General features: G+C 46.5%; 1 protein-coding gene and 1 pseudogene across 1 annotated transcript; both read right to left on the bottom strand.

The window, feature by feature from the left end:
- Positions 1 to 14,130: 14,130 nt before the first annotated feature.
- On the bottom strand, positions 14,131 to 15,399 carry LOC123116822 (11S globulin seed storage protein 2-like; annotated as a pseudogene).
- A 26,647-nt stretch (positions 15,400 to 42,046) lies between these two features.
- Positions 42,047 to 43,690, bottom strand: LOC123113029 (11S globulin seed storage protein 2). Its single transcript, XM_044534132.1, has 3 exons — positions 43,489 to 43,690; positions 42,427 to 43,361; positions 42,047 to 42,342 (listed from the first exon to the last, which is right to left on the bottom strand). The coding sequence occupies exons 2-3, from the start codon at positions 43,332 to 43,334 to the stop codon at positions 42,234 to 42,236; spliced, it is 1,017 nt and encodes a 338-aa protein (XP_044390067.1). The 5' UTR covers positions 43,335 to 43,361; positions 43,489 to 43,690; the 3' UTR covers positions 42,047 to 42,233.
- Positions 43,691 to 72,089: the final 28,399 nt, after the last annotated feature.

A 72,089-nucleotide genomic window follows, 5' to 3' on the forward strand; every position in this document is an offset into this window, starting at 1 on the left:
AACAATGTGAAACTTTTGTAATATGTAACGATGGAACTATGTGTTGGCTATGTATGTATATATGATGAAACTTGTGTGTTGGATATGATTGTTATATGGATGCTTGTTGTATATATGTGTGTTCAATATCTCATATGTGAAATAGTGACCTGAGATTAAGAAAAAACAAAAAATAAATAAAAAAATTGTTACTAATGGCGCACTACCATGTGGTGCGCTATTAGTATAGCAGATAATAGTGGCGCATTGTGGGCAATACTAATGGCGCACTACGTGGTGCGCCATTAGAACATCAGATTCTAATGGCGCACATGTGATGCGTCATTAGAAAAAAATTCTAATGGCGTGATGCTAGTGGCGCACCAGAAGTGCGCCATTAGAAGGCAAAACTGGTGCGCCACTAGCATGCATTTTCCTAGTAGTGCCAAGCGCAGGTAGGCCACCGCCTTGGGAAAGGTGGGCGACGGAAGCAAGGTGAGGCTCGACGCGGCGTTGCTCAACTCGTCGTTGAGGCCGACAGTGAGAGTGCTGAGAAGAAGTTGATCAGAGATTTTCTCACTCAGATCGCGCAACTCATCGGAGAGCTTCTTTAGGCGCATGCATAAGTCATCAATGGATGAATCATTCTGGTGACACCCAAATGTTAAAGAAAAACTAGCCACTGAAGCTTGTTGTCGGTGAAGAGATCATTGAGCTTCGTCCACACGGAGTACACATCATCACCGTCCTAGACAACCATCTGGAACAGGTCCTTGGAGATGGTGAGGTAAAACCAGAGTATGAGTGTAGCATCAATGGCCGACCACTCCGTATCACCCTTCGCGAGCTCGGTGTCAACAGAGCCGTCGATGTGATCATGGAGATAGTATTCACGGAAAACCAGCGAGAAGTACGTCTTCCAAGCGTAGTACGTGGAGTTAGTGTTATCAAGACGGACCGGGACGCGATCAAAGATGTTGACATCATGAATACCCTGGGCTTGGATCGGGGCTAGTGAAGGGGTTGGAGACACTGGAGATTGAAGAGGAAGGAGAGGCCATGGGATAGCGATGTGAGAGAGAGAGGGTTGCCGTCTGGGAGAAGAATGGAGGGATGCGGCTGTGGGGAAGGAAGCAGCGAGGAGGGGAAGGAGAGGAGCGGTGGCAGAGCTGCAGCGGCTACCACTGGAGGAGGTAGAGGTGCGGCGGCAGCGGCAGGGAGGGCGGCAGCGCGTAGTTTGTGGAAGCTAGGTCGCAAGGTCTAACCCTATCTGATACCACGTGGAATTGGAATATGCAGTACGTGCATCGATTGATTAGGTTGTACAGGGCTGGCTAGGATCTCAACCGAATCACAGGATCGGGAGATATGCTAGGAAAGAACAAAAGGAAATCCTAACATGCCTAAGTACATACGATAATACATATATTCAACAGAAAGGAATAACGAATCCATAAGAAAGTGAGATGGAAAAGGTAAGGGTGAATCTAAGGAAACAGCCATAATCAATTCTTCGCGAGAGGAACAAACTTAGAACGAGAGACAGATGAAGGGAGAAGAAATGTCTACTGTAGCGTGCGTCCCTAAGTTTTTTTTTAGCATAAAAGCTAGGCTTTATTCATTAGTTGGTATTGCTACCAGTATTACAGAAGTGTCATGTGGTAGTCCCAACCAAATATGTCGGTCATGAACCAACTTTACAGCATGCCTATCTAATTTATGAGGCTCGAAATTTGAGACTCTAGATTCAAACTTAAAACAGTAAGAACTGTAAAAGAAGATTGCCACGAATTTATCTCTTTCACCACGTCCCTAAGTAAATCGATGGTTGACCTCACGTTCACGTGGCACGCGTCCGTGGGGTAGCTGATTGGGCCATGGTTTTAGTACTTGTTTCAGTTAACCGTCGGTCCATTTGAGAAAACGATGGGCTGAACAAAAATACGATGGACTAGTATACCTAGTACGTACTAGAGCAAGTAATCAGCGAGTACTCCTTCGGAGCCCTGCAAAAGTCATTTTTTATGGCGTGTCACTTGGCGCGCTTTCAGCCGCCGCCACGTGTCAGGGTTTGGGTGCTCCCTCCGAATTTTATTATTTTATTTTTCTATATGCGTTTTTATCTTTTAGATGATTACTTTTTTTTTGGATTTTCAGTTTTCCCTAGGTTTTTCTTAGGTTTTGGATAAAACAATTCAAAAAAATCGCAAGAGAAACGTATTTTTTTCCTTTTCCGAGAGGCACATATTTACTCCTCTTCAAGGCATGGATTTGCTTCCGTGAGAGGCACAGTCATGCCTCTTAAAAAGGAAAAAAGATTGTTTTTTTTCTTTCTGCGAGAGGCACATATTTACTTTTTGTGGAGGGACGGATTTGCTTCCGCGAGACGCATGCTCGTGCCTCTCGGGAAAAATGAAAAAGAGAATGCATTTTCCTTTTTTTTCTGCGAGAATCACATATTTGCTTCTCGTGGCGGCATAGATTTGCTTCTGGTGGCGGCACAGATTTGCTTGCACGAGAGGCCTTGTGTCTCTTTGGAAAGGGAAAAAATTGCTCCTAGTTTAGTTTTTACATGAAAAAAAGCTTGTCGCAATCTATCAACAAGGGATCTTATTTTGAAGATCTGATCCGAGGAATCCAACGTTAAAAGGGTACGATATTTGGACGTATGGTTTAAGAAATAAAACATTTTAAATAAAGAAATCTAAAAAGAGGAAAAACTTTCAGGTTGCAACAAGTGGCAACCTGGTTTGTGAGTGACCTTTGCAAAACGTACTTTTTAATTAGTGATTTCTTGTACGTACACACGGCGGGTGGTCGGGGACCATCATTAGGCTAGGCCCTCGGCAGTCGCACTGCTTGCCCCGGCTCAGGGCCGGCCGGGACCGTTGCTGCTAGAGGCTCCCTCCGGTGATGCATGTTGCAGTAGATGTTGTTCCTATATCTCTCCAAGGTCGTCCAGGATCATTGTGGATGAGGGCATCTCCCACCTTTGTATCAGCCACTATGGATGTACTTGAGTCCACCAAGTAAGTTGTCCAACTTGGTGGCCCACTGCAAGGAAGTTGCTCGAGGGTGCTAGAGTGAAGGCCGGTGTTGGAAGTTCCTATTCCGTTCTGTTGGGCAGCGGCCGTGCTAGCCATTGTTGGTGGGTATGCTGCAAAGCCGGGACCGTTGCTGCTTGAGGGTGCTACAAGCCTAATGACTGTTGCCACTATTGCAACCGTGGATCTCGTCGGAGTTGGAGGTGCAATGTGGATAGAGAAGGGTTGCTACCGCAAAGTTAGATGGTGGATTATTGGAAGGAGATTGTGCTCAACCACACACACTCGTCTTTCTCTCTTTCCTTCTCTCCCCTTCACAACGAGCAAGAGCTCCCTCACTGCGACCATCCGGTCCACCGCCGCTGCAAGATCGATAGTATTGTGAGCTTCGCAACTCAATGATGTTGTCAACATAATAGTGGGCATCACAACATCCCTAGTGTTGCAGATGCTCAGCTGTGCTACTTTGCAACACCACCGATGTTGCAGAGTGCTCGCCGGTGTGAAATGGGTGGTGGCGAGGTTGCACCCTCACCTCTATTACAGAGGTCATTGGGGGTCACAACATCATCTACGTTGCGGTGGCAACCTGGTTCGTGCTACAAACATTCTGGCTGGCGGTGGCTCGTGGATCGAAGTTTTTCCGTTCCCGCAATCTAACGGCTCAGAAGGCGCCTGATTTTCTCCCTGCATCAGCCGACTCACACGCAGCATGCGCCTTAAAATAAATGACATGACTATAGAGTAGCACCGCATACCTGCGCTCGCATGTAGCGGCTGCTAAACCTGTTGTTGCGATTTAAAATCCTGCAATCATGTGGGCTGCCGGCCCGTGCATATATCATGGTTCTGCTGATGTAGATAAATTCACCACAGTCACTAGGCTCGTTCGGAAAATTGACTTTGGTCACTGGACTTAAAAATAGCCAGATTATGGTTACGAAGCACATATTAGTGAACAAAGATGGTCACCGCGTACAGTTGGGCTACTTATTCCATCGATGTGGCATACGCTTTGACCGATGGACCGACAACGTCATAAAAGCAAGGGTGTTTTCCACAAATGTGACATCAGCTAACCCTTGCTATTTTGCACAAACCTCCCCAACATTTTCCAATCTGTCATTTCAAAATTGAAGTTGTGGTCGCTGCTATGCAGCAGCCGATGGAGGTCGCCACCACCGCAGCAAGGGACTAGGGCATTGTGCGTGATCTAGTGCCCGCTGCGACAGCGGCAAAGGCAAGCTACAGCTAGTGCTAGATGAGGCATAGGCGGACAAGAGTGAGTTGGTGCAGCTCCGATGAAGAAGCTTGGTGGGGCAGTCAAAGCACGCCGGCAGGGGCGCGGTGGACAACCATAAGATGGGTCGCAACTGGCTGGGAAGCTAGTGTGGTGCCATGAACGCGCGACAAGAAGCGGCTGGGCATCGGGTATTGTGTAGCTTCCAGTCTAGAAAGGAAGAGTGACCACCCGACCATAGGGCGACCTGCATCGTCCGCCCCTATATAAGCACCCCGGCCGCCCTAGCTCCTCTCCAAAAAATCCTAGCCAAGCCTCCTCCCATCGCCTCCACAATCTCTCCCTTCCCTCTATTTTTCTGTCCCCACGCGCGCCATTGGGAGCTCTGTACCCACCATGCTTCGTCAGTTTTGCCCAGCGGTGACTACGAGCCCCACCTCCATATGTCCACAGGAACCGCAACATCACCCAGAGCTTCACCGTGCAACGGAATGAGCCAAGATGCCCTGATGCCGACGAGCATGTCATCGATCTCTGCCTCGGCAACTCACCGTCAGCGCCCCAAAACATTTCTATCGTTGTGCCCGGCTCTCTCCGACGCCTCCCTCGACTCTGCGGCATTGGTGTGCATCTCCTGCCATGTTCCCGATGAGCACCACTTCTCCGATGTGCTCCTACGCGATGTCACGCTCCAGCGAGTTCTTTGGCCTCGCGCTCGAGTGCCTCCTCAGTCCTCATCGCCCTAACCAATCCTGCCTTGTCGGACCTCTCCTACGCGTCCCTGCGGGGAGCATCATCCTTCTTGACCTTCCACCTCCTTCTCTCCTGTATGGCATAACCCCCTGCCGCCCAGATTGCGTCGTCGGCTCCCATGGCTACGCAACTAAGGATTTGGGAGGCGATGGCCTAGGGATTTGTGAGTTGATTTATGGGGAGGTGATGGTCTAGGGATTACCCAAGCTACTCCCAACCTCGCATCCAAGGCTTCAACCAAACTACCCTGCTGCAGCTCTCGCACTGTGCCTCACTCATCTCCCTCCACCCTAGCCCCGATGCCTTGTGGGGCCCATTGCTGAGAAACTCATCGTGCTCCCTCGCTCACGTCGCTTGACCTCAGTAGAAATGACATCAAGGGGACCGTGCAGCCGGGCCTTGCCCCACTGCAGGGGCGCGCTCTAGGTGCTCGATCTGCAGGGCAATTGCCTTTTTCCGGCGTCCTTCATGGCAGTGGCCGCAAGCCGCCGCAGCGGGACGAGGTGGTGGCAGAAGCGGTTGTATGTGGTGGTGATGTGCACGGGCCACGACGACGATAGGAGGTGGTGCGGGCAGAGGGGTTGGAGGTCGGGGCTGATGTGGCGAGGTCGGAGAGCCACGAGAGCGATGAGCTCCCCCATGCTCCCGTTGGAGGAGAAGCACAAAGTGAAACCCCACGACAGCATAGCCTTGGGGTGTTATATGCAGCAGCCGATGGAGGCCGCCACCACCGCAGCAAGGGACTAGGGCATTGTGCGTGATCTAGTGCTCGCTGCGACAGCGGCAGAGGCAAGCTACAGCTAGTGCTAGATGAGGCATAGGCAGACAAGAGTGAGTTGGTGCAGCTCCGATGAAGAAGCTTGGTGGGGCAGTCAAAGCACGCCGGCAGGGGCGCGATGGACAACCATAGGATGGGTCGCAAGTGGCTGGGAAGCGAGTGGTGCCATGAATGCGCGACAAGAAGCGGCTGGGCATCGGGTATTGTGTAGCTTCCAGTCTAGAGAGGAAGAGTGACCACCCGACCATAGGGCGACCTGCATCGTCCGCCCCTATATAAGCACCTCGGTCGCCCTAGCTCCTCTCCAAAAAATCCTAGCCAAGCCTCCTCCCATCGCCTCCACAATCTCTCCCTTCCCTCTATTTTTCTCACCCCACGCGCGCCATTGGGAGCTCTGTACCCACCATGCTTCGTCAGTTTTGCCCAGCGGTGACTACGAGCCCCACCTCCATATGTCCATAGGAACCGCAACATCACCCAGAGCTTCACCGTGCAACGGAATGAGCCAAGATGCCCTGATGCCGACGAGCATGTCATCGATCTCTGCCTCGGCAACTCGCCGTCAGTGCCCCAAAACATTTCTATCATTGTGCCCGGCTCTCTCCGACGCCTCCCTCGACTCTGCGACATTGGTGTGCATCTCCTACCATGTTCCCAATGAGCCCCACTTCTCCGATGTGCTCCTACACAATGTCACGAGTTCTTTGGCCTCGCGCTCGAGTGCCTCCTTAGTCCTCATCGCCCAAACCAATCATTCCTTGTCGGACCTCTCCTACGCGTCCCCGCGGGGAGCATCATCCTTCTTGACCTTCCACCTCCTTCTCTCCTGTATGGCATAACCCCCTGCCGCCCAGATTGCATCGTCGGCTCCCATGGCTACGCAACTAAGGATTTGGGAGGTGATGGCCTAGGGATTTGTTAGTGGATTTATGGGGAGGTGATGGGCTAGGGATTACCCAAGCTACTCCCAACCTCGCATCCAAGGCTTCAACCAAACTACCCTGCTGCAGCTCTCGCACTGTGCCTCCCTCATCTCCCTCGACCCTAGCCCCGATGCCTTGTGGGGCCCATTGCTGAGCAACTCATCGTGCTCCCTCGCTCGCGTCGCTTGACCTCAGTAGCAATGACATCAAGGGGACCGTGCAGCCGGGCCTTGCCGCACTGCAGGGGCGCGCTCTAGGTGCTCGATCTGCAGGGCAACTGCCTTTTTCCGGCGTCCTTCATGGCAGTGGCCGCCAGCCGCCGCAACGGGATGAGGTGGTGGCATAGGCGGTTGTATGTGGTGGTGATGTGCGCGGGCCACGACGACGAGAGGAGGTGGTGCGGGCAGAGGGGTTGGAGGTCGGGGCTGATGTGGCGGGGTCGGGGAGCCACGAGAGGGATGAGCTCCCCCATGCTCCCGTTGGAGGAGAAGCACAAAGTGAAACCCCACGACGGCACAGCCTTGGGGTGTTATATGCAGCAGCCGATGGAGGTCGCCACCACCGCAGCAAGGGACTAGGGCATTGTGCGTGATCTAGTGCCCGCTGCGACAGCGGCAGAGGCAAGCTGCAGCTAGTGCTAGATGAGGCATAGGCAGACAAGAGTGAGTTGGTGCAGCTCCGATGAAGAAGCTTGGCGGGGCAGTCAAAGCACGCCGGCAGGGGCGCGGTGGACAACCATAGGATGGGTCGCAAGTGGCTGGGAAGCGAGTGTGGTGCCATGAACGCGCGACAAGAAGCGGCTGGGCATCGGGCATTGTGTAGCTTCCAGTCTAGAGAGGAAGAGTGACCACCCGACCATAGGGCGACCTGCATCGTCCGCCCCTATATAAGCACCCCGGCCGCCCTAGCTCTTCTCCAAAAAATCCTAGCCAAGCCTCCTCCCATCGCCTCCACAATCTCTCCCTTCCCTCTATTTTTCTCTCCCCACGCGCGCCATTGGGAGCTATGTACCCACCATGCTTCGTCAGTTTTGCCCAGCGGTGACTACGAGCCCCACCTCCATATGTCCACAGGAACCGCAACATCACCCAGAGCTTCACCGTGCAACGGAATGAGCCAAGATGCCTTGATGCCGACGAGCATGTCATCGATCTCTGCCTCGGCAACTCGCCGTCAGTGCCCCAAAACATTTCTATCGTTGTGCCCGGCTCTCTCCGACGCCTCCCTCGACTCTGCGGCATTGGTGTGCATCTCCTGCCATGTTCTCGATGAGCCCAACTTCTCCGATGTGCTCCTACGCGATGTCACGCTCCAGCGAGTTCTTTGCCCTCGCGCTCGAGTGCCTCCTCAGTCCTCATCGCCCAAACCAATCATGCCTTGTCGGACCTCTCATACGCGTCCCCGCGGGGAGCATCATCCTTCTTGACCTTCCACCTCCTTCTCTCCTGTATGGCATAACCCCCTGCCGCCCAGATTGCGTCGTCGGCTCCCATGGCTACGGAACTAAGGATTTGGGAGGCGATGGCCTAGGGATTTGTGAGTGGATTTATGGGGAGGTGTTGGGCTAGGGATTACCCAAGCTACTCCCAACCTCGCATCCAAGGCTTCAACCAAACTACCCTGCTGCAGCTCTCGCACTGTGCCTCACTCATCTCCCTCGACCCTAGCCCCGATGCCTTGTGGGGCCCATTGCTGAGCAACTCATCGTGCTCCCTCGCTCGCATCGCTTGACCTCAGTAGCAATGACATCAAGGGGACAGTGCAGCCAGGCCTTGCCGCACTGCAGGGGCTCTAGGTGCTCGATCTGTAGGGCAACTGCCTTTTCCGGCGTCCTTCATGGCAGTGGCCACAAGCCGCCGCAGCGGGACGAGGTGGTGGCAGAAGCGGTTGTATGTGGTGGTGATGTGCGCGGGCCACGACGACGAGAGGAGATGGTGCGGGCAGAGGGGTTGGAGGTCGGGGCTGATGTGGCGGGGTCGGAGAGCCACGAGAGCGATGAGCTCCCCCATGCTCCGGTTGGAGGAGAAGCACAAAGTGAAACCCCACGACGGCACAGCCTTGGGGTGTTATATGTAGAAGTGCCACTGATGTCCGGTTGTAGTTTCGCCAACCCCCCCACCCCTCCCCCACCATCTCTGTTCGTTGTCGTAAGTTTCCTGTACGTAATCCTGGTATTCCTGAATTTTAACAGACGTGTGTAATGATCGCGGGTGAATTTTCTCACGCTTTTGAAACCCACATCATGTCCTTCTTGTCTCTTTCACACCCTCAGAGCATCTCCAACAGCCGCCCAATGCGCGGCGCGCTAAAAAGGCGTTTGTAGCGCGCCGATCACCTGTTTTAGCGCGGCGACGAGTGCTTGCTCCAGCGGCCGCTGCAAATTTTAGCGCACGCGAGTAACTCCAGCAGGTGCGTTAAAAAGCAGTGCGCGCGAACAGCCGGCGCTTGCCATATATTGCACTTTGGACACGAGATGATATTTCGAACATTAAAACAAAGACATGGCATAATTTAAATCGCCCAAACAAGTTCTTTTTCGCGGATACGTTGCCCTTCTTCGCCCGCGCCGCATTTGGGAGCTTTGAGAGGAGGGCCCGTGGCTTCACAGAGGGCGTCGGCCCGACGCCACCCACCGCCGAGGTCATCCGTGGCGGCATGAAAAGGCCGTGCGCGATACCGGTGCTTGGAGGAGCACCGGCGGAGGCGAAACCGAAGCTCCCCGCACTTTACGGCGGCGGCGACGGAGGGGTCGCGGGTGTAGGAAGGGGTGAGGGGGCGCCGGTGCGGGCGTCCTTCGGGTCAATTCACCGGGGGCGGCATGGGCGGGGCGAAGGTGGCGCGGCGAAGAGAGTGCGGCGCGAGCGCTCGAGTGTGCGGTGCGCGAAAGTGGGCGCACCGAATAAACAGTGCGCGATGGTGATTCAGACCGCGCGCTGAACTAGATTTGCCGCGCAGAAATTTGCGGTGCGGCGCTTATTTAGCGCGGCTGTTGGTGATTGCTACTCGCATGCATGGATGTAGCTTGTGAGCACTTCCCTTTAAATAAAATAGTACTATGAAAATTCTAAATAAAATATTGCTATAAAAATTAGAAGGTAGATTTTTCACGGTTTCAAGACCTTTGTCATGCGTGCCTACCTACTAGTTAATTGTGCCGAGTTGCTTCAAACAACTTGTTGTATTTTCTTGCACCAGTTGTTTGCTATGTTTGTGAGTTTAATTGTGCTGTCTTATATTTTTCATATCACTTGCGGCATATTTTTACACTAGTTGCTATAATAGTTTACCGTATTTTTCGGTTTTTATTTGTATCGAATGTTTCATAGGGCTTGTCGCAATGTTTTATTGTGCCAAATTATCATGCTTGTCGATTTGTTGTGCCTGCAATAAAGTTTGAGAAAACTAATAGCCAAACAATAGCATGCATTTTTTATATGTAACTCAATTTTTATGTGGTCAGCATTCTTTTTCTTCAATCTTGGTCAATATTCATTTTACAGGTTTACACAGGGGTGTGTTCACGTTGAAAGGCAATTATAGTTCCGGAGTTTTTCGCCTATCGATAGGTCACTTGAAAGCTGTATAACCCCGCTGTTCCATATTATAGGCCACTAAGAGCAACTCTAGTAGACCCCGCATCCCGCCCCGGCCCGCAAAATTTTTTGCGGGGCGCGGCAAATCTTCTCCCCCAACCTCTATCTGCACGGGCTGGGAGACCGATCCGAGCTGAACCCCTATCCGGCGCGATATTTGGCGGGAGGGACATTTCTGCACGCCCTTTCCCGCTCCCCGCACCCTCCGCCACCATTGCCCCCCCCTCCGCAAGCTCCGGTTCCTCCTCCGCGGCTGTTCCTCGTCGCCATGGACGCCCCCTGCTGTCCCCCGTCACCGTCGAGGTCGCGCATGCTCCTTCCCCTCGGGCGGATCTCGTCGCCGGCCATGTTGCCCCCGCTGCCGTCGCCCAAGCACACGCCGCGCCGGCCCGCAAGCGGCAGGGCAACGTGGTCGTGCACGGCGGGAATTCGTCTGGCCCCGCCACGATGGCCCGCGCTCCGAGCGTCAACGCCGTTGGAGATCAAGAAAGAGTTAGCCGAGAAGAAGGCAAAAGAGTAGCAAGAAAAGTGACAAATGCTCAAGGAAGAGGGGCTCCGCAAAGCTACCATTGAGGAGAGAAAAGCACGCGCCTCCGAGAACAAATCGATGTCATTGTTGCTCGCCGAAGAGAACAAGATCATGTCAATGAACCGCAATGACATGGACGACCTCACGAAAACATGGCATGATATGGCAAGGAGAGAGATCTTGAAGAGAAGAATGGTAGCTTCGGCCGGTCCGTGTTCAAGTTCCGGTGATGTTTTCTCTGCTCCATATGGTGGCAATATGGATGATTTCGGTGCGGGAGTTGGAACAAGCCAGGAAGGTGGATTCGGTGGCGCCGATGAACTTCAATTCGGTGGAGGTGGATTACATGGCGCGGAGTGAAGATCGACCCCGAGATGATGTCGGACATGGGCGCAAACCTTTTGCATGCCCTCTTTTGCGTTATGAACTTCGCTTCTATTTGCGCGCAAACTGTTTATGTGGTTTGAATTTGAACTTGTTTGCCAAACCTATGTCAAATGCGAAATTTGCAGTTTTTATGTTTACGGGTCTTCGCGGTGCTGCCCGAGCAGAACCCGCATAAGCCGACCCGTAAAAAAACATATTCCATAAATATACTTTTTTACGGATCCGTTTGGGGGGTCTGCATCTGTGCCAGCCCGCGCCGACCCGCAAAAGTGGTTTTGCGCAAATTACAAACAAGTTTTGCAGGCCGGCAGAATGCGGGGTCTGCTAGAGTTGCTCTAGCGACCTTCGACACTCTCTCATTCCTCGACTACATCGACCAGGAAACCTGACAACTCTTGCCCCATGTCCAACGCCCTCAGCCCTCTGAGGCCCTCCCAACGCCACCAACCATGGCTGCATAAGTTTTTTTACTTCTTTATTTAACTCAGATCTCAGTTAATGCAGCGAGCAGTTTGATTGTATTAGACATTTTTTTTTTGAAAATTATTAGACATGTTCTGTAGTGTGTAAGAGGTATGTACTAGATATACTGTGTACAGGTGCAGTAACCGGCAAGTCTCATATGTTCCTCTGCACCCCAGGACCAACCCCTCGTGCTCTCAACTACGACAAGACTATGTTTTCGGTCAGCTTTTCTCCAATCATAAACATAATATTTGTTTAATAATAGGTGCAGCTGCTTGGGGATGGACACCTCCAGCCTCACAAAACTCCATGGAAAGCTAATGCAGGTGACACGGGGCTTACTCAATCTGGTGGTGTTCCGGTTAGTTCTATTATGCTTTATCTCATGGTAATTATTTTCTATGGTTACAATTAGGAATAAATGATGATGTGATTTCTGGAGTTTGCTGTTTTTATCAAAGTGTTGTCCACTGAAATAGTTGTCCTATTTTATGTATGGCCTGATTTAGTGGAAAACGGCTAACTATAATGCATTCAATGGGTGTGGCAGCTAGGCGGATCCTTTATCCATGAACAGTTGGACAAATCTTTCTTCATTGTGGGGTGAATCATTGTTCTTCAATAGTTACTTTGATCCACATGTATATCGAAAATTTTGAGGGGTCAAGTGCTTGACTTGAAACATTATTGTCTCTCTCGTGAGCTTCCTGAGTCCTGACTCCAGTTCGTACCAGCAAAGATGGAAGGCCCCCAAATGATGAAACCAACCCGGTGTGGCCAGGCAAGTCAAACTGAAAAGTTATCGCATACTCCCTGCTCTCATATGAAGTGGATTTAAGATCACATAAGCTTTTTTATATATGTTAAGGCTTCAAGTTAATTAAAACCGATGGATTCAGTACACCCATTGGATGCTAATTGTGCAAGTAAACTCTTAATGGAGCTATTTTGTTTTCTCTCACTACATGCTCATGTTAGTGCTTGCAAATCCAATTTAGATTGTTTTCATCCTGATGGTCTGTAGGTTACCATGAAGATCAGCTTCATCCTATTTAATTAGTAGTACTATTGATGTTGATGGCTTACTAAGGAGGATTAGCACATGACCTTCATAATGGTATTTTCTTTACTACAATTTTGTTTGAGAATCGTGTATTTAGGTAATTTGGCACCCTGTACACCTTATAACTTTTTAGTTGTTAGGACACCTTCTAAGCTCTTCCGTCTCAAAGTGCAGAATTACATGGTTTTGGCTTGTTCAATGTTTTTCAGAGAGCTTTTCCAATGCCTGTATGCCATATGTACACAGCTTAAGAGAAGTGAAATGATCAGAATATGTTTCGTGGTGTTAGAGTATGTGAAGAAATAAAGTATTTGTGGTAGTGGATCAGTTGTGACTTCTTATAAGTGTAGAATATCACCTCTACTGAGGCATTGCAATTTCAGATTTCGTCGAATGTTTATACATCCATCTTTTTCAGATAAATCTCAACTGAACGTTTCCCTTTTTCCAGCCAAGTGCAAGTCTTGCTACTATATGTTCTTTCTGGGGTTTCACAACGGTGTTTTATAGCATAGTGGTTTTACTTACTAGTACCACTTGATGCTATACCTGCACCCCGCATCCTAAATTCCTTAATTCATGGGTTTCTACAACTGCAAATTTGCCTTTTATAATTGTTGCTTTATGTTGGCTCTAAGAACTAAAGCCTTTAAATGCATGTTTATGCAGCTTTGGACAAATTTGATTACCTTGAGCTTGTTTTTAATAATCCTCACATGATTGGAGGGATCGTGCTAATATTTTTTAGTAATCCTACCAAAGTTTTTGTCAAATGGACCGGCGCAGCAGCGCGTATCATGATCTAGTAATCACTGACACCGGTTAATGCAGCACGCTGTCCACCAACGTGTAGCCGCAAACTACTTGTAGCTAGCAATCACGTGTAGCGAACAGGACACCGCGCTGTAGCGCGCCGCGTGCATGAGCCGCCGCATAGGAACACAGCTACGCGTAGTGTGTACCGTGTACGATATAGATTTTCCCTGAAAACAACTTGTTCACGTAACTAAGCACGTACAACATGAAGGTGACATGCGAACCAACATGTGATTGAGATGGTTAGGTGGACAGTGGTATCCCAAATCCACCAGGGTTCAAATCCTGGTGCTCGCATTATTCCTGGATTTATTTCAGGATTTCCGGCGATGCGCTTTCAGTGGGAGGAGACGTTTCCGTCGACGACGAGGCACCTACGGTGACTTCGTAAATCTCAAGATGATATGCCGGCACAGTCTCTCGAAGGTGCTCATAGGGGTAGGGTGTGCGTGTGTGCGTTCATAGAGATGAGTGTATGCGTGTGTATATAAGCGCTTGTGTCTGTACTGATGCTAAAAAAACAAGGAGGTGACATGCATGCATCAATAATGCAGAGTCCGTGGTATTTAAAACTTTTATTCGGATGAAAAAAAAAGACAGCTACAGCGTACAATCACAGACCGAGTGATACACGTCGCCGCAGCATACAAGCGTGCACGGCGATCTTCTTGTCGGAGAAAGCGTATTTCACACACACGACAGAAAGTAAACGCACACGGGAACCAAGACTCGGTCACCGACCGCTCAGAGCAGCATCACCACCTGTGGAGTCAGGCCGCCGAAAATCGAGCCCTCCCCGGTCAGCTGCTCCACCGCCGGCCTGCCATGTACGCAGCAGGGACATTGGAAACCATCATCAGTACGAGATTTGCATTTCGCATTTGTCAAGGTCACGGTGACGTACCTGGCGCTCTTGATCAGCGAGACCCACTCCACTCCATCGGCGCCGGCGGCGACGAGCGCCACGGCGAACCGCGGCACGACGAACAAGCTCCCCGTAGCGACATCCTCGTCCAGAAGCAGTTTCTCGCCGCCCGCGGCCGACGAGACCTGGACGCGCGCGCTCCCGCGGGCCACATACACCGCCTGCGCCGCGCCCTCGCGGAGCACCCACGGCGCCATCGCGGCGCCGGGCTCGAGCCGCCCGAGCACCGCGCTGAATCCGAAAGCCGCCCAGCGCGTCCAGATCCGACGCGGTGAGCATCTTCAGGGTCCCTGTAGCGACGTGGCCGGCGTTCACGACGAGCCCTTTCCTGTCGTTCTCGCGCGGGCATACGCCGGGCAGCTTCGTGCTCAGCCTGGTGAGGAGGTCGTCCGGCTGGCTCCGGAACGCGGTGGCCGCCTGCTCCTCCGTGACCCCAGGCCACGCCCTGGTGAGGAGGCCCGCGTCGAAGCCGCTCAGGACGCTGTTGCCGCCGGCGAGGAAGAAGTATGAGATGTCCCCGGGGCTGACGGCGCGCGCCGTATCGCCTATGAACAAGATGGACAAGTCATCAGCGTTGCCTTCGTTGTCGTTGTCGTTGTACCACCACGAGACGTCCCCAGTGCGCACGGCGATGACGTCGCCGGCCTTCAGGCCGACGACCCTCTCCTTGGCCTCGACCGGAAGGACCCCAGCAACCCCGGAGCTGCTGAGGACGTAGCCGAACTTGTTGGAGTCAGCGTAGTGCGGCAGCGCGAAGCCGAGGGGCCTCAGCACGAGAAGGCCACACCCGAGCCCCTCCGTTGCGAGCTCCGGCTGGTCAGCACCGGACCAAGCTATGTACGCCCCCGCGTCGGTCTGGACCAGGGGCTTACCGACCTTCCCAGACATGCCTCTCTTCCCCGCGTACGTATTTACACTTCATGCACAAGTAAGATCGGGACAAAACAGACAAGACTAATGTCCAAAACCTTTAGTCCCGGTTGGCTTACAAACTAGGACCAAAGGAGATCCATGTGGCCGCCCTTAGTCCCGGTTGGTAACACCAACCGGGACCAAAAGGCGGCCAGGCGGTGGGGTTTTTTATTTTCCTTTTTTGAAAGAGGGGGTTTAGGAGTTTTGGAGAGTTAATTTAGAGGTTTCATATTTTGTTAGCTATAATGAAGTACTACATATAAAAGTGACCCGAAAATGCCTTACGATGAACGAGCACTCCGCGGACCGAAAATGCCTTACGATGAACGAGCACTCTGCGGTCCATATCCTGCCCGCCCGTTATCCTAAGAGCATCTCCAGCCGCGCCCCCAATAAGGCTCTCCAGGCGACTTTTCGGCCGCCGACGCCGAAATATCGACCCAGTCGCGTCCCCAGGGGCCCATTTTTCGCCGGCTCAGGCCGAAAATGGCGCTGGCGGACCTAATCCGAACCCGGCGCGCTCGGGGGCGCCGGGCGAATCGTTTTTGGCGCGAAAGAGACACGGGCCACCCGCGTCAGCGACACTGCCTCGTCTTCTCCCAAAGCCTCGGTTTCCCGCGGGGAATCAATGGCAAGGCTGCCGCCGGTCAGCTTTACCATTGATTCGTCACGGGCGGCGCGTCACGGGACGGCGCGCCGACGCCTCCCCTCCCTCGGACGCGTACACACGGGCACGGCGCCGCTATATATGGCCTCGCTCGCCTCTGATGAGTGCTACCTCTCCCGAGTGCCGCCGCCGAGCCCTCTCCCAGCCCTCCCTCTCCCGTGAGCCGCCGCCCAGCCTCTCCATCTCCCTCCCTTTTCCCGATGGCCGAGCATTTCCCCGGAGACGAGGTGGCGGCCAACGGCTTCGACCACCGCACGCTCCGCGAACAGAAGTCGTGGCTCCTGTTCCAGGCGAATATCCCGGCGCCGCCGGACATGCGTGCCGGGCCGACGGGTTGGAGGCTCAGCAACGGGGGAGTGCCCATTCCCCCGTTGCCCGACACCGTGGCTAATCCCTCATACTTCGTCGTCGAGATCGTGCTCGCCTCCCTCACCGACGCCCAGCTCTCCCTCCCCCAGTATGCCGCGGACAACCACGCGGCTTGGGCGACGTACTTCGACCGCCGTCAGCAGGAGCGCCTGGCTTCCACCAACGGCGCGGCGGTGGTCGGCGGCATGAAGAACAGCGAGGGGTGCCGCCTGTGGTGGGGCGCCCCCGGCCGCACACTTGAGGGCGTGCTGACGCACCTCGAGGGTGGCAATAACCCGCCATTTGACGTACCCCCCGGCGGCGAGGGCGACCGCCCCGGCGCACCGCCGGCGCGACGGGCAATGGGCGCCAAGGAGGTTCGGCTCCTCCTCCTCTTCTTCCTCCTCGCGCTCTTCCTCCCACTCCTCTGGCACTCCGACGCTGCTCGGCGTCAAGGCCGAGCCAGCGGCGGAGACGCCGCTCGGCCGGCGCACTCGCAGCGCCGACATCGTCATCAACGAGGGCGACCGGTGCGCCCCCTCGTCGGCTCCTCCTCCGCGCTTCGTCAAGCCAAAGACAGAGTCGGGGCTCGCGCCTGTGAAGACGGAGCCGGGGCTCGCACCGGTGAAGACGGACCCGGGTCTCCCCGCCGTGAAAGCGGAGCCCGGCGAGGTCGAGCTCGACGTCGACGCGGCCCTTGAATGAGCACGCCAGGACTCCCTGAAGATGGCGAGGGAGCGCCAGTGCGCCGCCCTACGGCGCTTCGAGCAGCGCTGCCGAGGCCGCGACGAACGAGGAGTCATCGTCAACGACGACAGCGACGGCGACGACACGCCGCCGCCGCCATCAGTCGGCGACGCCGGGGAGGGGTCCAGCAAGGGCGCCCGCGTCAAGAAAGAGAAGGCCGACGATGGCGGCGACGACGGCGACTACTCGGTGTTCAGCTAGTTTTCTTAATTAGTTTGCTACGTATGTAATGAAAATCCGCGAACATGTCTAATATACTAGATCATGACGGCGCGCGTTGCTGCGCCCGTCCATTTTTGCTATAAAATGGTAGGAATTTTTACAAGTATACAAATACAAGAAACATGGAAGTCATATAGGATTTGTATAAATATGTCGAGACATGAAATGCATGTGTAGATTCCGTTGGACAAACATGTGACAACCTGCTTTGACTTCCTTCTAGCTGCATGTACACATATTTTAAAAAGGTTTCATATTTAAATATGATTGTAATAATCGTTTACATATACTCCCTCTGTTCGGAATTATTTGTCTCGGAAATGGATGTATCTAGAACTAAAATACGTCTAGATATATCCATTTTTGCGACAAGTAATTCCGAACGGAGGGAGTAGTATTTTGTTATCATAGCACACATGAACTCTTGAAGAATAGGGGCATAGTAGGACTACAAAACTAACTACCTATTGGTTTACATGATATTTATTAATTATTAACACAAAATCAAAGGATATTTCTTAATGTTCACAACTTATATAATCAGAATAACTCACATTATAAATAATTTCCACCAAATATATTCTAAGATCTTTACTGGATGTATATACAGAGTAATTCTCATCATAAAAAATAGAGAATATGGCGTGGCATTTGGTAACACAACCGGGGAGTGCAGGTCAGCTTCATTAGCCAAAGCTACGTGCAAATTCTCAATCTTTCAGCTTACCCCGCGCACCTTGTCTATAGTGTATATCAGAGCTTCAACCCAATACTTTGATTTTTCTCCAACCTGGATAAATAATTAGGAAAGAAAAATTACCTTCTTATGTTTGTTTTTAGTTGTCATAAAAAGTCCGGAGTTTTCCTTGAGCTCGTATGACATCCTAATCAATTATCCTAATTCCTGCGGTTAACAGTTTAACACCGGGTTTTTCATGTTCCCAACCGTGGAGATGCACAGACTGTAACCATCCCCGATTTATCTCACCAGAGGCAGGTTCTTGGCAAATACAATATCTGAAGGAAACAATAAGAATATGGCCACTGAATTCAACACCCTCCAATAATAATACAATAACATCTCGGTTGGAAGGTTGATGTATGGCAAATAGAGTTGGAGCAACTAAAACCTTAACATCAGATGGTCCAAAACATCATAATTTAAAAGTCATCCTATGTCTCTTCGATGGAACTCGGAACTAATGTGAGATCTCATCTGACGGGAAAATGACTGTAATGAGAAAAAGCAAGAAACTGAACATCCAAGTTTCAGATTGATCCAGAAGTCAATCAGGAAATGTGCTGACCTAAGTGGGTAAGATGCAACAAGAACCATGGTCCCTAGCACAACAAGGAGAGGAACACCACATGCAAAAACCAGTGCGACGGTGGTGAACAATAATGGCGGAGTGACCCACAATATTTTGATTTGATTCACAGTGTGATGTGGACGAATCAGCGCCTTGTATATTTCTTTTTCGCATTTTCACTTGCTAAATAACCTGCTAGATAGGATGCCATTATTTTAAACAGTCATCATATCATACGATCTAAAAGTATTGAGATTAGGCATAAATTAAGTTAAACGAGGTATATGAGCAAACTCATAATAAATTGTCTGTTGGCCATTGGATACCGACAAATTCAGATGGAAAAGGGTAAGAAACCCAACAACATGTGCTTGAATTCATCTTGTACAAAACCTACATTTTTTTAGTGGGCACAAAGAACAGTATCAGTAAACAAAACAAATTCCAAAGACAGAGGAATAATTAGGGTAAGATGAGATGCAGGGAGGGAGAATTGGACCGAATTGGGGACGTGAGAATCACCCATCGTTGCTTGATAATGGTTTTTGGAAGTAGGGAGAATGGGGAACGAGCAGCGGCACGTTTGGGATTATATAGGCATGTATAAGTTGAATGAAAATTAATCACCGATTGTAACTGACTTACAATAACCAGCAGTCCGCGAATTGACCGGTAGTAATGGCTGATTAAACTCTCAACGAATCATCATCGGATTGGCAATAGAACTTCAAAGGACGCATGCATTGCCGCCAGACAATCCTGCCGCGCTGTGCAACCGAAAGGATCGAGCGGACCCCCTGCCCCATTGCCCGGCGAGGCGCTTTCCGAACCAGCGGGGTCGCCATGGATCCGTTGCTCTAGCCCGGCATCGGTCGTCACCCAGGCCGGTCACATCTGGAGAGAGCCGCCAGGCAAAGGGATCGGAGCGGCACACGATTCTCCTGATCTAGATAATGCATCTTTTCTGGAGAAAATGGGCTGCTGGTACAGGCCGGGAAGAGGGCAAAGGCCCATTAGGCCGAAGTTTACCACAGAGATGGAAAAATGCGACCAGAGCAGCGGCCCATAACTCTTCGCGCTCACTTACAACGAACTGAGGCTGATTAGGGGCGATGGGGAGAAAATCTGACGGCCATAAATGCATTGAACTAAGGATCCAACGGCTGAAAACGCTAATGACTTGAGAGGGCAGGAAAATGGCTCAGTTATAATGTATCTAAATGTCCAAGTTTACCGAAATTTGTCGTGTTTAGCCAAACTTTGCCTAAATTTGCTATATATTTTTTTTTTCAAAACACGCCTGGGGACGGCCCTGGGGGCGGCAACTGGGGACCAATTCAGCCCCAAACCCATTTTTTGCGCCGGATCACCCTCAAACGATGATTTTAGGCGCTCCTGGGGACAACAGCTGGAGATGCTCTAGCTGATCAGATACCTTCCGGTATTGGCGCGTTCTGTCCCCCAAAGAGCCCCGTCAAAGTTTGTATCCCGGCACCTATAGCTAGCTTTATTGACAAAGAATCTAGCTGCTGGAACACACGTGATGAGCATGGCACCATTTCAGTTTACCAGCTGCCATCCGGAACAGTGCGATGTGACGTGACCTTGTGCCCATTTGACGCTCCTCCTCACGATAGCACATTAGAATAATAATCCACCATTAACACCAATTTGTTAGTCAGTGTAATGTACAAAGAGTATGATATTAACAGTCTATAAAGTCCGCTAAACACCTATTAATCTTGTACAGACTGCTTTAGAGTAATTTCTTATTGTGACACTTGTCCAGATATTTTTATAACTCAATATTATCAAATATTTTTCTGGTCACGAATTATCTTAAACTCTATACTGTCACCTTATAATTTCATTGGTTAGACTTATAGGTGTTCTTAGGTTTTATCCGTGAAATAATACTACTATATTGTCCGTTAGCACCATCTGCTTGTCAGGGCCATTTCCTAAACTATGATTTAAACTGTTCCATCGTGAATATGTATAAGTTTTCATTGTGAATATGTATAAGTTTTCAAAGTTTCTTTTTGAAACTTGACAAATATGATTTGTGAATCATTTGAAAGAAAAGAATCAAACGCACCGTCCACCATACTGTTTTTAGATTTTATCAATCTGGTTTTTTATCTGGCACATTAAGCTAAACAAGTAGATTTTATTAGTGACCCTGACTAATTATTTTTTAGATCCAGTAGATGCAAGAGATGCGCACCGTGCATGATGGAACATTGGCAGGGTCTCCTTTTATCACGTTAGGCAAAAAGTTTCTGTGTTGTGGCCCACACCACCCATCAAACTGGTAGTACATCGCCAGGTCAAGTCACCAACTCCTCCTTCCCTGCAGCGCATGTGCACGCACAGATCCACGCGAGGATACACTTGTGCCAAGCTTGTACGCCTATGCCACCTACACCCTGCTCCTAGAAAACTAGTACGGGGACATGAAAGTGATGTTTGAGCATCTCGGGGAATCGTTCTATGGCTAGGATATAGTCCGCACGAGCCGGGGTCCACCAGAAAGTCGCTCCTTGGCAAGGTCTCCTTTTGTCACGTTAGGCAAAAACTTTCCCATTTTGGCCAACACCACCCATCAAGCTGGCAGCACATCGCCAGGTCAAGTCACCAACTCCTCCTTTCGTGCGGCACATGTGCATGCACAGATCCACGCGAGGATACACTTGTGCCAAGCTTATACGCCTATGCCACCTACACCTTGCTCCTAGGAAACTAGTACGGGGGACATGGAAGTGATGTTTAAGCATCTCGAGGAATCGTTCTATGGCTAGGATACAGTCCGCACGAGCCGGTGTCCACCAGAAAGTCGCTCCTTGGCAGGGTCTTCTTTTGTCATGTTAGGCAAAAAGTTTCTGCGTTGTGGCCCACACCACCCATCAAGCTGGCAGTACATCGCCAGGTCAAGTCACCAACTCCTCCTTCCCTGCGGCGCATGTGCACGCACAGATCCACGCGAGGATACACTTGTGCCAAGCTTGTACGTCGATGCCACCTACACCCTGCTCCTAGGAAACTAGTACGGGGGGCATGGAAGTGATGTTTGAGCATCACAAGGAATCGTTCTATGGCTAGGATACAGTCTGCACGAGCCGGCGTCCACCAGAAAGTCGCTCCTTCGCAGGGTCTCCTTTTGTCATGTTAGGCAAGAAGTTTCTGCGTTGTGGCCCACACCACCCATCAAGCTGGCAGTACATCGCCATGTCAAGTAACCAACTCCTCCTTCCCTGCGGCGCATGTGCATGCACAGATCCACGCGAGGATACACTTGTGCCAAGCTTGTACGCCTATGCCACCTACACCCTGCTCCTTGGAAACTAGTACAGGGGACATGGAAGTGATGTTTGAGCATCTCGAGGAATCATTCTATGGCTAGGATACAGTCCGCACGAGTCGGTGTCCACCAGAAAATCGCTCCTTGGCAGGGTCTCCTTTTGTCACGCTAGGCAAAAAGTTTCTGCGTTGTGGCCCACACCACCCATCAAGCTGGCAGTACATCGCCAGGTCAAGTCACCAACTCCTCCTTCCCTGCGGCGCATGTGCACGCACAGATCCAGCGAGGATACACTTGTGCCAAGCTTGTACGCCTATGCCCACCTACACCCTGCTCCTAGGAAACTAGTACGGGTAACATGGAAGTGATGTTTGAGCATCTCGAGGAATCGTTCTATGGCTAGGATACAGTCCGCACGAGCCGACGTCCACCAGAAAGTCGCTCCTTGGCATGGTCTCCTTTTGTCACATTTGGCAAAAAGTTTCTGCGTTGTGGCCCACACCACCCATCAAGCTGGCAGTACATCGCTAGGTCAAGTCACCAACTCCTCCTTCCCTGTGGGGCATGTGCACGCACAGATCCACGCGAGGATACACTTGTGCCAAGCTTGTATGCCTATGCCACCTACACCCTGCTCCTAGGAAACTAGTACGGGGGACATTGAAGTGACGTTTGAGCATCTCGAGGAATCGTTCTATGGCTAGGATACAGTCCACACGAGCCGGCGTCCACCAGAAAGTCGCTCCCTGAAGTAACCTCTCTTTCATCGTGCTTGGTCGACACAAACTACTACATTTTGAGAGAACTCGACGCTAGTAAGCAAATGAAGAAACCATTAATTACACAAGATCGTCATGAACATATAGAGAGAGAAGTGACCTCTCTTTCTCCGCAATTGGTCGAAAACAAGTTTTCGTATATTTATCCGACGCTACTCACAAGTAGAAAAACACCTAATAGTCCTGGTTCGTGAGATGAACCGGGACTAAAGGCCGTTACTAATACCTCCACCCATTAGTCCCGGTTCAAACAAGAACCGGGATTAATGTGCCTCCACGTGGCTCTGTGCGCCGAGCCCAGTCAGGGGGCCTTTGGTCCCGGTTGGTGGCACCAACCGGGACCAAAAGTCCATGTTTTTTTTTGGAAAGTGGCTGCTTTAGAGGTTTTGGGGGTTATTTTTAGGTTGTTATATTAGCTAGCTAATAGAGAGAAGTGTCCTCTCTTATATCTTCGTCCTTGGTTTACCAACGCTGCTGCTATATATGTTCATTTTACCCGTTGATATAATAACTCATGCATGCTCGCATACATCAGCATATATAATAACAAGTACTCGTCCTACTAATCATGCATCATCATACAACTTCTACTCGTTATTAATAATAATTCATACGATCATCATCCTCATAGTCATCGAACCTGACCCTACATAATTGTTCTTAACACATGATCATCAGTATCAGGTAGGACCTAAACACCCTTAAGGTAAAATAGCATAAAACAATATAGACCCTGACTCTCCATTATGAAGAATGGTGATCATCCTGTCTCCAATTTTTGCCCTTCGCTGAATGTTGCTTCCAAGAAGCTCCTTATGACTGTCCATACATTTTTTCCATTCTTTGATTGTCATGTCTCCACTTCTTTTAGAAACCCGGTATGGACAGTTCAGATTCGTAGGAAGACCTGGTTGTATGTTCAAAACATGAAGGCTACCGTGTGTTTACATCAGATGAGGCACACAATGATTCGGGATTATCTGTTGAAAAACATAGTAATAACTTCGTAGTTAGCAATGATGTACTAGTTTTAGAAGTGTGCAAAAAGATGCACGGATGTCGTAATAGTAAAAAATCTTACCAGGGTATCTCCATGGTAGTTACCATAGTTCAACACGTGCACTAGTGTCACGTATTGACCATAATGTTGAGGAGTTCGATTGTAGACATTGTAATTCTCAAGATCAGTATAAAATGCGACCAGATGATTTTTCTCCTGATATGTTAGTTCGGAGCCTTCGGTGTAGTAGGTTCTGTCTACCATCTTTCGCACATTCTTTGAAGAATGAAAATAAGCTGTCAATGGAGAATAAGTTGTCAACTATTTTGAAATAAACAATATAAATTACTTAATAACTATGTTAAGCTCACATGGGGGAAGAATTGGAGGTGTATCCACAAGGACGAAAATCGTAGGTCTCTCTTGCTCGATTGTAGGATCACCAAGATCCATGGTAACAAGCATACCCTCATCAAAACCATACATCTTGCAAAGTGCTTCCCAATTTTTGCAACCAAAATGGGTTACACTCTGAGCATTGTACAGCTTTACTTGAAAATCCACACCATGATGGGTACTTAGGATAATTTTTTTGGTTTCGAAACTTTCATGGTCTTCAAAACCCATCCTATCCAAGACATAGGGTCTTGCAAAGCATGGGATAAGCTAGTCGAATTGGAAAAGATGAAAAATATTGTCATGATTAAAATAGTTGAAGTCATGAGTAATTACGAAAAAATGTTGTAGATACCTAATCATCGGTTGCGTACCGTATGAACATTGAAGGTCTCCTCGAGCTTAATGCTGAAGCGACGATCTTCGTCCAGCTCAATGAACCTGTCGCAGATACCTCAGTCGTCGTGGCACCAGTCGCACTCCCCCGGGCGGTTTTCGTCGTCCGAGTACGACATTTCCGGCCTATGTTCATAATTAAATATTAAACTAGATTATTAATCACGGGTTGACTATCGGTCATGTACGTAGCTCCTCCTTTCACTCCCGAGTGCATTATTACATCAAATTGTCTAGCACACGAGAATGAAGGAGAACTTATCCAATATGAGCATTCAGTAAGCAAAACCAAATCATAAAATAAGCAAAACCAAATCATAAAATAAAGTAGTATTCAAATTAGCATGCATTCAATAATTATAAGCAAAAGTACATCATCTCTTGGTGTCCGTACATCGTCGAATATTATCACTAATATAGCATCACTAATACAACTCGAACCGTAGCGCCCGACGGGTATCGACGCGGGCGGTGGACACCCAAAGATAAGGAACCATCATAGGATCATAGCTCCAGTGAGATCCCTGGAGAACCTGCCAGGTATTGTCGAACCTGCCCTCCAATGCAACCATGTAGCGATGGACGTGCTCGTCCTCCTCGCTGACACGGTGACGTACCACCTCCGCGGTGTCCGAAAGCCTCGGCACCGTCACTGGACCACGCGACCGCCACCAAACAAGGATCGGGTCAACAATGGGCTGCCTCCTCACCAACCTACGTCCCCCGGAAGGTAGCACCTCCCAATACCAGCCCGGCGGAGCCCAATCCCGAACATGGCTCTGATCTAGCAAGCCTCCACCGCCGAGTCAACGACAACGAGGATGCGGGATAGGCATCGCCGACGTCGATGCGGGAACTACTTCTATATATATTTAAATAAAGTAGTTTTATTAATTAAATCAACTAGCTAGTTCAACTACTAAACACTTACTATAAATAAATAAAGTAGTACTTACTAAAAACAAACTACTTCTATATATAGTAAAATAAAGTAGTTTATTAAATCAACTAGCTAGTTCAACTATATATGAAGCACTTACTATAAATAAAATAAAGTAGAATTACTAAAAATAAACTAGTATTTTTCTAACTAATTATATTAAACAGTTTCTCTTCTTATTTTTTTCATTTTTCTAAATACGTACTATGAACAAAAAATCATTAAAATTCTATAAACAAAATTACAACAGAAAAAAATCATAAAGATTCTATGAACAGAAAATCTATGAACTACACATCTAAATTACTACACATCCAACAAAAATATCTTTGAACTACAAAAAAATCTAAAAAAATCTAACAAAAATCATAAAAAATCTAACAAAATCTAACAAAAAATCTATTAACAAAAAAAAATCTAACACAATATGAACAAATTAATTACACAATCTAAATTAATTTTCTATCTAATTTATCTAACTCATTAATTAGCACTAATTAATATCTAGCTAATTCATCTAACATTTGACATTAATATCTAATTTTTCTATCTAATTTATCTAACAGAGGAAAATACATGGGGCCGGCGCCGACGACGGGCCGGGGGCGTACGGGGCGGCGACGTACGGGGCGGGGTGCCGAGGGGGACAGCGACGGCACGTGGCGGGGGCGGCGACGGGCGACGGTGCAGGACGGGGCGGCGACGGGGACGCGGGCGATGATGGGGATGGCGACGGTGTCGGGGCGGGGCGGCGACGGCGTCGGGACGGGGCGGGGCGGCGACGGCGTCGGGGCAGGGCGGCGACGGCGTCGGGGCGGGGCGGCGACGGCGCGCGGCGTCGGGAGATCGAGGAGGAAGGAGAGATCGAAGTGGGGATGCGATTCTGAAATTTTCGTCATATAGCAAAGACATTGGTCCCGGTTCGTGGCTCCAAGCGGGACCAAAGGCCTCTTTTCAGCAGCCCAAAGGGCGGGAAGAAGAGGGCTTTGGTCCCGGTTGGTGCCACCAACCGGGACTAAAGGGTGGGCATTGGTCCCGGTTGGAGCCACGAACCGGGACCAATGGTCGTGTGCTGGCACGGTGCGGCACAAAAGTTTAGTCCCACCTCGCTAGCTGAGAGGGGCGCGCAGTGGTTTATAAGCCCCACTGCCGCACCCCTCTAGAGCTCCTCTCCACTGCAGGCTTACGGGCCTACTTACTACCGCGTTGCCTGTTGGGCCTACTGGGCCACCTGCGGGCCTGAATCCTGGCCCATGGTGGGTTTCTAGTCGTATTCAGGCCGTGGGTGCCCAGTAGGAGGCACTTTTTTTCCATTACTTATTGTTGCTATTTTTATTTTTTTCCCAGATTTTTTGTTTTGTTTTCTGCATTATTTATTTTCTTTTCTTTTTTTGCTTTATTTTTTAATTCTTTTTTGCTTTTAGTTTTAGAACATTTTTAAACTTTCTGTTAGTGCCATTAGTTCTCAAATTTGAAAACACTTTTTTTGATTTTTTGTTTTGTTTCGTGCTTTATTTATTTTATTTTGTTTCTACTTACAACAAAATACTTATTGTTGCTATTTTGTTCCCCAGATTTTTTGTTTTGTTTTCTGCATTATTTATTTTCTTTTGTTTTTTGCTTTACTTTTTAATTCTTTTTGCTTTTAGTTTTAGAAAAATTATAAACTTTCTGTTAGTGCCATTAGTTTTCAAATTTGAATACACTTTTTTTGTTTTCTTTTTGCTTTATTTATTTTATTTTATTTCCAGTTTTTTTCTTTTGTTTTCTGCATTATTTATTTTCTTTTGTATTCTGCATTAAAGCATTTCAAATGAACTCTGAAAAAGTTGAAAGTTGAAAGTTGGCATGGTATCACGAGGGCCAAACCATAATGGGCTGCCTTTGGTCCCGGTTTGTCCCACCAACCGGGGCCAATGATGGTCGGCCAGGACCAAGGCCCATTGGTCCCGGTTCGTCCCACCAACCGGGACCAAAAGGTCCAGACGAACCGGAACCAATGGCCCACGCGGCCCGGCCGCCCCCCGGGGCTCACGAACCGGGTCCAATGCCCCCATTGGTCCTAGTTCTGGATTGAACCGGGACTAATGGGCTGACTCGGCCGGCCTGGACCATTGCCCCCTTTTTAGTCCCACCTCGCCAAGCGAGAGGCACTCGCAGCTGTTTATAAGCCCTGAATGCAGAGACGATGAAGAAGAGGTTCAATGCTCACTTGCACGTTGGTTCGCTTCAAGCCTTGAGGAATAGGGTAGACTGCATGGAGCTATGTGCAGTGCAGTTTACACTATTCTGAAAGGCTTGAAGCGAATTAACTAGCATTGCGCCTCTTTTTTATTAATGACTTATTACCACACAGAAATAAATAGAAAAAAATAAATATAGCAGAAAAGAAAAAAAACTATGTAAAAAACTACTCGGAAATAATTAGAAGAAAAAATAGTTGTGATTAACTTTACTAAAATCATTTTTATTTTTAATAACTTATTACAACTCAGAAATAAATAGAAAAAAATAAATATAGCAGAAAAAAAACTATATAAAAAACTACTCAGAAATGAGCATATATGCGCTTATAGAGAAAATTAGACCTAAATTCATAATAAATTTCTACTAACTTCAGTGAAATTCAATATGAATTTAGGTCAAATTTCCTGTATAAGGGCATCTATTTTCACTTTGAGAGCAGTTCAACAAGGCTGAGAGGGTGGGGCTTATAAACCGGTGTGAGCCCCCTTCGGTTGGCGAGGTGGGACTAAACTCTGGCCGCAACGAGGACCACACCTTTAGTCCCGATTTGTGCCACCAACCGGGACTAATGGGTTGCCTTTGGTCCAGGTTCGTCCCACCAACCGGGACCAATGGTGGTGGGCCAGGAGCGAGGCCCGTTGGTCCCGGTTCGTCCCTCCAACCGGGACCAAAAGGTCCAGACGAACTGGGACCAATGGCCCACGTGGCCCGGCCGCCCCCCGGGGCTCACGAACCGAGTCCAATGCCCCCATTGGTCCGGGTTCTGGATTGAACCGGGAGTAATGGGCTGACCCGGCCTGGACCATTGCCCCCTTTTCTACTAGTGACTACATATATACAATATAACATCCCTGACATCATCAAGCGCCAAACTCCCATTGAATTTCCATATGGTATTCTCTGTTTTTATGTATGACGTGGTCAATAAAGAATCCCACCAATTCCTCTTGAATTGCTCGTATGCGATCTTGTGGTAGGAGTTCTTCCCGCATCTGCCACATCTAATTTAAAGAAGGGGTCAATACATATATATGAATGAAACTCAACATAATTGATGGTAATAAAATAAAATTGTGAATATTATTGTTTATGTACTTCAAATTGTTTGTCAGAGTAGCCCCGCTCAGAGGTCGAGTGGCAGATGAACTCGCAAACGTAGTATCCACATAAATGATTCCCGCCTGCCTTCCACAGGCACTTTACGAGAATAGAGTTCAATCAAACTGATAATCAGGCATGATAATGGTATTGATGAAAAAAGAATCAATGAGAGATGTGCGGAACTAGCTAGTACTACTTACTTTGGGGTGTATAAATCACAGCTCCTTCTGCAGACCCGGAACCATTCTGATGAACTTTTTTCAAACCCTGTCATGCAAAGAAAATGAATACTTGATATCAGGAAATGAACGAAAGTTCCAGATATGGTGCGATAATGATTGAACTTACTTCTGGAGCATTGCAGTCATGTCCGCATACTCCTGGGGATCTTTATGTCTTGATTCTAAGACAGTTACTACTCCCTCGTCAAGCCTAATCTTTAACAGAATAAAGTGGAACCTGCGCACGCATAACTCATCAATTACATTACTATAACCTCGAGTAAGTGAAACCGAATGTGCACAAGACAGTAACACTCACTTGAAGTTGTAAAGAAAGAGTATTTTTTTTCCTTTGTTTTGATGTCGAAGGAACGATTTTAGCAAGTTGTCCTCAGTATCTTTGACTCTGTTTTGAACCGACCATTCATTTACGGTATTTGGGCTAATGAACCCAAAGTCATAGATTTGTCCTTTTTTGCATTCGAAGATCTTCAATCTGCTTAATATAGTGAGGATAATTATATATACATGCAATGAACGAGCTGATCTATAGAGACTTAATTACAGAAGTAATACTTACAGACAATAGTAAGTCATGAGTTGTTCGTCGAGGGCGTATTGATTGAATAACTGAAATAACTCCACAAATTCAACAGGCAGGACATGAACTCCAATGAGGTCATGCTCATCTTTAATTCTCAGCAACAAACTGTCTGTCCCAGACTTCCTGCAGGTATCCATGTACCATTCATGTAATCTTCGCATCATCGTTGTTAGAGGAGGATGATCAGGTTTGACGAGAGGCTTCCCGTGCTCGTATTTGAATATCTCTACTACCTCTAACGTTTCAAATTGTACATCATCGCCCAGGTAATCACCAAGATTGGTACCGGGCAGTAGCCCCGGATGATTAGCGATGATATCGATAGACACCTTGAGCGGGGCGCACGATTTTCCCACTTTTTCAGTTTGCTTCTAATCTTGCAGCAATGGTCATAGTTGGGTTGCAGCGGAGGCGGTGGTAGTCGCTTCAGGGAATCCAGAGTGCGCTTCGCGTTCACCGGATCTACCATTTTCCTTCGGAGGTGGAGGTTCCCTCCGTTCAAAATGGGCCTGCACTTTCGCTTCCACGATTTCATCGATTTCCTCGTCAGTGCTCTCATATGGTAACTTTGGAAGAGGCTTCAGGCTGGGACCATTTCTTCCTGCCTCTTGTACTGCTAGCCGCCGGAGCGGCGACGTCTCTCTTCTGCCCTTGCTGATGCGGCAAAGTCCGTTGACACGTGGGAGGAGGTGGAGGAGTAGGCGGACTTCCCTCATGCACCGGAGGAGGCGGAGGAGGAGGCGAAGTGCCCTCACACGCCGGAGGAGGCGGAGCAGGAGGCGGAGTGCCCTGACTCGCTGGAGAAGGAGGAGGAGGAGGCGGAGTGCCCTCACGAGCCGGAGAAGGAGGAGCAGGAGGCGTCCAGTTTGGAAGCTTGATGTACTCCTTTCTCCATAGACAGGTATTCCTTAAAGCATTTTCCAGATGAATCTCCCCTTCACCTGTAAGGAAGTCAAGCTCCAGCTCCTCAAATCTCTCCATTATTTCATGCACCGTCACAACAGCATAGCCATGTGGACTCGGACGGAAATGAAAAGTTCCCTCAGCTTGAGGAAGTAAAACAGAGCCGGTCGCCGCCTTCAAGGTCAGGTTCTGGCATTTTTTCATTAGCTCACAATGTTCAGCCTCCGTGAAACTACCCAGGGGTAGCGAGGAGCCGTAAAATTATGCTGAACGAGCTTTGTGGAAGCCAAGCTGCTTCTCCACTAAGATGGTGGGGTAGTTTCTGGGGCAGCATCGAAGCAAGGATCTTCGTGCCGCTGAGATGGTTGGCTGGTAGCTCACTGGCTCTCAAGTTCTTCTAGTTTTGCTAATCTTGCACTGAGCCTCTGCATTTCAGTTGCTTCCACTGTCCTCTTTCTCCCTCAGCTTCTATAACCACCGCAGTTGGGAAACCCATGCACCGACGAAATGGATCCTGGTGTGCCTTGTGTTCGTCTAGGGTGCTCAGAATTCCCGAGGGCCTCTGTCAGCTCATCCTTTTCTTTGTTGGGAATGAACGTCCCTTCCTGCGTTGCCTTGATTGCTGCCTAAATCTTGCGGATGGGTATTGCAAGTTGCTCATCCGTCCAAACACACTCCCCTATTTCTGGGTCGAAAGTTCCCCCAACCCCGAAGAACCAAGTCCTTGAACAATCTGGCCAGTGCAATGTCGCTGGTTGGACCCCTTTAGCAAGCAGGTCTTGCTCATCTTTGTCCCATAACGGCCGGGCTTTGTAGTAGCCACCTGACCCCATGTGATGGTGATACTTCTTCTTTGCAGCATTTTGCTTGTTTGTCAGTGCCTTTTCTGACTCTTCTCCGATTGCTTGTAGGCCACAAATGCGGGCTAGTGATCTCTTATCTTCTCATATCGACCGATAAATTTTGGAGTCTCCTCTTTCTCGACAAACTTTGTGTTCAACTCTTTCTTCCAGTTCCTGAATAGTTCTGCCATCTTCTTAAGAGCAAAGACATTGACCTTTCGCTCTATAACTGGGTTATTCGGCTCCTCCTCTGGCAATAGGCTGAAATTTGTCATCAGCGAGGTCCAAAGATCATCTTTCAGTCTACCCTGGACATAAGAAACTTTAGGGTACTTATTCTTATTCCATTGCTGGATGTTGATCGGGACGCTGTCCCTAACAACAACTCCGCATTGATGTACAAATGCGTCCTTGGTCTGCTTGGGAGAAATCGTTTGGCCATCTTTCGCGACTTTTGTGATCATGAACCTTTCATCCTGGCGCAACCTTTTCTTCGGGCCTCGTCTCCTTAGGGAAGTTTGGTTTGATCCCAAGGGCTAAAAGAAGAAAGAAGCGTTAATATATGTACATACCAAAACAATTAATGCGTCAAGTCATCACATGTACCTCGCTGGACTTTGCAATAGCTCCCTCCTTCGTTCGATCACCGGAGTCGTCATCATGATCTCCTTCCTCCGCTATTCGGTCACCGGAGCCGTCATGATCTCCTTCCTCCTCCATTGTTGGATCACGGGAGTCGTCATCCTCTCCTTTCTGAACATCGGTGTCGTTTAGAAACGACAAGGGATCACCTCCAGCGAGGATTATATCCCCCAACAATTGTTCTTGTTCTAAGTCTCTTTCCATAGTTTCTGCAAATATTACAACATGTTAATATACAAATATGAGAGATGGATCAGTGGCAAACATAAACCTAGCTAATCATAACAAGGAATCATATGCATATATGATCAATGGATTAGTTGCGGACCGCCTCTCTCATGCATGTCTGACGCCCCCTCATGTCGAAGTTGTCGGGGTTGTACTTTCAGGAGAGGACACTTTGCAAAAAAGTATCGCTATGCAGGAGATCAAACTATCCATTCTACCGCATTGACCTATGCTGGCAATGATAGATCGACAATGACGCTCTTTCTTCTAGGGTGTGGATGGCCTCGATAGTTGGTCGGGCGAGCGGACTGCCTCTCTCTCTCAAGCATGTCCGACGTCCCCGCTCATGTCGAAGTTATCGGGGAGGGGGTAGATCGACAACGACGCTCTTTCTTCTAGCGTTTGGGTGGCCTAGATAGTTGGTTGGGTGAGTGGACCGCCTCTCTCTCATGCATGTCCGATGTCCCCCCTGATGTCGAAGTTATCAGGGAGGGGGTAGATCAACAATGACGCTCTTTCTTCTAGGGTTTTGGGTGGCCTCGATAGTTGGTTGGTGAGCGGACCGCCTCTCTCTCATGCATGTCCGACGTCCCCCCTCATGTTGAAGTTATCGGGGAGGGGGTAGATCAACAATGACACTCTTTCTTCTAGGGTTTGGGTGGCCTCGATAGTTGGTCGGGCGAGCGGACCGCCTCTCTCTCATGCATGTCCGGTGTCCCCCCTCATGTCAAAGTTATCATGGAGGGGTAAATTTTAACTTAGTGAGTCTTTTAATTAACTCATTTTGAATATATGAACATTTTAACTTATTAACTTGGTAAATTTTAACTAATTTCTATGAACAAAAAAATATTCTATGAACAAAAAAAACATCATATGATCATTTTCTATATATATACATCCATCCATACATACATACACATACATAATCTTTGCACGGCGTCTATGAATTTAAAAAAATTCTAACTTTTGCATATTCTTTGCATATGAACATACATACATTTTCTTTTTTTCTTAAATATAACTTTTGCATATGAACATACATGCATAAAAAATTCTAACTTTTGCATATTCTTTGCAAATTCTAACTTTTGCAGGGCAGCAGCACGCGGCAGCAGCGCAGGGCCGCGGCGGGGACGGTGGCAGCGCAGGGAAAGGGGCCGAGGCGGAGCTCACTTCGGGAGATAGGGCATCGGAGCATTGGCATTGGGGCCGGTGGTCGGAGTGCAGGCGCCCAAGCGCGAGCGACATCGGCATCGCGCCGGGCGGTGTCGTCGGGGCGCGGGGGGGGGGGGGGGGGGAGGAGAGGAGGGGAACGGCTTGGCGGCTCATAGTGGGAGTGGGGACGACATAGGGGCAGCTTGACGACGGCGACGGCGGCGGCCAGATCGCGGGCAGCAACGACGAGGGGGCCTGGCGAGGGCGTCAGCGTCAAGGGCAGCAGCCTGACGGCGTCGAGGGCGAGGGCGGGCGTCGGGGAGAGAATGGGAGAGTGGGGGAAATTTTCTAAGTGTTCCATTATATACAAAGGGCTTTAGTGCCACTTGGTGGCTCATAATGGGAGCGGGGATGGCATAGGGGCAGCTTGACGACGGCGACAACGGCGGCCAGATCGCGGGCAGACAGCAAGGAGGCCCGGCGAGGGCGAGGGCGTCCCGGTTGGTGCCACCAACCGGGACTAAAGCTCCTTTTCAGCATTCGAAAGGGCGTGAAGAAAAGCACTTTGGTCCCGGTTGGTGGCTCAAACCAGGACTAAAGGGGGGCATTGGTCTCAGCTGGTGGTTCGAACCGGGACCAAAGGCACCCTTTCGTTTCGGTTGGAACCACCAACCGGGACCAAAGGGTTTATGTTGTAACTGGCGCGGTGCGGTGGGAGTTTAGTCCCACCTCGCTTGCCGAGAGTCGATCGCAGTGGTTTATAAGACCCGCTGCGATAGACCCATCGAGCTCCTATCTAATGCAGGCCTGTTGGGCCTAATGTTCTTATGTGCCTTGTTGGGCCTACTTGCCCCACGGGCCTGCATCCTGGCCCACGTGTAGGTGGGTTTCTAGTCGTATGCAGGCCGTGGTGGCCTAGTAGGCATGCATTGTTTTTGCATATGTTATGTTTTAAAATTTTAAATGTTATTTTTTGCATATGCCAAATTTAGTTATATAATTTTAGTTGCATAAATTTTATATAATTTCAGCTGCATAAATTTTATTTTTTATTGATTCTTTTTAGTTGATTCCTTTTGCTATTAGAGTTTTATAAAACTTTTTAGTTTGCTATTAAAGTTTGTAACAAAAAAACGTTATGAAAATTATTTTTTCTATTAAAGTTTTTAACAAAAAAATACTTTGATAATTGTAGTTGCATAAATTTTATATAATTGTAAGTTAATATTATTTTGATCATAACTAGAGGTTTATAAAATCTTTTTAGTTGATTGTTTTTGCTATTGAAGAATATTATATTTTTTGCTTTAGTTGATCATAACAGAATATTTTAATTGATTATTTTTAGTTCATTCTTTTTGCTATTAGAGTTTTATAAAAGTTTTCTAGTTTATTCTTTGTGATATTAGTTCATTCTTTCAGCTAAATGACCCTGAAATTGAAAAGCACTACACATGAATGCTGAAAAGGTTGAAAGTTGGCATGGTATCATCATTTTACTCACATAGCATGTGCTAAAAAGGTGAGAGGGTTACGGCAAAAACTGGATGCACATCGTGTATAAAATAGTCAATCTCTTTCGAAGTATCAGGTATTCGGACGAAAACTTATCTGTTACAAAAGGGATTTTATTTTTTTGAACTTATTTGAATTCAAGACCTTTTCTGTGTTCAAAATACACCATTCAAAGCTACATCATCAATTTTGAACCCTTTTTGACTTCATTTGGTATTTTTCATGCATCTACTGTTTTTAGCTAAATGACCCTGAAATTGAAAAGCACTACAAATGAACTCTAAAAAGGTTGAAAGTTGGCATGGTATCATCATTTCACCCACATAGCATGTGCTAAAAAGTTGAGAGGGTTACAACAAAAGATGGATGCACTTCATGTACAAAATGGACAATCTCTTTCGAAGTATCACGGTTTCGGACGAAAACTCATTTGTTACAAAGGGATTTCATTTTTTTTAACTTATTTCAACTTCAGATTTTTCGTGCGTTAAACATGAACCATTCAAAGTCACATCATCAATTTTGAACCCTTTCTGACTTCATTTGGTATTTTTCATGTATTTACTAAATTTTTTCAGCTAAATGAACCTGAAATTGAAAAGCAGTACAAATGAACTCCGAAAATGCTGAAAGTTGGCATGGTATCATCATTTCACCCACATAGCATGTTCTAAAATGTTGAGCGGGTTACGGCAAAAACTAGATGCACTTCGTGTACCAAATGGACAATTTCTTTCGAAGTATATATCAGGGTTTTGGAAGAAAACTCATCTGTTACAAAACGACATTTCATTTTCTTCTTCGTGTAATCAGAGCTATCATCATAGCCATCATTGTATCCTCCTTCACTTTTTCTTCGTGTGTGTCCCTTGCTTATTGCGCCATACCCATGGATAATCTTCATCGTTTAACAGGGTGCTTGGGTCAGCCTTCACTTTGAAGGGAGGAATTTCATGAACCTTTTCATAATTTTCAGACATGTTTGTCTTGCCCTCCACTCCTATGATCTCTCTTTTCCCTGAAAGAACTATGTGGCGCTTTGGCTCATCGTATGACGTATTCGCTTCTTTATCTTTTCTTTTTCTCGGTTTGGTAGACATGTCCTTCACATAGAAAACCTACGCTACATCATTGGCTAGGACGAATGGTTCGTCTATGTACCTAAGATTGTTCAGATCCACTGTTGTCATTCTGTACTGCGGGTCTACCTGTACCCCGCCTCCTGACAGATTGACCCATTTGCACCGAAACAAAGGGACCTTAAAATCACGTCCATAGTCAAGTTCCCATATGTCCACTATGTAACCATAAAATGTGTCCTTTCCCCTCTTGGTTGCTACATCAAAGCGGACACCACTATTTTGGTTGGTGCTCATTTGATCTTGGGTGATCGTGTAAATTGTATTCCCATTTATCTCGTACCCTTTGTAAGTCAATATAGTCGAAGATGGTCCCCTGGCAAACGAGTACAGCTCATCTCCAACAATGATGTCACCCATGAGGTGTGTTTGCAACCAACTGCCGAAATTCCTGATGTGTTCACATGTAATCCAGTCATCACACTACTCCGAGTGTTTGGAGCGCAGAGTATTCTTGTGTTCATTGCCATACTGGGTCACCAAGGTAGAATTCTGTAGAACTGTGTAGTGTGCTCGAGCCCAAGAATGCCCATCCCTACATATTATTAAGTCCGGTCCTAGCGTGCCTTTTCTAGTTAGTCTCCCCTCATACCGCGATTGAGGGAGACCAATCTTCTTAAGGTCAGGAATAAAGTCAACACAAAACCCGATGACCTCCGTTGTTTGATGGCCCATGGAGATTCTCCCTTCTGGCCTAGCACGGTTACGAACATATTTCTTTAAGACTCCCATGAACCTCTCAAAGGGGAACATATTGTGTAGAAATACAGGGCCCAGAAAGGCAATCTCGTCGAGTAGATGAACTAGGACGTGCGTCATGATACTGAAGAAGGATGGTGGGGATACCAGCTCGAAACTGACAAGACATTGCACCAAATCATTGTTTAACCTTGGTAGGATTTCTGGATCGGTTACCTTCTGAGAGATTGCATTGAGGAATGCATGTAGCTTCACAATGGCTAATCGAACGTTTTCCGGTAAAAGCCCCCTCAATGCAATCGGAAGAAGTTGCATCATAATCACGTGGCAGTCATAAGACTTTAGGTTCTGGAACTTTTTCTCTGGGATATTTATTATTCCCTTTATATTGGACAAGAAGCCAGACGGGGCCTTCATACTGAGCAGGCATTCAAAGAAGATTCCCTTCTCTTCTTTGGTAAGAGTGTAGCTGGCAGGACCTTTATATTGCTTTGGATGCATGTCGTCCTTTTCTTGCACACGTTGATGGTCCTCCCGTGTCTCCGGTGTATCTTTTGTCTTCCCATACACGTCCAAGAAGCCTAGAAGGTTCACGCAAAGACTCTTTGTTACGTGCATCACGTCGATTGCAGAGCGGACCTCTAGGTCTTTCCAATAGGGTAGGTCCCAAAATATAGATTTCTTCTTCCACATAGGTGCGCGTCCTGATGTCTACTACGCAACTTTATTCTTGTAGACTCGTGTTGGGCCTTCAAGCGCGGAGTTTTGTAGGAAGTAGCCGGTGATGATCTCCCCCTCTGGCAGGGTGCCAGAACGGGCTCCTGGTTGGTTTTCGGCGGCTACAGAGGCTTGTGGTGGTGGAACTTTCGATCTAGGGTCTTCGCGAGGGTTTTTGGAATATTTGAGAATTTATAGGGAGAAGAGGGGGTGCGGGAGGCCACCGAGGTGGGCACAACCCACTGGGGCGCGCCTGGGGGCCCAGGCGCGCCCTGGTGGGTTGTACCCCCCTCGGGGCACCCCCGAGGTGCTGCTCTAGCCCATTGGTAGTCTTCTGGTCCATAAAAAATCCATAAAAAGTTTCGCGGAGTTTGGAGAACTTTCATTTTTCACAGTAGTTCTGCTGAAAACATCGTCAGTCCGGGTTAGTTCCATGCAAATCATAACAAAACCATATAAAATTATTGTAAACATGTCATGAATACTTCTTAAATTATAGATACGTTGCAGACGTATCACGTCCCTCAGCATCATTCAGAACAGATGTCCGCAACCCTTTACAAAGATTACTTGTAAATCATTGACCATAGCAACTATGTGAGCACCAGTACGGAGGGCGGGCTTCTTCCGGTGATCTGCCTCACCTTTGAAATGCTTGCACTTCTTTCGACATTGATGGTTGGTCGGAAGAAATCGAAGATGTCCTAGGTACACATTCTTCATGCATTTCTCTAAATATATCCTTTCAGTGTCATCTAAACAGTGCGTGCATGTGTGATATCCCTTGTTTGACTGTCCTGAAAGGTTACTGAGAGCAGGCCAATCATTGATGGTTGCAAATAGCAACGCATGTAGGGAAAATTCCTATTGTTTGTGCTCATCCCACACACGTAAACCTTTTCCATTCCACAGCTGTAAAAGTTCTTCGACTAATGGCCTTAGGTACACATCAATGTTGTTGCCGGGTTGCTTAGGGCCTTGGATGATCTCTGGCATCATAATGAACTTCCGCTTCATGCACAACCAAGGAGGAAGGTTATAGATACATAGAGTCATGAGCCAGGTGCTATGATTGCCGCTCTACTCCCTAAAAGGATTAATGCCATCTGTGCTTAACCCAAACCATACATTCCTTGCGTCACCTGCAAAGTCCCCCCACCTTCTCTCAATTTTTCTCCACTGCGACCCGTCAGCGGGTGCTCTCAACTTCCCGTCTTTCTTACGGTCCTCTTTCTGCCATCGCATCAACTTTGCATGCTCTTTATTTTTGAACAGACATTTCAACTGTGGTATTATAGGGGCATACCACATGACCTTGGCAGGAACCCTCTTCCTGGGGCGCTCGCCCTCAACAGCACCAGGGTCATCTCGTCTGATCTTATACTACAATGCACCGCATACCAGGCATGTGTTCAAATCCTCGTACGCACCCCTGTAGAGGATGCAGTTATTAGGGCGTGCATGTATCTTTTGCACTTCCAATCCTAGAGGGCATAGAACCTTCTTTGCTTCATACATACTGTCGGGCAATTCTTATCCTTTGGAAGCTTCTTCTTCATTATTTTCAGTAGCTTCCCAAATCCATTGTCAGATACACCATTGTCTGCCTTTCGTTGCAGCAATTCCAGAGTGGTACCGAGCTTTGTGTTGTCATCTTCGCAATTTGGGTACAACCCTTTTTGTGATCCTCTCACATGCAATCGAACTTCAACTTTTCCCTTTCACTTTGGCATTGTCTCTTTGCATCAACAATGACCCGGCGAAGATCATCATCGGGCACATCGTCTGGTTCCTCTTGATCTTCAGCTTCCCCCGTTGCAGCATCACCATATTCAGAGAGCGGATAGTTGTCATCATCCTCTTCTTCTTTGTTGTCTTCCATCATAACCCCTCTTTCTCCATGCTTGGTCCAAACATTATAGTGTGGCATGAAACCCTTCTCAAGCAGGTGGATGTGAAGGGTTTTAGAGTCAGAGTAAGACTTCATATTCCCACAGATAGGGCATGGACAACACATAAAACCATTATGCTTGTTTGCCTCAGCCACTTCAAGAAAATTATGCAGACCCTTAATGTACTCGGAGGTGCGTCTGTCACCGTACATCCATTGCTGGTTCATCTGCGTGCATTATATATAATTAAGTGTGCCAAAAACCATTAAAGAACATCATGAATAGAGAAGTGACCAAATTAATAGAAGTTCATCATCACACTAAAACTAAAGTACAGTAGTGATCAAATGTTATTACTGAAAAAATAAATACATAAAGTTCATACATAGTTCTCATTGAACAACATATAGCTCTCTAGAGCATGTAATTAAAACATACATTGAAACTATGTAAAACATTTTAATGCAACAAAAAATGCGATCATAATCGCAACTAAGTTAACAATTGATCCAACGGGATAATGATACCAAGCCTCGGTATGAATGGCATATTTTCTAATCTTTCTAATCTTCAAGCGCATTGCATCCATCTTGGTCTTGTAATCATCGACGACATCCGCAACATGCAAATCCAATTCCATCTTCTCCTCCTCAATTTTTTTCAATTTTTTCTTCAAGTAATTTTTTCCTTTTCAACTAAATTTAACCTCTCGACAAGAGGGTCAGTTGGAATTTCCGGTTCACAAACCTCCTAGATAAAAACATCTATGTCACGTTGGTCGGCATAATAGTCATAAACACTAAATGAAACAAATAGTTATAAAATACAATATACCACATCCAAATCATAGACAGGACGAGGGCAACGGGGGTGAATACCAAAACCATGGCACTATACAATAACAAATAATAATAAAAGTAAGAAAATTATACAAGTATCTATCTAAATCATACAAGTAAGAATTTTTTTTAGAAAGAAGATAAGAACGAGAGGCTCACCACGGTGGTGCCGGCGACGAGATCTGCATGGGTGATCAACGACGGTGAGGACGGGAACGGGACATGACGGACTGCCAAACCTAGACAAATCTTGAGGAAAATGGAGTTTGGAGGTCGAGCTTGGAGAGGAGAAAGCTTAAGTGTGGCTCGGGCATTTTATCGAACACCTCGTGTGCATAGGAGGTGAGAGCTAAAGCAACACACACCTCTCCCACACGGCCGGCCAAAAAACAGAGCACTGAGCAGGAAGGGGGTATATATAGACTTCTCTTTAGTCCCGGTTTGTGGCTAAAGCCGGAACTGAAGGGCAACCGCTGGTCCCGGTTCCAGCCACCACCCCGGGCTAAAGGTGCTGGGCCAGGAGCAAGACACATTGGTCCCAGTTTGTGTCTGGAACCAGGACCAAAAGTGTCAGACGAACTGGGACCAATGGCCCCCGAGGCCCGGCCGGCGCCTTGACCTCACGAATCAGGACTGATGCACCATTTGGTCCCGGTTTGTGAGTAAACTGGGATTAATGCTCTTATCCCAAAAACCTGTTTTCTACTCCCTCCGTCCCATAATATAAACGCTCTTATATTATGGGACGGATGGAGTACTTACTAAGTTACTTCATGCAACCTGTCGTTTCTTGAAAAAAGGTGTAGTTAGCAGGGAAAGTACCATTCTACACCCAGGAGCAAATGCTCCTGGTGTGAACAGTAAAATCAAAAAAATAGAATTTTTTTAAAACATTCTGAAAAAAATTTGTGACATACTTTCACAAGTGTTTCTTGTGCATGAAAATTTTCATCATGAAATCACATTCGTGGAAGTCGTGCCGAAAAAAACAAAATCAGAGCTTCAAAATGCTTTTGTAAGTAACATTTTCAGAGCATCGATTTTGTTTTTTTTTACCACACCTTTCACCAATGTGATTTCGCGATGAAATTTTACGTGCACAACAAACATTTGTACAAGTATGCCACAAAAAAAATTCAGAATTCTTTGATATTTTTTATTTTACTGTTCACACCAGGAGCATTTGCTCCAGGGTGTAGAAACTCCACTTCCAGTTAGCAGGTGATTTGTTGTGCCCGGAATGAAGTTTGAGAAAACTACTAGCCAAACAATAGCATGTATTTTTTATACTGTAATTGAAATTTTTATGTCATCAATATTCTTTTTCTTGAATGTTGGTCAATATTCATTTGAGAGGTTTACACAGGGTGTGTTCACGTGGAAAAAAGAAGGTACTGACATTATATTGACATACTATAGCTAGGTAGCTGCCACACAAAGTAAAGCACGGTAACTTTAACCTGTAAGATCGGTGCAAATTGATCACCGACACCAGTCAGCGTAGCACCCTATCCACCAACACTTGTACGTAGCACCCTGTCCAATCACTGCAAACTTTGTAGCGCACAGTGTCATTGTCTTGCAGCGAACATCACAGAGCGCAGAGCGCACTGTAGCGAACAGGACACCGCGCTGTAGCGCGCCGCGTGCATGAGCCCCCGCACCGCACGGGAACACAGCTATGCGTAGTGTGTACCGTGTACGATATAGATTTTCCCTATAAACAACTTATTCACGTACTGTGTACAGCTATGCGTAGGTTACATGCATCAACCAATGCAGAGGCTGTGGTATTTAACACTTTTATTCGGAGAAGAAATAAAAGGACAGGTACAGCGTATAATCACAGACCGAGTGATACACGACGCCGCAGCATACAAGCGTGCACGACGATCTTCTTGTTGGAGAAAGCGTATTTCACACAGACGACAGAAAGTAAACGCACACGTGCACCGAGACTCGGTCACCACCGCTCAGAGCAGCTTCACCAGCTCCGGCGCCACCTTCAGCGATGCCTGCACCACCTGTGGAGTCAGGCCGCCGAAAATCGAGCCCTCCCCGATCAGGTGCTCCACCGCCGGCCAGCCATGTACGCAGCAGGGACATCGGAAACCATCATCAGTACAAGATTTGCATTTCGCATTTGTCAAGGTCACGGTCACGTACCTGGCGCTCTTGATCAGCGAGACCCACTCCACTCCATCGGCGCCGGCGGCGACGAGCGCCACGGCGAACCGCGGCACGACGAACAAGCTCCCCGCAGCGACATCCTCGTCCAGCAGCAGCGTGTCGCCGCCCACGGCGGACGAGACCTGGACGCGCGCGCTCCCGCGGGCCACGTACACCGCCTGCGCCGCGCCCTCGCGGAGCACCCACGGCGCCCTCGCGGCGCCGGGCTCGAGCCGTCCGAGCACCGCGCTGAATCCGAAGCCGCCCAGCGCGTCCAGATCCGACGCGGTGAGCATCTTCAGGGTCCCTGCAGCGACGTGGCCGGCGTTCACGACGAGCCCTTTCCTGTCGTGCTCTCGCGGGCACACGCCGGGCAGCTTCGCGCTCAGCCTGGTGAGGAGGACGGCCGGCTGGCTCCGGAACGCGGTGGCCGCCTGCTCCTCCGTGACACCAGGCCACGCCATGGTGAGGAGGCCCGCGTCGAAGCCGCTCAGGACGCTGTTGCCGCCGGCGAGGAAGAAGTATGAGATGTCCCCGGGGCTGACGGCGCGCGCCGTGTCGCCTATGAACAAGATGGACAAGTCATCAGCGCTGCCTTCGTTGTCGTTGTCGTTGTACCACCACGATACGTCCCCAGTGCGCACGGCGATGACGTCGCCGGCCTTCAGGCGGACGACCCTCTCCTTGGCCTCGACCGGAAGGACCCCAGCCACCCCGGAGCCGCTGAGGACGTAGCCGAACTTGTTGGAGTCAGCGTAATGCGGCAGCGCGAAGCCGAGGGGCGTCAGCACGAGAAGGCCACACCCGAGCCCCTCCGTTGCGAGCTCCGGCTGGTCAGCACCAGACCAAGCTATGTACGCCCCCGCGTCGGTCTGGACCAGGGGCTTGCCGGCCTTCGCAGACATGCCTCCCTTCCCCACGTACGTATTTACCTTCATGCAGAAGTTAGATCGATGAAACTCCGGTTGCATGCACGCATGCAACTATGCAATGCAATCATCCGTCAAAAAAAAGAAAGAAAAACAATGCAAGCAAGCATGTGGAGGGAGATCGAATCACCTGAGCTGGAGCTGGAGGTGGAGGTGGAAGAACGTTGAGCCTTCAGTCTTCAGAACTGCTTATCTCACAACTTCACAAGCAGGAGGGGAGCGTCCAATTTATAGCAAAAACTAGGGGAACAGTGTCAGTCGCAAGTCGTCACCCAAATATATCTACGACGATCAAGTTGGCTTTGCCTCTCAAGGGTGGCCAAGAGGTAGGCAGAATGACTACGTTAGTCCGTTAGTCCTATATATATTCATTTCTGCAACAAATAATTTGAGATCGAGGGAGTATATGTTAGGACATAGGTGGGTCCTAAAATATCAGAAAATCTAAAATTTGTTAAATCTGTGAGATTGTTTTGCCCAATTATTTTTCAACTCTATCTAGATGATGTAAGTGATAGCATAGAGGGGTAATACCCAACTCCAGATTTATACACGCTCGATCCAATCAACGTGAGTGTCTCCAACAAGCAATGTCAACTTAGCAAGATTTATCTCTTTCCGTTTCGACAGCTTACCACACACACATGTCCTGAGGGGGGCGTGTGGTTAGCGATGTTTCTTTTTTTTTGTAGGATAATCCTGAAAGGAACGACTATTTGGTTTACTTGTCTACTATATATACCCACGCGCTCCACATGTTGAGTGTCCCATTCAGGGTAGAGTATTATATATGGATGCCAGTTGTGCACACCCAATAATTACTACTATCAAGGAGTATCAAATACTTGATATATTGTAAGCATTTAGTAGTTCGGGCCCTTTCATTTGCATTGGCATTGCTCTGTGTTAATCTCACGCATCATGTCTTCGTTGAGGCTGGTTGTAATGGTAGTATCGTACTTAGTATCACTAGTAGAAAAAGGGTCTAATGTGAAACTCATTAGTCCCGGTTTGCAACTGAACCGGCACTAATGTGACCATTAGTGCCGGTTCCAACGGCCAGGCGGGCGACGCTCATTAGTACCGGTTCATGGCGAACCTTTAGTACCGGTTCGTGCCACGAACCGGTATTAAAGAGGTGGTGACCTTTAATACCGGTTGGTGGCTCCAACCGGTACTTAAGTGGGGTCTTTAGTACCGGTTGGAGCCACCAACCGGTACTAAAGGTGGTGGCCTTTAGTACGGGTTGGTGGCTCCAACCGGTACTAAAGACCCCCCCCCCTTAGTACCGGTTGGAGCCACCAACCGGTATTAAAGGTGGTGCGCTGCCACCCGCAGTGCACAATGTTTAGTCCCACCTCGCTAGTTGAGAGGAGCTCGCACCAGTTTATAAGCCCCGCTGCGGCTACCATGTTGAGCTCCTCTCTAAGCAGGCCTTTGTGGGCCTGCGGTGCCGGCCCAGTAGGCGGGCTGTTTTTGCTTTATTTCAAAAATAAAAATAAAAAAATCCTTACCAACCGGGACTAAAGGTTCCCCAGACCACGGCGCGCCTCGTGCCACGTGGTGGGCCTTTGGTTCTGGTTCGTGTTGAACCGGTACTAAAGGGGGGGAGGGGCTTTAGTCCCCACTCTTTAGTACCGGTTCCAGAACCGGTACTAAAGGTCCTTACGAACCGGTACTAAAAGTCGTTTTTCTATTAGTGTATCATGCATGCCAACTAGACAATTTTGATGAGGTGTCATAGCATTAAATGAAGAAAGAAATGGTGGAGTATCATATTATAATACCGTATTATAATAATTGCTATGCTACTTTGTGTCATGCATGGCAATAAATAAAGTACTACATGATACTGATATATGATACTATGCATTAGGGAGGTAGTATCATACACTAGCATCATATGCATGATACTAGTATATGATACTCCCCATTACAACCAGCCTGAATCATTAAACCATATATGTCTAGCAACAATCAACCATTGGTGGTTGGATGGTTAAGAGGTTCTGGCTTAGCATGGATCAAACTTTGTTGTCTCGTTAATGCGGATTACACATCTTTTCAGTGGAAGTCAATGTTTCCATCTATAGGAAGGTGCATGTAGACAGCAGTCATTGTAGTGTTTGGGCACGTGTGTGTACTTCTATGTTCGTATGGTACTTTTTTTCGTTCCTTGTTTGAGTGTGTTATTAATAATGTTGAGTTCGCTACTGCAAGTGCATGTAATTCCCATGTGTGGTTTTGATAATTAATGACAATCCTTATAGAATGTTTTCATTGAGATATATTTGAAGGAAAATTTCATACGCAATGCATGAAGATTATTGGACTGGTTGAAGGATGAAATCCACCAACACAAATATGTGCATTGAGACTTGGTAATGAATGAAAATTCATATGGAGCAACAATGACATCAAGCTATAAATGAAGATATGTTTAATGGGTGATGCAATAAGGAGATTGGATGTATTCAGATTGAGAGCCACCAAAATCTTGATATGCTCCAAGATTGAGTTCATTAATTGAATCAAATGTGATCGAGATGGATTCCATGTGATGAACAAGACCTGATCTAGATGGAGTTCATTGGAGGATATCAAAGGCTGCCATGCTTAGGCTAATGAGTTGAGCCATGGTGGATGAAGATCTTGCGAGAATGGTTAAATAGAAGAATTCTATATATGGCTTGAAGATTGGATCATGATTAGCTCATTTGTTGAATAATTGTTGATCAAGTCTTGAAGCAAGTAATTCAAGTGAAGAATTCATTGTGCCACTCAAGAGATTGTGATAGAGCATGAAGAACAACAAGTGACGACCAAAATGAGAAACTTGATATGGTCATGAGAGAGAATTGAGATATTGGTGATCATGTCTTAAAGCAATGAAGCATAGTGAAGAGTTTAATATGGCCTGCGAGACACCGAGATTAATCAGAGAGTAAAGATAAAGGTTGACCAATATGAAGCTCGATGAAGCACAAAATGATGTACCACATGGGATCTTGTGGTATGGTAAAAATTTATGAATTGTGCCATACTATGTATTTTCTATGTCTATGTTGGTTAGGTAATTCTCGTGGGCTTGCATAAAAAAGATTTCTAGTAGCCCATGTGAGGATGTCATCGGGTGAGGATAGTAATCTAGTTTGGTAAGGACAAGTCCAAGATAGGAATCCCGAAGTATTACATACTTGAAGCTTGTGCATGATCATGTGATGTGCGTGTGAAGATGTTATACAGGGAAATGCTTTTCAAATTGCTTATTGGGGGGGGGGGGGGTCTATTTGAAGTATTCACCAAGTGACGTTATCGAGATTGTGTTTCCAACTTGGGAAAAGTATGAATGTTAACATCAAGCTCAAGTGGAATGCTCAAGTCAAAGGTAGAAGTTCCTTTGATTTTCTGGGGTGGATAGACGACCACTGAAGGAAGATATACTCCTTTTGTTTCTTTTTACAATGCATATAAGTTTTGTTTGAAGTCAAACTACACATAGTTTGACCAATTTTATATTAAAAAATATCAACAACTACAATGCTGATGTTATATAGCATGAAAATTAGTTTTATGATACATCTAATGATATTTATTCTGTGTTGTGAATGTTGAGTTTTTTCCTATGAAGTTGGTCAAACTTTGTAAATTTTGACTTCAAACTGATTTTACATGCTAAAAGCAAATGGAGGGATTATGCTCAAGAATTGAGTTCCAAAAGCTATCTAGTGTACATCTTTTTATGTTCCTGAGTTATAGGAATCCCTCACTATTAAGAGGGGACCAGAGGGATTTGCGAAGGAATTTCTCAGCTCACAATCATCAAAACATTCCATTCCTAGCTATAAGTCCAATGCCAAAATGATTAACCAAGTCCCACATTAAAAAGAGCCAGAAGGAACATTGTTTCAGGTGGTCGGACTGTCAGGGTAGATTTTTGCCGGACTGTTCCGCCAGTTACTTTTTGAAGCCGAAGCTAAAATGTATGGTAAAACGATTGATTGAACAAATGATTAGGGAATAGTTTTTGTCCGGGCTCTGGACGAACTATCTGGCCAACTAACTTCCACCAGGCAAGAAAAGCATTAAGTGAGGTCGAGCAAATAGTCGGACGAAAACTTTGATCGGAGAAAAATGCAGATGGAGAAATTAGGATGACTTTTGTTGTCCATGAAATGGCAGGACTGTCCGGGAAAATTATCATACTATCAACCGACTGCGATTTCTCTATGTTCATATGCTCACTTAAAGAAAGGTTAGTGGCCGGACTTTTTCTAGGCAGTTTTCTACCAGACCGTCTGCTCGTCTATTTCCTTCCCTAAAATGACTAGTTTTATTCTAGCCTATATATACACCTTCACCACTTCGTGGAGGGATTAACCAATTCTATACGCTTAACCATATCTGATAAGTGCATTTTCCCCACTACAAATCAAAGATTTTTGAGAGATATTTCACCTCAGCCATAGACCCACTCCTCTCTCTCTCTCTCTCTCTCTCTCTCTCCCAAAGCAATTCGTGATTGGAGCAAATCTTGAATATTTCCTCTTTGATGTTGTTGCTCTTGTAGGTTGGAGGCTCCTAAGCGATAGGAGTTCTTTGTTGAGGAATCAACGTGTGATGTAACCCCAGAAAATTTGTGAATGTTTGGAGGCCTCCTCAAAGTTTTCCACTGGTGGTTGGGAATCGCATTTGTGTTGATATCTCAAGGAGAATAGGGAGAGCCTTCGTGGTGTCCGTGTGCCTTCATGGTAATTAACACCCATCCTTCAACAGTGATTAGCTTATATCCATGGAAGTGAACATCGGAATACATCTTCATCTCCAGTGTCTTCGATTATTTCTAACCCTAGCTCATTGCATGTGGTTTACTTAGGCTCACACTTTACTTTTCGTAATTCATACTTTCTACTATTGGCATATCTTGTGCCCAGTGTGAATTGCTAGTCTGTATAATCCATTTTCATATCTTGTGATATAACTTGTGCAAGCATGTATTGCTTACTTGTGGTTCCTAGTTTTCTTAAGTGCCCATCGTGTTTAGAGCAAGTTCTTGGCGCACTTAGTTGAGCCTAGTATATCTAAAATTTGTGCTTGAAATGTATCCGCCTAGTATATGTTTTGTGTTAGATTAAAACCAAATCCTTATTAGTATGTAAAACGCATATTCACACTGTATCCCCTCTAGACGATGACATCTTGTTCCTCTCAGCTAGCCACAAAAAAAATAATACAATGATGTGTTGGTTGGCATCATGCCAATGAAAAAACTCCCGCGAGCCTCTTCCTGGCAAATGGTGTTTGCTTTGATAATGGCGGTAGGCTGGTGAGGGCATAATCCATGGCGTTGGATAGCTTTCTGAATACGATTGATCGGGGGCGTATGGGCAGACTGGTTAAATCTTGTGAAAGGTTGATGAATGCCAACCTTTCATATGAATCAGACACATTATGTTCAAACTTGACTACTAGTCTCTTCACAGTCAAAACCATGTGTTTCGGATCTCTTGAACGGTGGGTAACCTTTTCACCACAAATGTAGTTGAAAAAGAAAGTGCCGTTAAGAATAAAAATGACCACACGGTGTACGCCTCCGTGTACAACTAGACAAAGGGCTTGCCGGCCTTAGCAGACATGCTCCTCTTCCCCATGTAGGTACCTTGCATTTTTTGATAAGGAAAATATATTAATATTGCAAAGTTACCAATTACACCCAGCCTCTACACTAACAAAATGCCCGGAGACATCAAGGATGCACACAGCAAAAATAACAAATAAAAAAAAGAGAAAATAGACCTCGCCAAGGTGATCAATCACTCGTAGCAGCAGTACTCTAACCACCACCAAAGATAGCACCCGAACTACAGAAAAAGTTCTCCATAAGCAATGCCTCCAAAAAAGAAACAATGCACAAGCGTTGTTATCGTCCGATCGAAGATCATAGGGTTTCACCCTGGAGAAATTCCGAGTTCCCAAACAATGCCTTCAACAAGACCATTGCCAGGTACAATCAATAAAGACCTGACCATGGGTTTCACCCTGGAAATCACGACTCGATACTCGAGGAACACCACCAACACTACTAGGGAAAAGCCTAGCAGCAGCAAAGGTTTTAGGCCTATCAGTAGTGCGGGACGATGCGCTACTGATAAGGCGCTACAGCTAACGTGTAGCAGTAGCGCGTGTCGTCCCACGCTACTGCTATACATAGATAGTTGTAGCGCGCTTCAGTGAAGAGCGCTACTGATATTATCTGCAGCGCTTTTTGCAGAGAAGCGCTACTGGTAAGACGGCGCTACTGCTAACTTTTCCCCCCTCGCTACTACTAGTTTTATTAGTTTTTTTTCCTGCATATTTGTTCTGTATTTGAATAGGCTTTATACAATAATCTTTAGCATATCATACACATACAAATATAGTCATAGTATATACATACAACTAGTCTCATCAAATCATGTCATCATCATAATCATCATCCAACTCAAAGTGGTCTCTCATCATCATCTCGAAAATAGCGATACAAGTCTTGATTACTTGCAAATACATCGTCATCCATCTAAACAATGATATACGCGAGAAGAGCTATCACTTTGAGTGAGAGCGAAACTATGCAGTACATCAGTTCGTATCCCTCTCTCGCATTAGCGTGAACCTAAACTAACTACTGCCTGTCGCTCGGAAACCAGAAACCGGTACACCTGGGCCTGACACTCCGTCCACTCGTCGTATATATACTCCTGGTGTAGCACTTCTTCGCCATCGATGATCTATGCACCTGCATCGTCACATGAGTCGATATGCAACATATATAGTTGAGCAACAGAAATAGACAGACTTGGCAAAAATAGAAACAACATATCATAAGCATAAATAACAAAGTTCATCATACCCAAAATGCCCTAACTAGAGTGATTTTCGCTAGTCGAGGAGGAGGACGGTTTAATTACATCACTAATAAAGTTTCGCGGTGCATAACTCAAAGTTTTATCATTCAGAAAGTATGGACTAAACGGACACATTGTCATATATCGACAATCAGTCCAACATGTCATGCCATCCATCGATGTCAGGGAGATAGTCCCCGAGCTTCGGCCTCGCAAGCCTCCTTGAATATTTTAAACTGCTCTTCTGTGATTGTCGGATTATCCTTTACAATCTTAGAGTAGGGTTCCTTGTCGATGATCCTTGCTTTCACCTTGTTTTCCAGGCGGCCAACACGTCGCTAAACTTGGTCATGGCGTGTTTGTTTATCTTCTTCATTGTCGGGTCCTTATCTGGATCTTCATAATCCTTTTCATTCCGGCCCGGGAACAAGAATATCTGGTGAAACTTCTTTAGGAGGGAGAGCCTCATATTATCTATCTTCTGTAGTTTCTCATCGTTGATGGTGGCGATTGTCCGTATGATGCAGCATATTTGATTGCCGTAGCACGAGCGCGCTTCCTCGGGCGCCTTTGGCTCAAAATTACTGTCGTCCACCTCCGTGACCACCAGTCTAGTACTCCTGAGTTTGTTAGGAAGCCATTGCTGTGGGGGAACATAGCAGAAATTCAAAATTTTCCTACGAATCACCAAGATCTATCTATGGAGAGACTAGCAACGAGAGAGAGGAGTGCATCTACATACCCTCGTAGATCGCGAGCGGAAGCGTTCAAGAGAACGGGGTTGAGGGAGTCATACTCGTCGTGATCCAAATCACCGAAGATCCTAGTGCCAAACGGATGGCACCTCCGCGTTCAACACACGTGCATCCCGGTGACGTCTCCCGTGCCTTGATCCAGCAAGGATAGAGGGAGAGGTTGGGGAAGAATCCGTCCAGCAGCAGCACAACGGTGTGGTGGTGATGGAGGAGCGTGGCACTGCAGCAAGGCTTCGCCAAGCACTGCGAGAGACGAGGAGGGAGAGAGGTAGGGCTGCGCCAAGAGAGAGTTCATCTCGTGTGTTTTGCAGCCCCCAATACCTCAAGTATATATAGGGGAAGAGGAGGGGTTGCACCCCCATCTAGGGTTCCCTCCCTAGGGGTGGCGGCAGCCCCAAAACCCATCTAGGGTGCGGCCAAGGGGGGAAGAGAGGGGGGCGCCCTAGGGTGGGCCTTAAGGCCCATCTGGACCTAGGGTTTTGCCCCCTCCCACTCTCCCCGCGCCTTGGGCCTTGGTGGGGGGCGCACCAGCCCACCTGGGGCTGGTCCCCTCCCACACTTGGCCTATGCAGCCCTCTGTGGCCGGTGGCCCCACCTGGTGGACCCCCGGGACCCTCCCGGTGGTTCCGGTACGTTACCGATAGCACCCGAAACCTTTCCGGTGACCAAAACAGGACTTCCCATATATAAATCTTTACCTCCGGACCATTCCGGAACTCCTCATGACGTCCGGGATCTCATCCGGGACTCCGAACAACATTCGGTAACCACGTACATCTATTCCCTATACCCTAGCGTCATCGAACCTTAAGTGTGTAGACCCTACGGGTTCGGGAACCATGCAGACATGACCGAGACGACTCTCCGGCCAATAACCAACAGCGGGATATGGATACCCATGTTGGCTCCCACATGTTCCACGATGATCTCATCGGATGCACCACGATGTCAAGGATTCAATCAATCCCGTATACAATTCCCTTTGTCTACCGGTATAGTACTTGCCCGAGATTCGATCGTCGGTATCCCGATACCTTGTTCAATCTCGTTACCGGCAAGTCTCTTTACTCGTTCCATAACACATCATCCCGTGATCAACTCCTTGATCACATTGTGCACATTATGATGATGTCCTACCGAGTGGGCCCAGAGATACCTCTCCGTCACATGGAGTGACAAATCCCAGTCTCGATTCATGCCAACCCAACAGACACTTTCGGAGATACCCGTAGTGCACCTTTATAGCCACCCAGTTATGTTGTGACGTTTGGCACACCAAAAGCATTCCTACGGTGTCCGGGAGTTGCACAATATCATGGTCTAAGGAAAAGATACTTGACATTTAGAAAAGCTTTAGCATACGAACTACACGATCTTGTGCGAGGCTTAGGATTGGGTCTTGTCCATCACATCATTCTCCTAATGATGTGATCCCGTTATCAACGACATCCAATGTCCATGATCAGGAAATCGTGACCATCTATTGATTAACGAGCTAGTCAACTAGAGGCTTACTAGGGACATGGTGTTTTCTATGTATCCACACATGTATCTGAGTTTCCTATCAATACAATTCTAGCATGGATAATAAACAATTATCATAAACAAGGAAATATAATAATAACCATTTTATTATTGCCTCTAGGGCATATTTCCAACAGTCTCCCACTTGCACTAGAGTCAATAATCTAGTTCACATCACTATGTGATTGTAATGAATCAACGCCCATGGGGTTTGATCATATCTCGCTTGTGAGAGAGGTTATTAGTCAACGGATCTGAACCTTTCAGATCCGTGCGTGTTTTGCAAATCTCTATGTCATCTCCTAGATGCAGCTACCACGCTCTATTTGGAACTATTCCAAATAATTGTTCTACTATACGAATCCGATTTACTACTCAGAATAATCCGGATTAGTGTCAAAGTTTGCATCGGCATAACCCTTTAAGACGAACTCTTTTACCACCTCCATAATCGAGAAAATTCCTTAGTCCACTAGTTACTAAGGATAAGTTTGACCGATGTACTGTGATTCATTCCTGGATCACTCTTGTACCCCTTGACTGACTCATGGCAAGGCACACTTCCGGTGTGGTACACAGCATAGCATACTATAGAGCCTACGTCTGAAGCATAGGGGACGACCTTCGTCCTTTCTCTCTCTTCTGCCGTGGTCATGTCTTGAGTCTTACTCAATACTCACACCATATAACACAGCCAAGAACTCCTTCTTTGCTGATCTATTTTGAACTCCTTCAAAATCTTGTCACGGTATGTATTCATTTGAAAGTACTATTAAGCGTTTTGATCTATCCTTATAGATCTTGATGCTCAATGTTCAAGTAGCTTAATCCAGGTTTTCCATTGAAAAACACTTTTCAAATAACCCTATATGCTTTCTAGAAATTCTACATCATTTCCGATCAACAATATGTCAACAACATATACTCATCAAAAATGCTATAGTGCTCCCACTCACTTCTTCGGAAATACAAGTTTCTCATAAACTTTGTATAAACCAAAAATCTTTGATCATCTCATCAAAGCGTATATTCCAACTCCGAGATGCTTACTCCAGTCCTTAGAAGGATTGCTGGAGCTTTGCACACTTGTTAGCATCTTTCAGGATTGACAAAACCTTCTGGTTGTATCCCATACAACCTTTCCTCAAGAATATCGTAGAGGAAACAATGTTTTGACATCCTATCTGCAAGATTTCATAAATCATGCAGTAACTGCTAATATAATTCCAACAGACTCTTTAGCATCGCTACGAGTGAGAAAGTCTCATCGCAGTCAACTCCTTGAACTTGTCGGAAAACATCTTAACGACAAGTCGAGCTTTCTTAATGGTGACACTTACCATCATTGTCCGTCTTCCTTTTAAAATCCATCTGTACCCAACAGCCTTACGACCATTAAGTAGTTCTTCCAAAGTCTACACTTTGTTTTCATACATGGATCCTCTCTCGGATTTTATGGCCTCGAGCCATTCGTCGGAATCCGGGCCCACCATCGCTTCTCCATAGCTCGTAGGTTCATTGTTGTCTAGCAACATGACCTTCAAGACATGATTACTGTACCATTCTGAAGTAGTACGCATCCTTGTCACCCTACGAGGTTCGGTAGTGACTTGATCCGAAGTTTCATGATCACTATCATCAACTTCCACTTCAATTGGTGTAGGTGCCACAGGAACAACTTCCTGTGCCCTACTACACACTGGTTGAAGTGATGGTTCAATAACCTCATCAAGTCTCCACCATCCTCCCACTCAATTCTTTCGAGAGAAACTTTTCCTTGAGAAAGGACCCATTTCTAGAAACAATTACTTTTGCTTCCGGATCTGAGATAGGAGGTATACCCAACCATTTTGGGTATCCTATGAAGATGCATTTATCCGTTTTGGGTTCGAGCTTATCATGATGAAACTTTTTCACATAAGCGTCGCAGCCCCAAACTTTCAAGAAACGACAGCTTAGGTTTCTCTAAACCATAGTTCATACGGTGTCATCTCAACGGAATTACGTGGTGCCCTATTTAAAGTGAATGCGGTTGTCTCTAATGCCTAACCCATGAACGATAGTGGTAATTCGATAAGAGACATCATGGTATGCACCATATCCAATAGGGTGCAGCTATGATGTTCGGACACACCATCACACTATGGTGTTCCAGGCGGTGTTAGTTGTGAAACAATTTCGACAATGTCTCAATTGTGTACCAAACTCGCAACTCAGATATTCATCTCTATGATCATATCTTAGACATTTTATCCTCTTGTCACGAAGATCTTCAACTTCACTCTGAAATTACTTGAACCTTTCAATAATTCAGACTTGTGTTTCATCAAGTAAATATACTCAGCATCTACTCAAATCATCTATGAAGTAAGAACATAACGATATCCACTGCGTGCCTCAGCACTCATTGGACTGCACACATCAAAATGTGTTACTTCCAACAAGTTGCTTTCTTGTTCCATCTTACTGAAAACGAGGCTTTTCAGTCATCTTGCCCATGTGGTATGATTTGCATGTCTCAAGTGATTCAAAATCAAGTGAGTCCAAACGATCCATCTGCATGGAGTTTCTTCATGTGTACATACCAATAGATATGGTTCACATGTCTCAAACTTTTCAAAAAACGAGTGAGTCCAAAAGATCCATCAACATGGAGCTTCTTCATGCGTTTTATACCAATATGACTCAAATGGCAGTGCCACAAGTAGGTGGTACTATCATTACTATCTTATATCTTTTGGCATGAACATGTGTATCACTATGATCGAGATTCAATAAACCACTCATTTTAGGTGCAAGACCGTTGAAGGTATTATTCAAATAAACAGAGTAACCATTATTCTCCTTAAATGAATAACCGTATTGCGATAGACATAATCCAATCATGTCTATGCTCAACGCAAACACCAAATAACAATTATTTAGGTTTAACACCAATCTCGATGGTAGAGGGAGTATGCAATGCTTGATCACATCAAGCTTGGAAACAGTTCCAACACATATCGTCATCTCACCTTTAGCTAGTCTCCGCTTATTCCGTAGCCTTTTATTTCGAGTTACTAATACTTAGCAACCAAACCGGTATCTTAATACCCTGGTGCTACTAGGAGTACTAGTAAAGTACACATTTAATTCAATGTATATCCAATATACTTCTGTCAACCTTGCCAGCCTTCTCATCTACCAAGTATCTAGGGTAGTTCTGCTTCAGTGACCGTTCCCTCATTACAGAAGCACTTAGTCTCGGGTTTGGGTTCAACCCTGGGTTTCTTCACTGGTGCAGCAACTGATTTGCCGTTTCATGAAGTACCCCTTCTTGCCCTTGCCCTTCTTGAAACTAGTGGTTTCACTAACCATCAACGATTGATGCTCCTTCTTGATTTCTACTTTTGCGGTGTCAAACATCGTGAATATTTCAAGGATCATCATATCTATCCCTGATATGTTATAGTTCATCACGAAGCTCTAGTAGCTTGGTGGCAATGTCTTTGGAGAAACATCACTATCTCATCTGGAAGATTAACTCCCACTCGATTCAAGTGATTGTTGTACCCAGACAATCTGAGTACAAGTTCAACGATTGAGCTTTTCTCCCTTAGTTTGTAGGCCAAGAAGCTCGTCGGAGGTCTTATACCTCTTGACGTGGGCGCGAGCCTGAAATCCCAATTTCAGCTCTTGGAACATCTCATATGTTCTGCGACATTTCAAAAATGTCTTCGGTGCCTCAATTCTAAACCATTTAACATTACCCACTGAACTATCACGTAGTCATCAAAACGTGTATGTCAGATATTCGCAACATCCACAAACGACGGTCGAGGTTCAACAGACAAAGGACATAAGCCCTCTACGCAGCAATGAGGACAATCCTTAGTTTACAGACCCAGTCCGCATAATTGCTACTATCAACTTTCAACTATATTTTCTCTAGGAACATATCTAAAACAGTAGAACTAAAGCGCGAGCTATGACATAATTTGCAAAGACCTTTTTGACTATGTTCAGGATAATTAAGTTCATCTAATGAACTCCCACTCAGATAGACATCCCTCTAGTCATCTAAGTGATACATGATCCGAGACAACTAGGCCGTGTCCGATCATCACGTGAGACGGACTAGTCATCATCGGTGAACATCTTCATGTTGATCGCATCTACTATATGACTCATGTTCGACCTTTCGGTCTCTTGAGTTCCGAGGCCATGTCTATACATGCTAGGCTCGTCAAGTCAACCTAAGTGTTTCGCGTGTGTAAAGCTGGCTTACACCCGTTGTATGTGAACGTTAGAATCTATCACACCCGATCATCACGTGGTGCTCGAAACAACGAACTTTCGCAACGGTGCACAGTTAGGGGGAACACTTTCTTGAAATTATTATGAGGGATCATCTTATTTACTACCGTCGTTCTAAGCAAATAAGATGCATAAACATGATAAACATCACATGCAATCAAATAGTGACATGATATGGCCAATATCATTTTGCTCCTTTTGATCTCCATCTTCGGGGCTCCATGATCATCATCGTCACCGGCATGACACCATGATCTCCATCATCATGATCTCCATCATCGTGTCTCCATGAAGTTGTCTCGCCAACTATTACTTCTACTACTATGGCTAACGGTTTAGCAATGAAGTAAAGTAATTACATGGCGTTATTCAGTGACACGCAGGTCATACAATAAATAAAGACAACTCCTATGGCTCCTGCCGGTTGTCATACTCATCGACATGCAAGTCGTGATTCCTATTACAAGAACATGATCAATCTCATACATCACATATCATTCATCACATTCTTTTGGCCATATCACATCACATAGCATACCCTGCAAAAACAAGTTAGACGTCCTCTAATTGTTGTTTGCATGTTTTACGTGGCTGCTATGGGTTTCTAGCAAGAACGTTTCTTACCTACGCAAAAGCCACAACGTGATATGCCAATTGCTATTTACCCTTCATAAGGACCCTTTTCATCGAATCCGATCCGACTAAAGTGGGAGAGACTGGCACCCGCTAGCCACCTTATGCAACAAGTGCATGTCAGTCGGTGGAACCTGTCTCACGTAAGTGTACGTGTAAGGTCGGTCCGGGCCGCTTCATCCCACAATACCGTCGAAACAAGATAGGACTAGTAACGGTAAGCATATTGAACAAAATCAACGCCCACAACAACTTGTGTTCTACTCGTGCATAGAATCTACGCAATAGACCTAGCTCATGATGCCACTGTTGGGGAACGTAGCAGAAATTCAAAATTTTCCTACGAGTCACCAAGATCTATCTATGGAGAGACTAGCAACGAGAGAGAGGAGTGCATCTACATACCCTTGTAGATCGCGAGCGGAAGCGTTCAAGAGAACGGGGTTGAGGGAGTCGTACTCGTCGTGATCCAAATCACCGAAGATCCTAGTGCCGAACGGACGGCACCTCCACGTTCAACACACGTGCAGCCCGGTGACGTCTCCCGTGCCTTGATCCAGTAAGGAGAGAGGGAGAGATTGGGGAAGACTCCGTCCAGCAGCAGCACAACGGCGTGGTGGTGATGGAGGAGCGTGGCACTCCAGCAGGGCTTCGCCAAGCACCGCAAGAGACGAGGAGGGAGAGAGGTAGGGCTGCGCCTTGGGAGAGTTCATCTCGCGTGTTTTGCAGCCCCCAATACCTCAAGTATATATAGGGGAAGGGGAGGGGCTGCGCCCCCATCTAGGGTTCCCTCCCTAGGGATGGCGGCAGCCCCAAAACCCATCTAGGGTGCGGCCAAGGGGGGAAGAGAAGGGGGCGCCCTAGGGTGGGCCTTAAGGCCCATCTGGACCTAGGGTTTTGCCCCCTCCCACTCTCCTGCGCCTTGGGCCTTGGTGGGGGGCGCACCAGCCCACCTGGGGCTGGTCCCTTCCCACACATGGCCTACGCAGCCCTCTGGGGCCGGTGGCCCCACCTGGTGTACCCCCGAGACCCTCCCGGTGGTCCCGGTACGTTACCGATAGCACCCGAAACCTTTCCGGTGACCAAAACAGGACTTCCCATATATGAATCTTTACCTCCGTACCATTCCGGAACTCCTCGTGACGTCCGGGATCTCATCCGAGACTCCGAACAACATTCGGTAACCATGTATATCTATTCCCTATAACCCTAGCGTCATCAAACCTTAAGTGTGTAGACCCTACGGGTTCGGGAACCATGCAGACATGACCGAGACAACTCTCCGGCCAATAACCAACAGCGGGATCTGGATACCCATGTTGGCTCCCACATGTTGCACGATGATCTCATCGGATGAACCACGATGTCAAGGATTCAATCAATCCTGTATACAATTCCCTTTGTCTACCGGTATAGTACTTGCTCGAGATTCGATCGTCGGTATCCCGATACCTTGTTCAATCTCGTTACCGGCAAGTCTCTTTACTCGTTCCATAACACATCATCCCGCGATCAACTCCTTGATCACATTGTGCACATTATGATGATGTCCTACGGAGTGGGCCCAGAGATACCTCTCCGTCACACGAGTGACAAATCCCAGTCTCGATTCGTGCCAACCCAACAGACACTTTCGGAGATACCCGTAGTGCACCTTTATAGCCACCCAGTTACGTTGTGACGTTTGGCACACCCAAAGCATTCCTACGGTGTCCGGGAGTTGCACAATCTCATGGTCTAAGGAAAAGATACTTGACATTTAGAAAAGCTTTAGCATACGAACTACACGATCTTGTGCTAGGCTTAAGATTGGGTCTTGTCCATCACATCATTCTCCTAATGATGTGATCCCGTTATCAACGGCATCCAATGTCCATGGTCAGGAAACCGTAACCATCTATTGATCAACGAGCTAGTCAACTAGAGGCTTACTAGGGACATGGTGTTGTCTATGTATCCACACATGTATCTGAGTTTCCTATCAATACAATTCTAGCATGGATAATAAACAATTATCATAAACAAGGAAATATAATAATAACCATTTTATTATTGCCTCTAGGGCATATTTCCAATAGTTGCCTCTTTGCTTTCGGTTCTACACCGGCTCCGCTCCCCGAGGCAACGCCGATCTCAATCTCAGCACCGGTCTGCGTGTCGGTCTCAGTCCCCGATGCCACCGGTGGGCCCAGCAACAACATCGATTGATCGTCGGCAAGGCTCAAAAATTCGTCTGTTGCCCGATAGACATCGTTGCAATCACCAGAACCCTGTCCTTCATCGTTGCTAGCCATATTTCCTATGATTAAATCTAGTCAATTAATTCTAGACCTAATAAAATGAATAATGACATAAAAAAGGCCTATTGTTTTGCAGGAACGTTGACTCCTTCCTGGTGCGGCAAATCCCGGGCACTCGATATGTCCTAGTTTGTAGCACAAGTCATGCCGAAATTTATGGAAAATTTCGGCATGACCTTTGCTAAAAAGTGGACAAATCGAGAACTTGAAATTTGCCGGAATGGAAATGAATCAACATTCCGGCAAAATATAGGCCACCCAGTTTCATTCCCTGGAAACAGTGTCCAAATATTCCTCTTCGACACCGCAACACATGTCCAAATATACACGAGCAACCACATGTCCAAATTTCACAAGCTAATTCAAAAACAAAGTGTAGAAGAAAATTCATTTAACTACTAATAGAACAAAATTCAGTTAACTTTAGTGCTCTATAATGATGAAAGGAAAAAAATTTCAGTTAACTACTAATTTCATTCATTTAGGTTATTCATTTAACTTCACCTAATTAACCTACTATACCACTACTACTAGCAGCACTACTAACCTAATTAACCTAGCAAAACTCTACTGCCCTAACTGAAAAACATGTAATTAACATATACTAGTACCACTACTGCCCTAACCTAATTAACATCTACTAGTATCACTATATACTACAAGCAGCATCTACCTTAATTAAACCCTACTGCCCTAACTAACTTTTGCTGTAAACCAATTTTTTTGCTCTAAACTAATTAAACACTACTGCCCTAACTAACCGATGTTTAAGTGAAACATAACGGTAGCATGTTCCTGAAAACGCGCTATAGCTAAGTTAGCTACATCGCGTTTCCTGAAACACGCTACTACTATTACTTTCTCCTTTTTCCCTTTTTTCATTTATTTTTCTTTAAATTTTATTGTTTTCCTTTCTCCTTTTTCTATTTCTTTCATTTTCATTTACTTTTCTACTTGTTTTTCATTTTATTTTATTTTCGTTAGCAGTAGCTCCTTACACATAAACGCGCTGCTACAACAAAATTAGCGGCAGCGCTGTTTCTAAAAGAGCGCTACTACTATGTGAAGCCAATCAACTTAGTGGTGGGAATTTTTGTAGTAGCACTTTTACAGAGACACGCGCTACTGCTATATATGTATCTGCAGCGCGGTTATTTCGCCCGCGCTACTGCTGTCTAGCAGCAACGCCCTTTTTTAACATGCGCTACTGCTAAAGTTCTGTGTATAGGCTTTTCCCTAGTAGTGCCACTAGTAGAAAACAGGGCATTTGTCCCGTTCGTAAGGGCCTTTTGTCCCTATTTAAGAACCGGGACAAAAAGGTCGGTACAAATGCCCTCCCCCTTTAGTGTCGGTTCTTACACGAACCGGGACAGATGGGCCTCAACATGGCCACTGCGGGCAGCCCAGGCAAGGGGGCCTTTGGTCCCGGTTGGTGACATGAACCGGGACCAAAAGGCTTCCACACGTCAGCAGCTAGCTGGAGCTGAGGTTTTTCTTTTTTTAAAAAAGTGGCTGGTTTAGGGGTTTTGGGGGTTAATTTAGGTTGTTATTAGCTAGCTAATAGAGAGAAGTGTCCTCTCTTATATCTTCGTCCATGGTTACCAACGCTACTGCTATGTTCATTTCACCCGCTGATATATAATAACTCATGCTCGCATCATACATCATCATATATAATAACAATGATCATCATCTTAGCTACTGCTATGTTCATTCCTACTAATCATGCATCATCATACAACTTCTACTCGTTATTAATAACAAGTCATACGATCATCATCCTCATAGTCATCAAACCTAACCCTACATATAATTGTTCTTAGCGCATGATCATCAGTATCGAGTAGGACCTAAACATCCTTAAGGTAAAATAACATAAAACAATATAGACCCTGACTCTCCATTATGAAGAATGGAGATCACCCTGTCTCCAATTCTTGCGCTTCGCTTCCTTTTGCTTCCAAGAAGCTCCTTACGACTGTCCATACATTTTTTCCATTCTTTGATTGTCATGTCTCCACTTCTTTTAGAAACCCGGTATGGACAGTTGAGATTCGTAGGATGACCTGGTTGTATGTTCAAAACATCAAGGTGACCGTGCGTATACATCAGATGAGGCACACAATCATTCGGGATTATCTGTTGAAAAACATAGTAATAACTTCGTAGTTAGCAATGATGTACTAGTTTTAGAAGTATGCAAAAAGATGCACGGATGTCGTAATAGTAAAAAATCTTACCAGGGTATCTCCATGGTAGTTACCGTAGTTCAACACATGCACTAGTGGCACGTATTGACCATAATGTTGAGGAGTTCGATTGTAGACATTATAATTCTCAAGATCAGTACAAAATGCGATCAGATGATTTTTCTCCTTATAAGTTAATTCGGAGCCATTGGTGTAGTGGGTTTTGTCTACCATCTTTCGCACATTCTTTGAAGAATGAAAATAAGCTGTCAATGGAAATAAGCTGTCAACTATTTTGAAATAAAAAATATAAATTACTTAATAACTATGTTTGAGAAGCTCACATGGGGGAAGAATTGGAAGTGTATCCACAAGGACCCAAATGTCCATATTGTCTTGATCGATTGTAGGATCACCAAGATCCATGGTGACAAGCATACCCTCATCAAAACCATACATCTTGCAAAGTGCTTCCCAATTTTTGCAACCAAAATGAGTTACACTCTCAGCATTGTACAGCTTTACTTCAAAATCCACACCATGATGGGTCCTTACGTGAATTTTTTTGGTTTCCATACTTTCATGGTCTTCAAAACCCATTCTCTCCAAGACATAGCGTCTTGCATAGCATGGGATAAGCTAGTCGAATTGGAAAAGATGAAAAATACACGTTAAAATAGTTGAAGTCGTGCTTAATTACGAAAAAAAACTATTGTCGTTGTTGCGTATCGTATGAACATCGAAGGTCTCCTCGAGCTTAATGCTGAAGCGCCGATCTTCGTCCAGCTCAAGGAACCTGTCGCACATACCTCGGTCGTCGTGGCACCAGTCGCACTCCCCTGGGCAGTTTTCGTCGTCCGAGTACGACATTTCTGGCCTATGTTCATAATTCAAATATTAAACTTGTACAATTAAATATATGTACTAAAAAACCTAAATTAGATCATTATTACTAATCACGGGTTGACTATCGGTGATGGTAGCTCCTCCTTTTATTCCCGAGTGCATTATTACACCAAATTGTCTAGCACACAGGAATGAAGGAGAAGCTACCCCCATGACGACGTGGATGATGGAGGGGGCTCCTAGATTTCTGCATAGAGTGCTCTTTAATTTTAGCATTCAAAGTAGGAGTACTTTTCCAATATGAGCATTCAATAAGCAAATCCAAATCGTAAAATAAAGTAGTATTCAAATTAGCATGCATTCAATTATAACCAAAACTACATCATCTCTTGTGTCCGTACATCGTCGAATATTATCAATAATACTCCTCGAATACTATCATACATATAGCATCGCCAATACAGCTAGAACCGTAGAGCCCGATGGGTATCGTCGCGGGCGGTGGACACCCAAAGATAAGGAACCATCACAGGATCATAGCTCCAGTGAGATTCCTAAAGAACCTGCCAGCTATTGTCGAACCTGCCCTCCAACACAACCATGTAGCGACGGACGTGCTCGTCCTCCTCGCTGACACGGTGACGTACCACATCGGCAGTGTCCGGAAGCCTCGGCACCGTCACTGGCCCACGCAACCGCCACCAAACAAGGATCGGGTCAACAACGGGCTGGCTTCTCACCAACCTACGACCCCTGGAAGGTAGCACCTCCCAATACCAGCCCAGCGGAGCCCAGTCCCGGACATAGCCCTGATCAAGCAGGCCTCCATCGTCGAGTCGACGACGAGGATACGGGATAGGCATCGTCGATGTCGATGCGGGAACTACTTCTATATATAGTAAAATAAAGTAGTTTTATTAATTAAATGAACTAGTTCAACTACTAAGCACTTACTATAAATAAATAAAGTAGTACTTACTAAAAATAAACTAATTCTATATATAGTAAAATAAAGTAGTTTATTAAATCAACTAGTTAGTTCAACTGTATATTAAGCACTTATTATAAATAAAATAAAGTAGTACTTACTAAAAATAAACTAGTTTAACTATAGTTCTATTATTTTTCTAACTAATTATATTAAACAATTTCTCTTTTTATTTTCCTTTTTCCTCTATTCTATATATGAACATATTCATAAATGACTTTAATCATGCATAATTTTCCTATACATACACAATATGAACATATATATAAATTGACAAAGAAAATTATATGAACAAAAAAATCATTAAAATTCTATGAACAAAATTACAACAGAAAAAAATCATAAAAATTCTATGAACAAAAAAAATCATTAAAAATTAACATATTCGATCTTTGCATATATATGAACATACAAACATGCATATTCAACAATAATATCACCAAAAAAAATCTATTAACAGAAAAAAAATCTAACACAATATGAACAAATTACACAATTTGAAAAAAAATCTAACAGAAAAATCTATGAACTACACATCTAACAAAAAAAATCTATGAACTACAAAAAAATCTAATAAAAAATCTAACAAAATCTAACTCAATTAAATACACATCTAAATTATACTACACATCTAAATTAACTACTACATCAAATTAAATTAGCAAAAATTTTGCTCACGGGATGGCGGCGGCGTGAGGGGCATGGCGAGGGCAACGGGCAGGGGACGTCGATGGCGCGGTGACGGTGCGTGAGGGGCGGCGCGGCGACGGTCGACGGTGAGGTGCGGCGCGGGGCGAGGCGGCGACGGGCAGGGGCCGGCGGCGTCGCGAGGCACGGGGCGCGGGGCGAGGGGCGGCGATGGCATCGGGGTGGTGCGGGGCGACGACGACGATGGCGAGGCAAAGACGGACAGCCTGGCGGCGTCGGGCGGGGAAGAACGAACTGAACCAAATTTTCACGAGTGCTGCTTATATAGGCAGAGCGTTGGTCCCGGTTCGTGGCACCAACCCGGACCAATGCCCCCCTTTAGTCCCGGTTGGTGCCACCAACCGGGACCTGGTACCGGCCTTTGGTCCCGGTTGGTGGCACCAACCGGGACTAAAGGCCTTGTGTTGCCCGCGTTGCTGCATGAAAGTTTAGTCCCACCTCGCTAGCTGAGGGAGTTTGAGAGTGGTTTGTAAGCCCGAGTACCGCTGCCCTCTCGAGCTCCTCTCAAATGCAGGCTTACGGGCCTAAACGCACTATATGTGCCTGTGGGCCTATTGGGCCTACTACGGGCCTGAATCCTGGCCCATTGTTGGGTTTCTAGTCGTATTCAGGCTATGGTGGCCCTTTAGGTGACACTTTTTTTATTTTTTGCTTTGAATTATTTATTTTCTTTTGATTTTTGCTTTATTTTTTTATTCTTTTTTCTTTTAGCTTAGAATAATTATAATATTTCTGTTACTCCATTAGTTTCCAAATTTGAATAATTATAATCTTTATGAAACTAAAAATATATTTTGAGTGATTCTTTTTTCCTCCTATTTAATATTACTGCGTTTTATCATTATATTGAAAATAAGATTTTGTTATTTTAGTTTCTATCAAAAAAAATCTTTATGACAATTCTTTTTTCTACTAAAGTTTCTAACAAAAAATTCTTTATGATAATTATTTCTGCTTTTCATGTTTTGAACAAAAAATACTTTGATAATTATAATCTCTTTCGAAGTATCAGGATTTCATACGGAAACTTGTCTGTTACAACACGCATTTCAAATGAACTACGAAAAGGTTGAAAGTCGGCATTGGTATCATCATAATAGTTGTGGAGAAAGTCTTCACTTTTTCTTCGCTTGTGTCTTTTCCTTATTGCACCGTAACAATGGATAATCTTCATCATTTATCAGGATGCTTGGGTCAGCCTTGACTTTGAAGGGAGGAATTTCATGAAACTTTTCATAATCTTCGGACATGTATGTCTTGCCCTCCACTCCTATGATGTCCCTTTTTTCTGAAAGAACTATGTGGCGCTTTGGCTCATCGTATGATGTATTCGCTTCCTTATTTTTTCTTTTTCTCGGTTTGGTAGACATGTCCTTCACATAGATAACTTGTGCCACATCATTGGCTAGGACGAATGGTTCGTTAGTGTACCCAAGATTGTTCAGATCCACTGTTGTCATTCCGTACTGTGGGTCTACCTGTACCCCGCCTCCTGACAGATTGACCCAGTTGCATTTAAGCAAAGGGACCTTAAAATCTACTCCGTAGTCAAGTTCCTATATGTCCACTATGTAACCATAATATGTGTCCTTTTCCCTCTCGGTCGCTGCATCAAAGCGGACACTGCTGTTTTGGTTGGTGCTCTTTTGATCTTGGGCGATCGTGTAAAATATATTCCCATTTATCTCGTATCCTTTCCAAATCATTACAGTCGAAGATGGTCCCCTGGACAATGAGTACAACTCGTCACAAACAGTGTTTTCACCTCTATGACGTGTTTCCAACCAACTACTGAAAGTCCCGATGTGTTCACATGTAATCTAGTCGTCGGACTACTCCGGGTGTTTGGAGCGCAGACTGTTCTTGTGTTCATCGACATAAGGGGTCACCACGGTAGAGTTCTGTAGAACTATGTAGTGTGCTTGAGACCAAGAATATCCGTCCCTGCATATTATTGTCTCCCCTCCAAGCATGCCTTTTCCAGTCAGTATCCCCTCATACCGCGATTTAGGGAGACCTATCTTCTTAAGGCCAGGAATGAAGTCAACACAAAACTCAATGGCATCCTCTGTTTGATGGCCCATGGAGATGCTTCCTTCTGGCCTAGCGCGGTTACGGACATATTTCTTTAGGACTCCCATGAACCTCTCAAAGGGGTACATATTGTGTAGAAATACGGGGCCCAGAATGACAATCTCGTCAACTAGATGAACTAGGACGTGCGTCATTGAAGAGGGATGGTGGAAACACCAGCTCGAAACTGACAAGACATTGCACCACATCACTCCTTAGCCTTGGTATGATTTCTGGATCGATCACCTTTTGAGAGATTGCATTGAGGAATGCACATAGCTTCACAATGGCTAATCGGACGTTTTCCGGTAAAAGCCCCCTCAATGCAACCAGAAGCAGTTGCGTCATAATCACGTGGCAGTCATGAGACTTTAAGTTCTGAAACTTTTTCTCTGCCATATTTATTATTCCCTTTATATTCAACGAGAAGCCAGTCGGGACCTTCATACTAAGCAGGCATTCAAAGAAGAATTCCTTCTCTTCTTTGGTAAGAGCGTAGCTGGCAGGACCTTCATACTGCTTTGGAGGCATGCCGTCTTTTTCGTGCAAACATTGCAGGTCCTCTCGTGCCTCAGTTGTATCTTTTGTCTTCCCATACACGCCCTAGAAGCCTAGCAGGTTCACGCAAAGGTTCTTCGTCACGTGCATCACGTCGATCTAAGAGCGGACCTCTAGGTCTTTCAAGTAGGGTAGGTCCCAAAATATAGATTTCTTCTTCCACATGGGTGCGTGTCCCTCAGCGTCACTCGGAACAGCTAGTCCATCGGGACCCTTTCTAAAGATTACATGTAAATCATTGACCATAGCAAGTACGTAATCACCGGTACGCATGGCGGGCTTCTTACGGTGATCTGCCTCGCCTTTGAAATGCTTTCCTTTCTTTCAACATTGATGGTTGGTCGGAAGAAATCGACGATGGCCCAAGTACACATTCTTCCTGCAGATTCCCAAGTATATACTTTCGGTGTCAGCTAAACAGTGTGTGCATGCGTGGTATCCCTTCTTTGTCTGTCCTGAAAGGTTACTGAGAGCGGACCAATCGTTGATGGTTACAAACAACAACGCGTGTAGGTTAAATTCCTCCTGTCTGTGATCATCCCACACACATACACCATTTCCATTCCACAGCTATAAAAGTTCTTCAACTAATGGCCTTAGGTACACATCAATGTCGTTGCCGGGTTGCTTAGGGCCTTGGATGAGAACTGACATCATAATAAACTTCCGCTTCATGCACATCCAAGGAGGAAGGTTATACATACATAGAGTCATGGGCCAGGTGCTGTGACTGCTGCTCTGCTCCCCAAAAGGATTAATGACATCCGCGCTTAAACCAAACCATACGTTCCTTGGGTCATGTGTAAACTCAGCCCAGTACTCTCTCTCGATTTTTCTCCACTGCGACCCGTCAGCGGGTGCTCTCAACTTCCCGTCTTTCTTACGGTCCTCACTGTGCCATCGCATCAACTTGGCATACTCTTTGTTTCTGAATAGTCGTTTCAACCGTGGTATTATAGGAGCATACCACATGACCTTCGCAGGAACTCTCTTCCTGCGGGGCTCGCCGTCAACATCACCAGGGTCATCTCGTCTGATCTTATACCGCAATGCATCGCATATCGGGCATGCGTTCAAATCTTGGTACGCACCACGGTAGAGGATGCAGTCATTAGGGCATGCATGTATCTTCTGCACCTCCAATCCTAGAGGGTATACGACCTTCTTTGTTGCGTACCTATTGTCGGGCAATTCATTATCCTTTGGAAGCTTCTTCTTCAATATTTTCAGTAGCTTCTCAAATCCTTTGTCAGGCACAACATTCTCTGCGTTCCACTGCAGCAATTCCAGTACGGTACCCAGCTTTATGTTGTCATCTTCGCAATTGGGGTACAACCTTTTTTTTATCCTCTAACATGTGATCGAACTTCAGCTTCTCCTTTTGACTTTAGCATTGCGTCCTTGCATCGACAATGACCCGGTGGAGATCATCATCGGGCACATCGTCTGGTTCCTCTTGATCTTCAGCAGCTTCCCTCGTTGCAGCATCATCGGGCACATCGTCTGGTTCCTCTTGATCTTCAGCAGCTCCCCCCGTTGCAGCATCACCGTATTCAGGGGGGACATAGTTGTCATCGTCCTCTTCTTCTTCGCCGTCTTCCATCATAACCCCTATTTCTCCGTGCCTCGTCCAAACATTATCGTGTGGCACGAAACCCTTGTAAAGCAGGTGGGTGTGAAGGATTTTCCGGTCAGAGTAAGACTTCGTATTCCCACATTTAGTGCATGGACAACACGTAAAACCATTCTGCTTGTTTGCCTCAGCCACTTCGAGAAAATTATGCACGCCCTTAATGTACTCGGAGGTGTGTCTATCACCATACATCCATTGCCGGTTCATCTGCGTGCATTATATATAATTATGCGTGTCAAAAGTAAGAAAATCAGACAAATATCTACCTAAAGTAAGAAAATCAGACAAGTATCAGAAAGAAGATAAGAACAAGAGGCTCACCACGGTAGTGCCGGCGACGAGATCGGCGCGGGCGATCAACGGCGGTGAAAACGGGGACGGGGCGTGACAGACCGCTAAATCTAGACAAATCTAAAAAAAATGGAGCTCCGAGGTCGAGCTTCGAGAGGAGAAAGCTTAACTAGTGTGGCTCGGGCATTTCATCGAACAACTCATGTGCATAGGAGGTGAACTAGAGCACCCAAATGCCCTATCCTCGCCGGATTGAAAAAACAGAACACTGGAGTGCTCTGCCGCGGCGGTAGGTATATATAGGCAAGTTATTTGTCCCAGTTCATGGCATGAACCGAGACTAAAGCACCCCCTTCTGTCCCGGTTCAAGCCACGAGCCGGGACCAATGGTTGTGGGCCAGGACCATTGGTCCCGGTTCGTAGCTTGAACCGGGATAAATGGTTCCACACGAACCGGGACCAATCCCCACGAGGCCCCGGCCGCCCCCTGGGCTCACAAACCGGGTCTAATACCCCTCATGGGTCCCGGTTCTTGAAGAACCAGGACTAATGGGCTGGGCAGGTCCGAACGGTAGCCCTGTTTTCTACTAGTGTGCAAAGCTGAGGTCTTCCAGTGCTGGCACCCCCACTTGCCTATGCCGTTGATGCAAATCACCGATCACCAGGCTCATGGGCAACGTGTATGTGGTTTGGACAAGAAAAGTCGCACAACCGAACCCACACTGTAGTCCGTGAAGCAATGTCTTCATGGCGTCCACGATCCCACCTCTGTTGTTACTATCTAGTCTTCCAATCTTAGCCATCTTGACATTCCCCGCCTTTGCCAACTCTACGGAATCGCAAGTTCAACATGTCCCCATGATGTCAACTGATGCAGAGCTTCGTAAGACTAGCCACAATGCATAGTAACATACACTAGTAACATACACATATTCCTAGACTATGTTACTACCTTCATAGTGGGTTGTAACATAAGTGTGGTAACATACACAGCTTCATTTATTAGGTTATAGACTCATATTGCATTGGGACATGTGATGTTACAGTAACTAGCTAAGTTACTAGTATTACATCTCTCCTTATTAACTCATTGCCACATAAGTAAATTTGCTGAGTTGGACTCGATGTTACTACCGAAGTTACTCCCACTGTGGCTAGTCTAACACACCCCTTGAAGCCCCACACGCTGATGATTGTGCACACGCCCGACGGGATCCCCTCCAAATCAGAGGTCTAGGAGCACTTTGCCAATCCCTGAAGACCGTCGATGGAGAAATCTAGAACTAGTCAACGGTCAGATCGGAAACGACTGGCAGCAGCAGATCGGCGAGAAGGATGGTAGAGGACAACTAGGCTAAAGAAAAGGGAAAAAGCACCGCTTTATCGGGGTCACCCACCACCGCCTACCACCACCATCCCAACCACGCCTTCCAACCAAAGTCCAAATCGCTGCTCACGCGGCCCAGTATCCAGTGCCAAGGTAGCCAAGCTATGAGGAGCCTGGAGGTGGACCTGAAGCAGGGCAGATCGATCTGAGCTGGACGAAGATGGAGGAGAGGTGGGGCTGCGCGCGAGAGGGGCGGCCGGCCACCGCAGTTGGGTGGCTGCGTCGAGGGATCTGGCTAGGAGAGGACTAGGAAGGGTGGCGGCGGAGACGCCTCGGAATCACCAGGAGGCGACCCGGAGGCGGCGGCATGGATCCCGTTTTCACGTAGGTACTCCTTCCGTTCCTAGATATAAGTCTTTGTAGAGATTCCACTAGGTGGACTACATACGAAACAAAATGAATGAATTTAAATTTAAAATATATCTATATACATCTGTATGCGGTTTATAGTGAAATCTCTACAAAGACTTATATTTAAGAACTGAGGGAGTACCTTGCATGCAACCCAACATGCAACGTTGGCCATTACTCTCCCTCTGAAAACCAAATCAGGAAATCCAAATTTATTAGTATATCCATCGGAATATTTTACAGAATTATTTGCGTCTCGATCTTGATGATGTAAACTGGTACAAGAGATAACAATATATAATCCGTTACACATTACGGTCGATCCGATCGAGCACATGCCATTGTCTCCAACAAGCAATGTCAACTTAGCATGGTTTCTCTTTCTTCTTCCTTGTTCTGAGATTGCCTACCACACATTGTCTGTTTTATTTTAGTGTAATCAGTGTCGCTCAGCAAGTTCAGTGTCGAAACTAACCACTTGGCCAACTTGTCTACCCACGCATTCCGCAAGTTCAGTGTCGTCTAGGCAAGCTCAGTTTCCACGTTCACAGCTAGATGGCGGTGGCAATGTTCTTGAGCCGGCCGCATAAAAATCCCGCGCCCAATAAACGTTATAGCGCGTCACTGTAGCGCTTTTAATGCGCTGGGACCAACTTTGATTTAGCAGGCGTCCAGAAATGCTCGTCCAAAAAGCAGACAGTGCAAATTATGAAGCGCGCGTAATCCGGCACCTCAAATATCCTGTGCGCGATAGCGTTTTTCAGCGCGCGCCCAAAAATTTTTAGCGCTACAGCTTCTGCTGGAGCTGTCCGGCGCCCAAAAAAATAAACTTTTAGTGCGCGGAGCTCTTTTTGTGCGCCTGTTGGAGATGCTCTCAGCGATTGACAGATCGCCCTGCTAGATGTTGTTGAACTGTCCGCATAGATGCATTGAGTGGGAGACAAGGTTGGCGGGGTAATAAGGCCAACTTCAGCGCATGACCCCGAACGGACATCCATTTTGACTTGCTTTCGTCCGTTTGGGACGGCAATGGGGTCGCCCATGTCCGTTTGAAGCCGTTGCCGTGTCGGTGCGCCCAACACGCGGCTGAACCCCATATCATGTCCGGGATGGACGTGATAAAATAATCGCAAAAACTCAAAAAAATGCTGAAAAGTAAAATGAACGCAAACATAAAACCATAATTAAACAGTCTTCACGTCCCCAGAATGGCCCCGTTCCACAGTTCTTAACATAAACATAATTAACATAAATAAACAAAAGAAAAGCGTCGCCCGCGCGCTGGTGCCATGCCCATCGCCGTCTCCTCATGCGT

Source organism: Triticum aestivum, chromosome 5B (assembly GCF_018294505.1).
Source record: "Triticum aestivum cultivar Chinese Spring chromosome 5B, IWGSC CS RefSeq v2.1, whole genome shotgun sequence".
NCBI classification, from domain to species: Eukaryota; Viridiplantae; Streptophyta; class Magnoliopsida; order Poales; family Poaceae; genus Triticum; species Triticum aestivum.

Coding starts and splice junctions, on each gene's coding strand:
- LOC123113029 (XM_044534132.1), bottom strand. CDS start 43,334: ATGTCTGCGAAGGCCGGCAAGCCCCTGGTCCAGACCGACGCGGGGGCG. Junction 42,343..42,426: donor TCGCTGATCAAGAGCGCCAG/GTACGTGACCGT, acceptor CGTACATGGCTG/GCCGGCGGTGGAGCACCTGA.